At 40.5% G+C, this 70,990-nt stretch overlaps 5 protein-coding genes across 6 annotated transcripts; 3 read left to right on the forward strand and 2 right to left on the reverse strand.

Annotated features, from left to right (window-relative positions):
• Positions 1-8,731: 8,731 nt before the first annotated feature.
• On the forward strand, positions 8,732-13,351 carry ren (renin). Its single transcript, XM_076741119.1, has 9 exons — positions 8,732-9,202; positions 9,587-9,734; positions 10,140-10,263; positions 10,454-10,572; positions 10,681-10,877; positions 11,297-11,419; positions 11,509-11,650; positions 11,748-11,846; positions 12,820-13,351. The coding sequence occupies exons 1-9, from the start codon at positions 9,126-9,128 to the stop codon at positions 12,979-12,981; spliced, it is 1,191 nt and encodes a 396-aa protein (XP_076597234.1). The 5' UTR covers positions 8,732-9,125; the 3' UTR covers positions 12,982-13,351.
• Positions 13,352-17,370: 4,019 nt separating this feature from the next.
• csf1b (colony stimulating factor 1b (macrophage)) lies at positions 17,371-28,436 on the forward strand. The gene is made up of 8 exons (XM_076741843.1): positions 17,371-17,469; positions 18,766-18,885; positions 18,967-19,029; positions 19,135-19,305; positions 19,453-19,654; positions 19,734-19,870; positions 28,232-28,275; positions 28,400-28,436. The coding sequence occupies exons 1-8, from the start codon at positions 17,428-17,430 to the stop codon at positions 28,434-28,436; spliced, it is 816 nt and encodes a 271-aa protein (XP_076597958.1). The 5' UTR covers positions 17,371-17,427.
• A 2,720-nt stretch (positions 28,437-31,156) lies between these two features.
• fmodb (fibromodulin b) lies at positions 31,157-33,464 on the reverse strand. The gene is made up of 2 exons (XM_076741931.1): positions 32,543-33,464; positions 31,157-31,308 (listed from the first exon to the last, which is right to left on the reverse strand). Exons 1-2 carry the CDS (start codon positions 33,462-33,464, stop codon positions 31,157-31,159), a joined length of 1,074 nt encoding a protein of 357 aa, XP_076598046.1.
• Positions 33,465-36,602: 3,138 nt separating this feature from the next.
• On the reverse strand, positions 36,603-45,745 carry LOC143327318 (MAP kinase-activated protein kinase 2-like). Its single transcript, XM_076741598.1, has 10 exons — positions 45,521-45,745; positions 42,483-42,622; positions 41,983-42,047; positions 39,987-40,066; positions 39,300-39,426; positions 38,603-38,678; positions 38,338-38,462; positions 37,174-37,259; positions 36,987-37,067; positions 36,603-36,743 (listed from the first exon to the last, which is right to left on the reverse strand). The coding sequence occupies exons 1-10, from the start codon at positions 45,743-45,745 to the stop codon at positions 36,603-36,605; spliced, it is 1,146 nt and encodes a 381-aa protein (XP_076597713.1).
• Positions 45,606-55,936, forward strand: eif2d (eukaryotic translation initiation factor 2D). 2 transcript variants are annotated; one of them, XM_076741597.1, is made up of 15 exons: positions 45,606-45,785; positions 48,561-48,751; positions 48,832-48,915; positions 49,012-49,102; positions 49,191-49,298; positions 49,485-49,747; positions 50,042-50,159; positions 50,247-50,292; positions 50,386-50,492; positions 50,590-50,745; positions 52,806-52,895; positions 53,405-53,500; positions 54,434-54,554; positions 55,298-55,472; positions 55,569-55,936. In XM_076741597.1, exons 3-15 carry the CDS (start codon positions 48,900-48,902, stop codon positions 55,637-55,639), a joined length of 1,458 nt encoding a protein of 485 aa, XP_076597712.1. In that variant the 5' UTR covers positions 45,606-45,785; positions 48,561-48,751; positions 48,832-48,899; the 3' UTR covers positions 55,640-55,936. The 2 variants fall into 2 exon arrangements, with proteins under 2 accessions (XP_076597712.1, XP_076597711.1); XM_076741596.1 differs by lacking the exon at positions 45,606-45,785 and adding an exon at positions 47,614-47,861.
• Positions 55,937-70,990: the final 15,054 nt, after the last annotated feature.

Here is a 70,990-nt window from a genome sequence, read left to right on the forward strand (position 1 = left end):
TAGACACTTTCAACAATCAAAAGATGGAACAGTAACAAGAAGAAATGTAAATCTCTTTCGAATGGTTCATTATCTTAACTACATCCTCGTAAGCACCTTGTTCTTTTCATTTGGAAGAGATGACACAGAGCTGTTTTCTCTCTCTCTCTCTTTTAGCCTTTATTTAGCTTTTTTATTTGCATCCAAAGAGAGCGTCTGTTTTACCTTCACAGTAATGCTTTTATCATCACTCATGTTTATGATGTGCACTCAATATCTATGTCTTGGGGCCTAATTTCTTCAGTTTTAATGTAAGGTAGGTCCGTATAACCACTTCATTAGGCTTTTTCTATGTTGGGGCAAAAAGCTAATTTTGCATGCAGGAAGTGAGCCATTTCATAAAAGGTCTGGGAGGGATATTATGGCTGACCAGGTAAAGGAAATGTTCAAAACAGCCACTAAAGTCAAACTGTGAAGACTGATGCGAGAAAAAACAAATGATAATACTCAGGTGCTTAAAAGAAGAGTCACCACTGTGAGCTAAAAATAGGTGAACATCAGCCTGTTTGTGTTTCAGAACATGAAAAGCTCTCAGAAATGTGACGATCGGACTGATATGAATCCTTTTGCTTTCAGCTGAAGCGTCTTAATAATTGTGTTATGCTTTAACTGAGTGCCTGCTTCTTAGACTGTTTTATGAGCGCTTACACAACTCAAATACTCCTCCTTTTGTCTCTGATAAAAATCACCTTAAATGATAGTCCATCATTTCGGGAAATTTCGCTTTCTTGCCGGGAGTTTGATGAGAGGATCGATACCACTTTCATATCTGTCTGTTAAATATCAAGACAGGAGTCTTTTAGCTTAGCTTAGCATAAGTAGTGGAAGCAGGGGGAAACGGCTAGGCTGGCTGTGGACAGTATTCCCAAGTGAAAATGTTTATTTTATATTTAAGTTTGCTCTCATTTACTTAATAGATCTTTATGTTTAGAAACGTAACAGAAAGTATATATTCCCACTGTTTTATAATGGAAATATGTTTTATTTTATACTGTACTTTGTGTCCTTTAATTTAATGTACTTGTACTAGCTACTTCTGTGTGCTCAGACACACACACACACACACACACGTTGGTTTTTGTGACTTGTGGGGACACCTGACCTTACCTAACCTGTAACCCTATCTTCAGTCTTCACCCTAAAATTTAATGACTTACATTAAGGGGACCTGCATTTTGTCCCCATAAGGCAGGTGAGTCCCCACAATGTGACCATGTAAACAGATTTTTGTCTGATTTTTGTTTGATAAATACCTGGTGTCACACACACACACACACACACACACACACACACAAATCCACTTACCAGAACTTCTAAAGAGCACTAATTAATATATTTTGTTTGACTGATGTGTACAAAAGAAGTCAGTGTTACTGGCCAGGAAACAGTTCAGCACACAACCACCATAAAGACCACAAATGGACATTTTATAAGTCTGTTTTGTTTTTCAACAAACAAAATATAACTTTTTTTTTTTATACATATGTATATAAACAAATTTGCATGATAAAACGATAGATGTTAAAATATATGTCAACATGCTGAGTCTGACATTTTACTCCAGTCTCACATTTTTGGCCCCACAAGATCTGATTAACAAAGTTGTTCCTCCACTTCATTTATCCAACGGTTTGGTTTTCTGGTGAGTTGTGATCATTAGTCACATGATTGTCTGAAGCTCTGTGAAATCTGTGAGCATAGTTCAAAATGCATTGCTGGGAAATACAGTGCAAAGCAACAACGTGCCTGTGAGCAAAGTGAAGAAGAATAAGGTCACAGAGACACAGATGACAACAATAGAACTGAATACAATGAGACATTTCCATGATCTGCCTTCAGAGATGAGTCAGCCCATTATTGTGAACACTACAGAGAGGATGTTTGGTGGGTGTGAGGATATGGACGCTTGTTGTCCAGGAAGTCACAAAGCTAAGCAATTAGAGGAGGATGCCTTTTTTTTAATGAGGATATCCTGCTCACAATCCTGTCATGTGATCGAGGTAACCACAACAACACGAGAGAGCTGACTCTTTAATGGAGTTCAAAGAAATTACCTTTGTTCTCTGGCAATGTATGAACATTATCAGATGAATGATTAGTGCATCAAATTCATTTTATCTGGGATTTTTTTTTTTTTTTTTTTTTTTTGGATTTACAGTCAAGAGTTTTTAAACTGAAACACGTCTGTCACTGAGACTTTATGGTGTGCACCTACTTTGTTGAAAAGGCAGACTGGGCTATGTTGTAAAGACAAATGCACTGTGTAATGCTAACCTGTAAAGACCCTAACCCTGACCCAAAAAACATGAAAGAAGCATTTTAATGTCATCAAAATCCCTTCATAGACTGTTGGGCCGCTCAAATTATAACAAAGCAGACGATTTTATCAAGTAATCACAGATTTTCTATGTCAAATTTTAATCTGCAAAATATGAATCACATATGAAATGTCTCTTCTAAGACCCCACAGAGGGTCCGAGCAATGCTAAATGTGACATCATAACACAGATGTGTATGAGATCCTTTGAAAGAGGCCACATCAGGGCCACAGACTTTCTGCAAGGCCGTATTTCCACTTGATGAATTGAAAGTCAGCTGCACGTTTCAGCCCACTGGTGGAACATTAGTTTTTCTCTTGCCAGTAAACATTACGTATACTTGACAAGAAGCCTCCATTTAGACGAAGCAACAAGCTTTTAATTGCCAGATCTTTCCATAAGCCACAGAATATGTTCTGACTGCCGGCAGCCCCATTGGCCTTGTTTTTGATATTAGCCAGACTTTGAAGTACACAACAGTTGGCTTCACAAAGCTTTGTACTGTGACTTTGTTCTCTCATTTATTGAATCATTTTGGCTGCACTGCTGCCACTGCTGGGTGTCTTTTTGTATCAACTGGCCTCAGTTTGTGTCTTTATCTTGTGATGCTGCACACAGAGCCACACACATACACACACAGAGTTGGGTTTCCATCACTTTTGGGGACATTACATAGACTTACATGAACTTCCTGTAGACTTACCTTAACAATAATCCAAGTTCTCACCCTAGTATTTGAAGAGTGAGAGACATAGCCAAGTGTGTCGTGACAGAGGTATGCATTGCTCTACAATCTGTATAAATGAATAAGAAATGATGCAGCTTGTCAACAAGACGTATGAGGCAAACAAGGACCAATCACGGCTACTTAATAGTAATAAGGTGATCCACACGTATGTTACTGTGTGGCTGCGGGCCTGTTGGTATTAAATATTCATGGCTCCAGGTGAAGGATTGGCACATTTTTTGTTGTGTCGCAAACACTGAGCAGCAAAACATGTGCAGTTGCCATGGTTTCTCATGTGTTCACCAGATGTTTTCTGTCTTTGTAGACCACCTGTTTCTTAATAGACTTCCCTGGGAATCGAAGTGCATCTTCACAGGACGCTATCCAGATATTTTCACGAGATAAGCCAGAGATGGCACACACATATCCTCATGCAGTGCAGTGTAATGTAATGTAGTCAAGCCACCAGGGACAAATTCACTGGTTAACCTTATTTTAGTGTAAATATAATCTTAAATCTTTGTGTTTTTAATGCATTTTTTTATTCTAGGTATACAGACTCAATTCCATACAGCTGCAATGACAATTAGATTTAACTCATTTCATGAAGACCAGAGGCTGAATTGACTTTAACACTATTTATGTGCGACAGACATAATTGTTTTGAATACTTTATTTATTTAGATTTATGTATTTTATTCATATATTTTACTTTTTCTTTCTTACCCAAACATTTTTATTTATAATTTCATGTTTTGTTTTGTTTTTTATTTGGCACACTGTGGTTTTCTTTTTGCAACATGTTTTTTTTTTTTTATGGCAGTACTTAAATCTTTGGACTGTGACGGTTGACCTTTTTCACAGAAAACATTTTGACATGTCACAGTAGGAAAAACTCAGAAAACCTTGTTGCATATTTATATTCTTTTTGATTTTTAGATTTATATAAATCAGATGTAATCTACTATTACAGGGTTTCCTATCTCTTTAGGTTCAGTCTACATAGAAAGAGAACAAAAGTAAAGGATGTAGACATGCACACACTCACACACACACAGTCAAGTTTCCATCATTTTTGGGGACATTATGTAGACTTACTTTCATTTTCTGGAGACTTACCTTAACCTTAAACAAAGTCTTCACCCCAAAATTTAATTGACATTATGGGGACCTGCATTTTGTCCCCACAAGTAAGGTCAGGTCAGGCTGACTCCCTCAGATGAAATCTAGTTTCCTCAAAGGTCTGTCCTGTTGCGTTTTTAAGTATAATGCTGCCCTCTGCTGGTTAGGAGTGATACAGCATGTTTGCTCTTCTAAAAAGCTCCAAAGACACACAAACACGTATAATACTGATTTATTACGATACACTCTGCAACCAAAAATCAAATACTAACTGTGCTGTTCACCATACATAGATTATGTTTGACTCTATCTTTTTGTCTCAGTTTCTAAATTATTTGACCTCCTGTTGTGAGAATAGTACATATTTTCATACATATTGCCTCACACGAAATCACAGCATCATCATCATCGGCAAGAGATCATTCACCTAGAATCTCCAACAATAATTGAGCATGATATCAGTGAAACCAAGCGATTGATCTGGTTTTTGAACAACAAATTGTATCAAGCAACTTCGTGGAAATAAACCAAAAACAGGCAAACTTTTATAATTCTGTGGTTTATTGCAGCAGCTCAAGATTGAGCCCTGTGGCTTTGAGAACCAGGCTGGAGCAATATATTTGCTCAAGTGTTGTTTCCTGCAAGCAGCCACAGCTCTGCTTCATGTCTCTCTTATCATGACCGATAGCTCACAACTCTACATGATCCTCTTACATGAAGTCTGCTGCAGATGAGCATCTGTGACACAACTCTAAGGTTATATCAACATTTTCTATGTTGTTTTTTTTTTTTTGCATGTGCTTGCAGTAATCTCCTGTAATGTGCATGTCTTGTCGATCTCTCTCCGTCGTGCTGATGGCACTCATGAGTGTGTGATCTGCTGCAGGTGAGTTTGGCTGGCTGAGTTACTGATTGTCTGTGTGAGTGTGGAGGTTGCTCCAGTTGGCCGATTGGTTCCAGCCTTCACGCTCGCAGAGGCTGGCTTCTCCCACCTAATGCCTTATCCAGACTGCCAGCCGAAGAGTCTCTGTTTGAACGTATAAAAGGTTTGAAATAAACCATTAAATAGCTGAAGATTCTTCATTGCTGATGGTTGTCAGGAGTTGAGATGTCGTGCCAGGGTTTCCTCTGTCTGAGCCTGTTGCACCTTTTCAGCAGCCTCCTGTTGATTTCAGCATCAGAAGGTTAACTCTCTTGCTGAAGACTTCAGCACAGCCAAGTTTAACTTAAAGCTGAAAGCTCACATCTTTGCGCTCATTCTTCGATTAGTTCAGGCCTCACACCCAAAGCCATTATCCTTTGAGTGGGTTGGTCTCATTCTCAGTGAATCTCTTAACCCCAGCACTTACAGTCTGTGTTGATGGGAAATCAACAAACAAACTGGAATCTTCTGATAAATGCTACATTTCTCTAACTTCTGTTGTCTTTTGTACAAGCTGTGCATCTCTTCCTTACTGGTTTTCTGTTCCTCTCTTTTCACCCAGGCTCCTCCCTCCACCATCCAGGAACTCTCTCTCTGGCTCTCGATGCCTTCAAACATTGAGATCTGGATCATCATTCAGCAGGAGATTCAGCCTCCCATCTCGCTAGTTTTCATGCTATCGTGTATCTCTACCTCTGTGCATTTCCGTGTTGCCTATCTACATGCATGCTGCCTGTGTGGCGTGTCCTCCTTCCAGGTCTCCATTTTCACCAATATTGGTATAAACTGTGATTTTTCTGGCTGATCTTCTTTGTGTGGCCTGACTTCTTCCAGGTCTCCACGGTCGGGAGGAGGTCAAATGGCTCAGGTCTCACTTGAGAACATCTGAAGGCACTCAGCTGTCCTCTTTGATACACATCATGAATCTTTATTTGAACAGGGACAATGCACAAAAAACACTAGCCTCGTATAAACAAGGAGAGATAATAATGTACAAGTTTTAGCAAACTGCTATTTTCTGCCTGTATAGTAGGGAGGCACAATAATACATTAATATGAAAATCAGACATTAAGAGAGTACATTTGCAAAGATGTCAGAACAGTGTCTAAGTTGATATCTGTTGGTAAGTTACAGTCTTTTCAGAGTGAGATGCAGCAACATTTTCAATTTCATAGCAACCTCTTTTGCATTTTTCCTGTGATTATATCACTCAGTATCATCTGTACACATCATTCATTCAACGTCATTGCAAACAGATGGCAGGCCATATTCTTCAAATATATTTTGTAATCTACATATGTCACAATTCCTGTCACCACAGTCTGTTTAATTTGTTGGTCTGCTCTGTACATGCAGCATCAATTACATGTCTATCTTCTGTCCTGGGAGAGGGAGCCGTCCCCTATGGCTCTAAATGAGGATTCTTCCATTTTTTAACATCTTGACTAAATGAAAGGTCCAAGGACAAAGTGTGCCATTGGCTAAACAGACTGTGAGGGCAAATTATGATTCTGGGCTACGTCAATAGAATTTGACTTGACCTCTCAGGAAAGACGAATGAAAGTAAAAACATATGAAACTCAAAGAAATCATCTACCAGGAAGTAGTTTTAAAATTCCCATGCCCAGCATTGGCTTAAACTCAAAGAGGAGGTGGAAGGCCACACAGGACTGACGCATGGGTCCCATTAGACAGTATGGGAAAGGGACTTGTGGTTATCCATTTGGCCAAGTTGGTCAAGAGTCAGATGTCTGTGGGTTCATCAGTGTGTGTTTCTATTCAAAGGATCAAATGACCATGTGTAACATGAAAGGCACTCACACTGATGAACCCACAGTAAACTAGCATTCAGCAAAGCTTTCCTGCCCCTTGTAGCTCTGTGGTATGGTTTCTTGACCCACAGCTTGGCAGTTTGGTTCACTGGGGGGGGGCTGGCATGCAGCAAAGGGCCCCAGGCAGGAATGGAACCAGGTCTATGGCCGTAAGGTCTGAATACGCAGTTCATGCTTTATCAGATGAGCTAGCAGGTCGCTGCTCTTTGGTGCTGTGCAGGTCATGTACAGTGGGATTTTAGAGCTTTGTAACTGAAAATTGCCCCCTGATGCAGCTAAATTTGACACTTATGACAGCAGAGTAAAGAAAACACTGAATTTGAGGACAGTTAAACAACCAGCTGAAAGTCATTATAAAGCTGCGTACAGCCAAGGGGAGGTGCAGATTCAGATGGTATTTTATTACAAGTGGCCCCTTACACATTAGCATTTGTCAAAAGCTTAAAAAAAAAGTCAAAATATGTCTCAAAACTGAAAACAGGGCTATTTGTTAGAAAAAGTCGACTTTTTACATATGATCTTACAGAAGATGATGCATTGCTGTAGATTAAAGTGCTCAACAGTATGTAACGTAGTTCAAATGAGTTCGACTAACATGCAGCATACACACTGATGCAGCAGTAATATTAATCCACTAATCTAATAACAAAACACTGACAGGGACCATTTTAAGGCACAAAGAGTACTTCAATACTCATTGCCAATGTACTGGATGTTTGGACTTGTTTTTGTCAGACCCTGAGGGAACAATTTGATGTAAGATTTCTTTCCCTTTGTAATCTTAACTCATTTGTTCATAAAACAAAAGTATTAACTTCAAAAATATACTTCACATGTTTATAGCTGCATATGAATTGCCAGTTGCATTAGTCATGCTTGCATGCTGAGCGCCGTAAAACACGGTGCACGATCATCATCAGTTAATGACAAACAAACAAACATTCATTAGTTTCTAGCTGGTACGTTCAATTCCCTGTTCATCATTTTTGGGAAGCTCTGCCCACAGGGTAGTATCTTTGCAGCTGACCTCTAACCTCCACTTTGGCTGCCTGACATGGACCCCCACATATCTCCTGGTTTGACTGGGTGGTCGGTACAGCACCAACACTCGACCCCATCCTGACAGGCCAGATACTGTGGGAACCCTCCCTGGTAAAACCCAGTGAGAACTATCTGATTAGATGAGAAGTCTTTTCGAGTCTAAACACTGCAGCAAGAGGTACAGCGCGAAAACACAGGACACTGCTGTTCTCCTCCATCTGCATAGACTCCCTATGGGCTCTGGTTCCTGCCTTGAGCTTTGTCTAAGACCTCGAAGTGAACTTACAGAAAGGCGTTGTCCCTCCCTCTTAGCTTGCTTATGTGAAAATCAGTGCTAGTGATGTACAAGCTGCAGTGAACATTGCATGAGGACAGAAACCAGGAGTGGAGGGTACATAGAACAGTGTAAAACCTGTCTGCGTTACAGATAAGGAATTGATGGCTGTGGGAAAAAGAGACAAGCTAAATCAAATCAAATCAAAATCAAAATCAAATCAGCCCTTTCACAAACCCAGAACACCGTCCAGTGAAAGTAAGAAATCAACAAATGACACTGAAGGGAAAGATGTCTTAAAGCACTTGTTTGCAGAGCACAGTCTGCAGTAGCTGAGATTTAAAATGTCTTGTAACTGAGTTTCATAAGCAGCATCCGGCTAATCTGCCTTGACAGCTCAGAGCATCTTTCAATCCCTCTAAAGCTTCTCACAGACCAGCATACAAGGTGTCCAGCCTGCCAACGTCAGCAATCTCAGGAGCTCTGCACCCCTGCTTTCTGTCTTCAGTGTTTTTGAAGAGGTCAGAGTTCAGACCTCTCAGTGGGACCTGTTTATCACTCAAGGGGTTGTGTGACCGAGACAGGAGGGTAGAGGGGATGGGTTGGGGGAGGGAAGCAGTGCTTGTTTTCAAGTGGTCACCTCTGGGAAGGCTCCCAGCAAGAGCCAGTGGCCCATGGGTGAGAGCACGGTGAAGAGGACATGGTATAAAAAGAGTGGAGGGACCAGGCAGCAGAGAGAGAGTGGCAGCTTTCATAACATTTAAGAAACGTGGAATACATTCACAAAACCCGGACAACCAACTTTGTATCTACAGCGTTCATCGCTGGCCTGAATTCAGAGAAGTCACCATGTTACTGCTGATGAATTATTGGATGTGTTTAATTGCTGTATCATTGACAGCGACCCCAAGCCATGCCTTGAGAAGGTAAGAAGCGTATTCCTCCATATACCTGCCTGCTCTTCGTGAAGAAAGGAGAACTAAGTGTAACAGTCAGGATTTAGCGCTGTAATCGGATTCACGAAAAAGAAAATACACTGATGCAACAGTGCAATGACAGCAAAAACCAAACCAAATAACTACAAGAAAACAAATGTGTTTTACTGGTCACTATAAAAGCTGATGTTTCCAGCACTGGCTTAACTTTTGTTCCTCTCTCTGGCTAGGCACAGAGAGAAAAGCAGTCTGTGCTCTATTAAAGGCCAGGCGTATGTGTCACATATTGCATGGAAGATACGCCTCTTTCTTCCATAATCTTGTCAACAGGTCCTCTTTGTGTTAATTTAATTGTTGCCTTTTTCTCTTTCTCAGAATCGGCCTGCAGAGGATGCCATCTATCAGAGAGACACTGAGGGAGATGGGTGTTTCTGTAGAGCAGGTGTTGACAGAGCTGGCCCAGAAGAGCACAGACAACACAAACAACGGGACTGTTCCAACACCTCTAGTTAACTACTTGGATGTGAGACAATGTTATGCATTGCTTTTTTATTAGCATTTCAGTGGGCCATATTTTTGAAGGTTGTGAATCAGGTAGTGTGAGATCTAGATGTGCTGAGTTGAAGGTCACCGGATTGGCCGTTTTAGTCATGAATACAAAAACAGACTTTAGCTGTGAATGTTAAAGCACACGCTCATCCAAGACCAGTGTCATAACCGCATATCCGGTGGCTTTGAATTCATACTTTAAAATGTGCTTTATGTATGAGTCATACTCTCAATGTTATGTTCTCATTGATCCCAGATGTTCTACATTCAAGTCATATGTGGCTTCATGTACTAGTGGAAAAAAAAAAACAGGATTTAGCGGTAGCTGGGCGGTCAGAATTGTATCATAAATCTGTATTTTACTGTTTGTTCCTATCAGACTCAGTATTATGGAGAAATCAGCATTGGTTCTCCAGCTCAGATGTTCAACGTGGTGTTTGACACGGGCTCAGCAAACCTGTGGGTGCCCTCGCAAAGCTGCTCCCCGTTCTCCACGGCCTGTTGTAAGTGTCCACACATACAAGCTGGAAAATAACATTCACTTAAAGCAGCAATGACTGATATCTTTATCCTGAAAGTGCATCAAAGGGGAAAAGGGAGGAAATGGGTGGAAGGGGTCTCTCGTTGCGATCAACCTGCAAAGAATAATTATCCAAATCAATAATGTGACTATAATGAATTTTGAACTTTTAGATACGCACAACAGGTACGATGCCTCCAAATCCCGGACTCACATCGAGAATGGAACCGGATTTTCCATCCAGTACGCTTCAGGAAACGTCAGGGGATTTCTGAGTGAGGATGTGGTCGTGGTGAGTTCAAAATGAACACCCTGTAAAAAAAATAAGCATCATCTCCTGACACCTCCAACCTTTGACATTCAGCTTGTTTTGTTTTTTTGTTTTTCGTTTTTCCTGCAGGTTGGTGGTATTCCTGTGGTTCAGGTGTTTGCTGAGGCCACCTCTCTGTCTGCCATGCCCTTCATCTTTGCCAAGTTTGATGGCGTCCTGGGGATGGGTTACCCAAACGTGGCCATTGATGGCATCACTCCGGTGTTTGACCGTATCATGTCTCAGCATGTCCTCAAGGAAGAGGTGTTCTCTGTCTACTACAGCAGGTGGGCTGGACTGAGTCAACAGACCTCCTCTAGCGTCCAGGTCATTTTGTGTGAAATCACCTCTGCAGAAGAGGAAATGGAATTCAAAGAGATAGATGATAAAATAGATAATAAATTCAAAGATAATGAAAACGTATGTAGCTGTTTTGTCTAAACATAGGTGCTGTCAGGACTTGAATTTGACAAATGGGGGGGGGGGGGGGGGGATCTAATATTTTTTGTAGTACTGAAGAAAAACTATGAAGATGTCTCTTCTTTGAAGCATCATGAGAATGAGATATCATGAGATTTAACCAGCAGAAGTAGCATATCACCTTTCATGAGAATCACTGAAATCACAGCTTCAGAGGCGACAAAGAGAATTTGCACAGATAAATACAAAAGGTGGGCTTGATGAGTGAGTTATTTCTTGTTTTCAGGGACCCAAAACACTCTCCAGGTGGAGAGCTGGTCCTCGGTGGCACAGACCCAAACTACTACACCGGAGACTTTAATTATATGGACACCAGAGAGATGGGCAAATGGGAAGTAACCATGAAAGGGTAAGATCTTTGTTTTGGTAACTCGTGTGTGTGCATCCATTCAGAAACAAAAGGTGTTGCATTTCCCACTGCTTCTTTCGTTCTTCCAGTGTTTCTGTGGGGATGGAGATGATGTTCTGTGCTGAGGGCTGCACAGCTGTGATTGACACGGGTTCATCCTACATCACAGGCCCGGCCTCCTCTGTGTCTGTGCTGATGAGAAGCATCGGCGCACAGCTGGATGAAAGTGGAGTGAGTTTTTACAGGAGCACCATGCTTTCTCACGCTTCTTGGGTAAAAATGTCATGTGTCGTGTCATCATCCTCTCTCTCATGTTATCGTTCGTTAGTACAAAGTCAACTGTGACACTGTCAAGACGTTGCCCAGGGTCACTTTCCATCTGGGTGGCCAGGAGTACTCACTCACTCACGAAGATTACATCTTATGGGTAAGCGAGGTGACGAATGCTGAATCATTTTAATATAAGCGAATGGTTTTAACTACTGTGCTTCCGTACAATTTTAAGGTGCTTGTACTATGTTAAGTCACTACAGTAACACTTTATATTAAGGTGCACATATTCACCATTAACTAACTGCTTATTAGCATGCATATTAGTAGCACATTGGCTCTTTGTTAGTCATTAGAAAGCATTTATCAATGCCTTATTCTTGATAACCTCCTAATTACTTCTTATTGATAGTAAGTAAGGAAGTTGTACATGGATTATGATCTTGATATCCTAACCCTTAATAACCACAAACCCCAGAATAAGGCATTAATAAGTGCTTTTTAATGACTACTAAAGAGCCATTATGCTACTGGTACAAGTGTTACCTCTACTACAGTCCATTTATCTTACAGCTGCATCTACTAGTTAAGTGATCATGATCATCTTACACAGTGTGATGTATTAATTCATTCATTCATCTTCTACACCGCCTATCCCTTTCGGGGTTGCGGGGGGGCTGGAGCCTATCCCAGCTGTCAACGGGCGAGAGGCGGGGTACACCCTGAACTGTTTGCCAGTCGATTGCAGGGCAGTGTGATGTATTATTATAGATTAAAGGTCTTGCACACACGTGTTTTCAATTATGTAACTGATGAGACTGGCTCACGCCGGGATTTATGTGGGCTGACTATGTGCTAATTTTGATTTGGTTTTACAACATAATAACTTGTGCACATAACATGTCATCTTGTGAGCATCAGTGCAGAAAATAATTCTTTCAGGATCTTGGGTGGTTCCTTAATTATGCACAGACAATTCTTTTACTTCTGATACTTTCAGTACATTTTGCAAAAACAATACTACCTTTTGTACTTTTACTCAAGTGGAAATCTGAATGCAGGATTTTTAGAATTTGAGTGTGTCTTCCTCAGCTCACTATGAAAAAACTGACTTTTCTTTGTGGCTCCAGCAATCACAGATCGAAGGGGAAGTCTGCACCGTCACCTTCAGGGGCTTGGATGTGCCGCCCCCTACAGGTCCGATCTGGATTTTGGGAGCCAACTTCATTGCCCGTTACTACACAGAGTTTGACCGTCGCAATAACCGGATAGGGTTTGCTACAGCAGTGTGACAGGAATTTAAACATCTGCTGCATTTTTCTGCCTTTTTTTCCTCTATCTTCCTCTTGCTGCTATTTTATCTTTGTCCGGTCCTCCTTTCAGTTGCTTTTTAAGATAGCTCAATATCACATCTGTTTTAGAGGTAAAGAAAAGCATTGAGGAGCATCGTTCTTCATTTCTTGTAAATCCTGCTTTCCTCTATATAATATTTTGTACTAGTTGCACTGACACCTTCAAAAAAAAAATGTTTTTTATTTATAAGCATTTACCAGCAAATGCAAAGTTCTTGTGTGTTTGACTCTGCTGATTATTATCATACAGCAACAGCAGAAATCTATATCTGTATTGTACTGAAATAACAAGATTAAATTGTTTACTGTGGTTTGAATTTGATTTGACTTTATTAAGGACTGCACCATCTCTCCTCAAGTCGGTTGAATGCATTTTGTAACCACGTGAAAATCTGCTCTAGCAGATACACAGTAATTGGCTACACCTGATCAGTCGCTCTCTTTAAAGTTTCCATGCAGCTCACAGTCGCTGACTTTTCCTGGAACAATGATTTAGAGCTGAAATCCTGTTTTTAGCATCAGAGTGAAACTATTCTGAAATACGAAACTCTTCATGGGTCACCACACCTCTTCAGAGTGTTGTTAAGACTGACTCTACAGAGTTGTTTCTGCTTACTTAGCAGGCACAAGAGGCGCAAAGATAACAAAACAATGAAAGCACACATATTCATCAGGCGCTCTTGTCATATCTTTTTGTCTCATTTTATCTGAATTGGTCAGGAAAGTCCTGTCAAGCTTCAAAGATGTGACAGTGAGGGTATTGAGCTTCCTCGCTTTCACATCCATGAATTGTCTGATTTGGACTTTATCTGTTGACAGCAGGCAGCGAGGTGAGGGTGGATATGTCTGTACTGGAGCTGAATCATCTGTATGTTCAAACCACTGCAGAAATGTCTCAGTATCAGTCATCTCCGTCTCATTATGTGGTCAGCTCTGTCCTTTATTACACACTTTACGATTGACGGCACTTTCATGTTCGTCTGTTCAATGTGGAGCTGGAAAATTTAGCTAGCCTGTCTCTGTCTGAAGCTAACAAAATCAGCCGACCAACATCTCTAAAGCTCACTAAATAACATGTTATATGTAGTTTGTTGCAGAAGTGCAAAAACCTAAGGATAAAAACTAACACAGGCATAAAAACCTTTTGTTTTACAAGTGTTTGTGTGCATTTATGGGGTTTTGTTACCTTAGGACAGAGCCAGTCTAGCAGTCTCATTATGCTACATTAATGTCAGCAGTTTAATAGTGCAGATATTGGTATTTATCAATAACTCAAACCCCTGCAGTTTTACTCTTGACATTTGTTTGCCATGGAACGAAGACCATCATGTTTGAAAACACATAAAAGCAAAAGCCCAAGTGGAAATGGTAAAAATTCTAAAATAGTTCATGCAAAACAGATGGACACAGTTTTAAAAAAATAAATAAATTCTTTTACCCACGAGCTGCAATATTCTGCCATGATTTGGTTAGATTTTCCGGTGTATGAAGTGCTTGAACTTACACAAGAATCTGAAAACTCTTGTAAATTTATTATATGCTGTAAACATAAAAAGCTGAGCTAGACACCTAGACAGATTTCATCTGATGTTATTTTGTGTGAAAAGACTCAAAACAACAGTCTGTCTGTGCCACTCAATCCCAACTGCACTGGTTCTTACTCAAGACGTAACTCTTTCAAAATGGCGTACATATAGCTAATCCTTTATTTTTCAAAAGAGTAAAAGAATTTCCTAAGTCTGCTGGGCACTGGAGTTTTTAGCAAATGTTACTCGGAGAGGAGTAAATAGTGAACTTGTCGGAAACTATTTAGACTGGCAGATGTATACACACTTCATGCACTAATACGTATTAATTAGCGATGTTTGGGTTGCAGTTTTATCCATGGGGCGATTATCCGTGGATCAGACGGGCCAACTCATAAAAATTACGGTGTAATTCATGGGTTGCGGGTTGGTACACAGCTCAGCTAAACTTAATGATTTTAATCTCCAGACACGCCAACAGGATCAATCAGTATGTAATGATAAGGAACGTTCTGTGTTCTTCAACACAACCGATGGGACACACATAGAGTCCAGGTTCACAACATGTTGTCCTCAGGATAAATGAGCCCTATTACAGCTGTCTATAAAGCTTTTATTTTAGATGTTAATGGTTCAGCTCAGTTTCTTCTGCAGAGTTTTTTCTTTCTTTCTTTCTTTCTTTCTTTTTTTTCTGGTTTGGCTACTCAAATGTCCCAAGATCCACTCGCAGAAACATTTAAAATAACTGAAAGCAGCCTCTCTAATTTTTAACATAAATCATAAAGAAAACACTCATAAATCAGTACAACACACAAGAAAGAAATCAGCTGGAAAGCTTGCGCTGCTTGATGCTATGACTGAAGTCCACCATGGAACCAATTACAATGTTACTTATAGCCATGTGAACAGGCAGAGAGCTAACGGTACAACACTGTGGCATCAGAAAGTCTGGATATTGCCATTATCACGATATTTTTTTTTATCACATTAAATATGGTATCATCGTGGATGGAATGATACAGCACACCCCTGTGTGTGATGGGTGAATGATTTATGTGTACCTGCAGATTTGGATGATGCTGGTATTAACAGATGCAAGTTGCAGCAGCAGTGGTGTTGTCATTTGACATTTAATGGCGGTCACAGAGGAATAAGACAAAACTTGACAGCAGGATAAAATCAGTGGTTTTTTTGTCTTCATGTGACTCGTTAACAAGTACAAATATTACCAGACTTAGTCTTTAAAGCAGGATTTGTTTTGAAATAAGAGATAACACATTTTTCCTCTTACAAATGAGAAATTGAATTACATGTGGTGCTGTCACACTATGTTTGAACACTTACTATTATAAAGTTATAGTTTAAGTAAAAGTAATGATACCACAGTTCAAAGTACTCTGTTACACGTATTGACATTTTTACAAGCGATTTACATTGCACTGCATGTACTCAAGCAAAATTAGAATATTTACATTTAGTATTATCAACAAAATGCACTCCAAGTATCAAAAGATACTCATTAGACAGGTGACACATGCACCCTATTATACAGACGCGTCATGGCACTTTCTGTATTCTATTATTATACCTATTAGAGAATTAGATTTATTAAGTCATTAGATGATGTTAGTTAATGAAATGATATTGTTGCTGTCATCGGTGGAGCCAATTTGAACTACTTAACATCCTGTTGGGTATCTGAAACAACGTATTATAGTCTATCTGTATGTAAATGGTTAATTTGCACAGCAACTACTAACTACAGCTGTCAGATAAACGTAGTGAGATCATAAGTACACAAAAGTATCACAAAATGGAAACACTTGAACTCAAGTATCTCAAAATTGTACAAATTGTGGTGAATGTACTTAGTCACTTCCCACGAATTCTTAGCAGTAAAGGCAATCCATTTCACAGTCGACAGCACTAAATGACTCAGATACATGAGTTTACGATGTTAGGTTTACGACGGTAGAAATGTGTTCATAATTCAGAGTGTAGAAATTCACTTCCTGTGTTAATTGATCCCAGGCCAAATGTGTTTTGTTTTTTTCCCTTCCCTGCTGGGGACTGTTGATCTGTTATGAGAAAAAATCCTCATCAAAAGTAGCTCATTAAGACGTTTATGTGTGTCTCTCTAGTGAAGTCAGGTCTTTCAAATAGAAGTAAACACCCACTGTCCCAAAAAAAAAAAAAAAAAAACGACTTTCCTTTAATGCAACATGATGTCTAAAAGAAAACAAAAGCCAAAACCTAAGGGTTCAGAATTCTTTGACCCCAACAGTGATCTTCCCTGTGAGCACAGAGTGAATGTTATTTTTCTTGCTCACAGCATCTATTCCCCAGAGGAAAATATAGTTTCGCAGCCCTGATGAAAAAAAAAAATCATATGTGGACCAGTGTTTTGAACACAAGCTGCTTTCAAGGGATAGAGTTTCAATAAAAAGAACAGATGTTATCATGAACCACTTCAGGCTCCAACAAGTGTTTAGTTTTTTGTTTCTTAATGCTTTGCCAGACTTGCTGGAGAAAACTTAATTATGAAATCCTCAAACACTAACTAACTTGACAGGACACATCTGCAGAGACACAGGACCCTGCATCTTGTCAAACAGAGGAGAGTTGGGAGGTCTTTAAAAGGGCAGTCTGTCAGCTGAAACACTTAGTCTCAGTTTGAACTCACTGCAGGAGGAGCGCGTCGAGCGGTGCACTGACGGACAGCGCCTCATGACGAAGTGTCAGATTTACTTAACAGCGAATTCCTTTCTGTGGAGTGAAAGTGAATATATGAAAAGGATCTCTTTGCTTCAATGTGTGTGACTGTGGAGTCTGGTGTTTTCCATTGTCAAACACGTACCAGATGACCATCCTTGTGTCAACCCTGATTCAGAGCAAAGCTAAGGTAGGTGAGAACTTTTCTGTTATCACTGCAGCAGAAATCCACTGATGCATCCAGTGCAATGCAGGATAAGAATAGAGCATGCATGTGTGAGCTTGTTAATTGTTGAGTTTGCTCGGCCTGAACGCAAATATCATAGACAGAGGAAACCAATCATGTGACAGTTGACATTTGCATCATGTGCTCCACATACCAGTGACATTAATCCTTCTATTAGATTACATTAATTGGATTATGTACCATCATAATTCATCAAGTGGGTTCCCAGTAATAGCCGGACGCTGGAGCTATAGTCTTTGAGCTCACACGTAGCATCTTGTTTCACTTTAAGAATCACTTTTTCAACGTCCTCTGTTCGAATGTGTTACATATGGAATAGACAGCAAAGTACAAGAAGAATACTTCTCATGCCTGGTGCATTTCAAAGAATTGTCTCTTTGGTCTTAACACATCTCAAGAGTCAAATCAGTCAGCAACAAATAAATCATAAATGTTTTATTGTTTAAATTCAATATTTCGCTGGCATCTGTGTTGTAAAAGCTGCATCAAAGTCACAGGTTAAAGGAGTCCACGGGATGGTTATAAATGAATGCCTTCCAGTGCAGACATTTTGCAGTGTGAAGCAACATATGCTTGTTTTAATCCTTAGTGGGAGGATTAAATCCATCTGGAGGCCATTTCACTGTTACACTTGCCAAGAGGCACTTGGTAGCAGGCGTCTGTGCATGTTGCTCTCCAAAACCAAGCTTCCATGGTAGAGGGCACTATTTGACCATAACTGGAACTAATCTGATACCAGAGTAGGTTTCTCTAAGGTCATACACAGTTAAACATCAGTCACTGGTAGTGTTGCAGGAAAGAGGCCCCGTGTGAACTGGCCAAAAACGACCTGAAACCTGATCCTGCATCAGGACTGTGACACAGTTTGCAATGGTAGAGAGGAAATGTGTAGTTTATTCAGCGCAATGTTATCTACAATTTGGATGGAAAGGAAAAAATTGCCCTGAAGCATCCCGTTAAACTGTTATGGAACATGATGGAGGAAGTTCCATTTAAGTTTGCTTTGAACGTGGTTTTCCTTGTAAAATGCTTTATAAGGAACTCCGTTTATGAAGAAAAGATATTCAGAGAGGCTGTTTTGTGGAGTGCATTCAAATTGAATGGCTCAGGTCAGGATGACACATTTGCACAATGTTCCCATGGTGGAGAGTTGGTGTTCGGGAGTCTTCGAGGAGAATGAGTGTTAGCCCCCTCCTCGAAGACTTGAAGGATGGGAAGGTAATATATTGGTTGTGTCAGTTGCAGGTAAAGTGTCTGTGTGTGCTTATAATCCTGAGCTTCCCTCTGACTATGGCTGAGGTCCCTGGTCCATGCAGACACTCCATCACTCGGGAGCACCTGCTGACAGTCAGACATCTGGTAGGTCTTGAAGCAACATTAGAAATCACGCGTGGGTCGCACTAAACAGCCTTAGCTGAAATCTTCCTGCTGTTTGTGCAGATGGACAACCAATTGAGAAGTGGATGCTCAATAACCTACACATTCATTGAACGCAGAAGTTTGGTAAGATAACATTTGTTTTATGGGACTTGGAAGCCTTTGATTCAAACTTTCCATTGGGTGCACCGTGCTTTCATGTTTATTAGCTTGTGCTGTGATTTCCCACAGAGTAAGTGTTGCTTTGTAAAAGCTGCTTTACCCTGGATCCTGGAGCTCCTCACCACCCACTTCAAGTATGGTCGGGGTTCAATCAATGATGGATACGTCCAGTCCCTGAGAGCGCTCATCCTCAACATCTACTCTCAGAAATGTGTGCCTGAAATTAATGAAGAGGTTGAGGTGAGTGTGTGATTCTCAGGACTGATGTATTACATTTCCTGTCATAAATAACAAAGAAAAGAAATGTGTGATGTGAGGAACTGATGTCAGATAAATCTACAATACTTCTGAAAATACTTAAAGTATGATTCTGGGAATCTGCTGCAGGATAAGCCAGAGAGTTTTGAGATGCTCTACAGTGGGTCTCCTTCAGAGGCACTGCAGAGAGCTTCAGAGGTGCTGTCTGTTTACTGGGAGCTGGTGACAATGAGCGACGCACCTGTCGACTGGAGGTGCCAGCACGAATACACAGACATCTTTGGCTCTACCACGGAGCTATACACAGAGTTACCCATGCAACATTTTACAGGTGGGAATCTGTATCTGCTTTAAAGTTACGCACCTGTCTGGAGCTACTGGGATCACAGATAATGTGTCCTTTTCTGCAGACAGTTATGATAGGAACTCAGTCAAGGCCTCGCACAGAAGACCAGTAAGAGATCTGTACAAGCTTGGCTTCATCATCACTTCTGTCTGCGGAGGACTGCTGTTCATACTTACTGTCTACTGTCTCATCACACAAAAGGTAGGCTTCTGTTTTTTAATTCCCAAATCTCACATGCCCTAATAAAGCCTAGCAATGCATTCCAGTCATACTGCAATAAAGCAGACCTTGGCAGCTTCTGTCTGTGCTCTCTGGGGCACTCCCTCCTGCAGGAGTACTAGCCCTCCCTTGTTGGTAAGTACTGAGCATAACAAAATAAGGTGGAGGCTCAACTCACTGGCGAGAGCACATGTGCTATTTTACAGAAACACAAAAGTCTGCAAATGCATACAAGTGCAGTTCTCTTTGCTATTTGAGGGTCTTCGGTGCCATCAGCTGTTATTTCAGAAAATGTATTGTTTGGCTCAGAGTGGCAGTTTTCAACTGGCTGAGCCTCACAATCCACATTTGTCCTTATTCATTATGTATCATATTACTTATTCATGAGTCATGACCTCGACAAAATGTAAGATTTAAAAACTCCAAATTATTTCACAAAATGAATCCTGCAGCAACTTCAATGCTTTTATGTGCCCAAAAAACATGAAACAAGAAGGTGTGTGAGGAGCTTAAAGCTAGAGTAGATCATGTATTTTACAAGCTTTTCATGTGGTATTTGTTGAAATTCTCTTGACATCCAGACAGCAATCAATAAATCAAATGCTCTGACAAGAAAGAGAAAAATCCTGCATCTGTGGCTGTTGCAGGTCTGTAATAAGCCCATCCAATCATTTTATTCGGTCTGAATGTCATGATTGGATGGCCTACCTGCCTGTCTAGCTACATACCCGCCTACCTGAACACACTCTGCCTGTGTTCATACAGACTCATTGCACATGACCCAAGTCTTCCACAAGGCTAAGCAGATATATTGCTGAAGCTATGGCGAGCTAGTCACACATGAATGGCATAGAAAGTGCAGCCAAAGTTTCCCAGTGCTAGTTCGACAGCTGTGAGTACTGACAGTAGCTATGTTGGTTGTTTACGTTTATTTTGATCATGTTAGGTGTTTTCTTTCATGTGAGGGAGACATGAGGTAGTTGGATACGGTCAGTGATGGCAGTGATGCGCTGCACTCCAGTTCACACCCCCTGAGTTAACAGACCCTCGTTCAGTAGCTTACCCAGTAGCACAAAGCACCAAGATCAATGAGCTAAAGGTGTGGAATTGGCTGGTTTGCATTTCCATTTTTCCGTTGCTGAGTCATCCTCCGGCAGCATGTTCATGTGTTTTTTTGTGGGAGTGCTGTTGGAGGGAGGCCTGGGGGGACTTTTCGGTTGTACACTTTCAAAATCTCATTTACTCTTGTTGGTTTCTAAACATTACCCACTCCAGCTTTAAGAACCCAATAAAGTTAAGGCCCTGTGAAACAGCAGCAGCTGCAGATCATTCCTGGAAAAAAACGTTTTTTTTTTTCTAAAGGAATGATATGCTAATAGGTCTGGTGATGGGTAATTTGATGAAAAGGAGCATAAGCAGAAACGTCGCTGTCTTGAACTCGAAGCTGGTCTTAGTTATTAGCTCTCTGGCAGTATGTGGAATGCGTCTTCAATTTTTTTATCTGTGTGGAATTCAGACTGTACAGGCTAATGAGCTGTAAAAAAAAAAATTGCTTGCAATGCATTTTGCATCTTAGAAGAGTATAAACATTTCGGTGATGGTAGACAAAGCTGCTCTGTGGTTGTGATTACTGTCTGCTGTGCCAAGTTGAATAAGCTACATTTCATTAATCCTTGTGGAGAAAGTGTATTCTGCATCTGACCCAGATAAACATGTATGTAGGAGCACTGGACAGCCACAGCAAAGTGCTTGGGGACTAATTGTGAATCTGAGGCTACAGCTTTGGTCTGTTGGTCGCAGCAGTGTTGCTAATACATTATATGCATGTGATGCATTTGGTTGGTGTGGGCCATATCTGTAGTGTCTGCACGAACATGCAGACTGCACACAGAGAGGCAGCAGTCAACAGGTGACAGTGCTGGATCTTGTGTGTTTAGTGATTTCACACACATGTGTTGCGTTGATTGGCATGTCGATTTTGATCACATGAAAGTTTTGATCACATGAAAGGCAGGGGATGGATTTTAGCTGTCAAGCTGCACCAGAACTGAAGGATAACGACAGTCATTCAGTCACATCAGACCTCCTCACAATGTGTGCATGCACAAATAGGACTTTGCTAGTCGGTCAGAAGTCATTTGATTCCCAGGAGGCCCCGCAAACCAGTATTCATCACCATTATGTTATAAATAGTCTGACATGAAAGAAAAATGTACAAAATCTGAACTTTTTTTTTACTTCAAATATTCACAAAATATACAGAACATTACAAACCTTGACTACTAGGTCCAATAGTGTGCAAGATTAGCTGCTGACAGTGCTGTTAATAAAAACCAGAACAACAACAACTAATTTAATAACCAAATGACTTCAACCTTTCAAAGAACCCACATCATAAGACCAGTGTTCACCAACACATAAAGTAATCATTTTGGAAATGCTGCTCATGGGTCTTGACTTGGAAAAATGCTGCCCAAAAAACAGAGAAAGAAAAAAAAAAAAACCTGGAAAAACAACTGATCTTAGAAAATGGGAAGGCGTCATGGCATCATTACATGACAGAGTAGAATACTGCGACAGAGAGAGAGTCCTCCTGAGACAACTAGTACACTTAATCGGCATTATCCACCCCACTTACAGCTGTCTTGCTTTCTATTTTCCTCATGCAGTTTTTTCCATTCCTCTTCATTTTCCATCATTGACTTTGATTTAAAACTTTAAGACTGCTACGCAAATCAAAGCAATTCGGAACGACAGGGAGGCCCCATCAGGGAGGGTTCCTACTGAGGTGTCATTGCAAATCGTCCATTGGTTCTTTAAGGGGTTGCAGTTGTCGCTTTTTGAGACAGTGGGTGCCAAATAGTTTCCTGTTCACCAGCTACACATCAGTCCACAACCTCTGTCAGCCAATCTTATCTTTTCTCTTCCCTCTGATGCTGTCTTCTGTCATTTCAGTGTGTGTGTGTGTGTGTTACACAGTACTTTGCCACATGGATAATTGCAGATGTAAAACCGGGCAAATTTCATTTTGCTGCCAAACGTTATCAGTGAGTCAGACCTTGAGATGGGACAAAAAGAGGTTGCAAGTGATGCATAATCCTGAATCCCTGGTGGAATCAATGGCCATAATCCAACCTTTGTGAACTCATACCACAGTGATTTGCAGTTGGGGAAACAAAATAATCTTGATCCTGTTACTAGCAGGATGGTTTCCCCTTTTTCCTCAGATCCTACAGAACAGAGCTCTGTTGAACACCGCAGGACTTAAACAGGCATGGGCGGAGGAGCTGGATGTAGAATTTAAAGATGAAGTTTGGGATGAATGTCTGGAAAGCATTAATGATTGTTCATTCAGTGTCAGACATAGCTCTATACAGTTTAAAATGTTACACTGACTCTATTGTTTCAGGGCAAAGTTACACAGCTTTTTTTTCCCCCTGAGGCCTCACATGTTTGTCATCAGTGTAGGTCTGATCTGTAATTTAACACGTTCTTTCTGGTCATGCAGTAAACTTTACACAGACTGGAAAAGCATCTTTCCTTGTTTTTCAGAGGCTTTTGGGAAATGTTGAGAACCTGATATGCTCATAGCTTTTTTTTTTTTTTTTTTTTAGAGCACCTTGTTTTGCCAACATGTATGAAAAAAAAATTGCCTTTATATGTGGAATGGTGATTGCAAAAAAGTTTCTTACGAGTGTGGAACATGGAAACTGCGTCCATTTGTGGTTTGTGGTTGAGAGGAATGCAAACATATCATCTCTGGAGAGACTGAGAGTTTGTAATGAAGACAGAGGTGTGTCCCATAGGATCTGGGACCCTGTGCTGAAATGTTTTCAGGGTAAAGGGTAATGTATTCAAAGCTGTGGGAAGCGGCTTTTTGTTGGGTTTGCTACACTTCTGTACATGCTGGGGGCGATGCTGTACCACATACACATGAATTGATTTATATTATTAAAATTTCACTCCTTGTGGCACAATGGAATATAACATAGGCTATTTTAATACATTATTCCACACAGCACACAAGAACATATGTAAACACACACAATATTTAAACAGCACAAATACATTACATCATTTAAACCCCTGGTTCATTTATAACTATTCATGGGGGGTGACGAGCCGGAGGAAATTAATTATTATCTAAAGTTTCTTATCATGTTCTAGTTCTGTGATTATTTTGAATTCACTTTTAATTGGCGCAGTAACCCTGTAGCCAACTTCTACAAACTTGTTGAAGTTCAATTCCTCATGCTGCTAACAATACTGCTATTCGAGTGTTGTAATACAATGTTTTGATCTCCTCAAATCCCCATCGTGTGAGTCTGCTTTCTGTCTGCCTCCATTGTGTCATTTTACCAGACCATTTACCATTTATTCTCTCAGCATTCGTGGTGCAATCTGATTGAGTTTTTGTAAGACTTGACAGGAAAGATTGATTGTTTATCTTTATTTTCCTGACTTTTACTGGCAGTGATGGACAAATATTGATGAGGTGCACAACTCCGTTCTGTCACTCTGCAGTGATCTTCTGAGCTTGCTTTCACCTGTAGCTTTTGTCTATGAACCTGCTCACTCTGTCTCCTGTCTCATCTGCTTTTTGCCACAGTGTGTGGGTAAATGCAGCCCTGCCAACAGCCCCTTGAGGGCCCCTTGAGGGCTAAGCGCTAAGCACTGAACTCTCTCTGACTTAAATTAACATCATCTGTGTCTGAGAATGTTTGTCTACAGGGGGATTCAAGGTCTTAAAATGCTTTATGAGGATGTCAACAACATTTTGTGAATATTTTGCAGCTAAATGTGCTGCTGTATTCATTTTTTCACCATGAAGTCTGGATTAGCAAACATAATTAATTGCCACTTCTGCTTTTGACCGTGATCTCGACACAGCGGACCACCTGTTTCTATCTCAATGGCAAACCAGGCCCCACCCAACCTGGCATGGATTTTATAATCCACATAAATGTTTTACCCTGGATGCCCTTACCACCTCAAACCTTCCCATTTATCAGGGCTTGGGAGTGGCAGCTAGGAGGGCTGATTGTCCTCTGTGGCTGGGGAGCAACCCGGGGTTCAGTGTCCCAAAGACTTGTGACATGTGGACAGGAGACAGACCCCCTCTATGTCCTGAGCTTCCCACGTGCTAGATGGTTTGATAAACAGAAGTCCTCCGTGGAGACTTTGGGAAGGGCAGCAATTTTCCAAAAAATACTCGGCCAGGTGATTGGAGGAACCATCTATCTGTCACCATCTATCACAGGCTAACTTCAACCAATCAGATCAATGAACCAAATGACATAGTTGGACTCTTTCCAAAGTTAGAGAAGACAAGACAAGCCTTCAATGCCATTCTTTGCTTTTTTTCATTGAAGAAAAACTCTCCCGTTCTGATGTAATTGATGCTCAGCAACATCTACATTAATCTCTTCGGGACGATTGTTGTTTTGGAGCAAACAGTTGCTTCTCTTGGTATCACACATAACCACACACGTATCTGCTAGTCGTTCCTCGTAGGGCCCTGATTGGCGTGAACCACTGTGGTTTGGCCACATAACTTGAAGCCTGACTAGATGAGCTCTTAGCTCCTGTGCACTCATGAAGTTACCTTGCGAGGCAAGAGTTAATTGCATGTATAAACACCACTAGACACCCTGAAATAATAGCCTATTCAATGCCATTTATACACTCAATTATGGCAATAGCTGTGGTGAATTAGTTGTGTAATCACAGATGCAACTCCAGCAATCATTTCTGATTATATGTGGCAAACAAAATCCTGCAAAGCTAAACTCAGTGCACTGTGCACTGACAGATGGTCAAGCATACAGGCTTTGATGTAATGTATAGGTTGACTCGCCTGATGCAGACTGTGGGTTTAAGCCTATTTCAGACAGAAATTCTTGTCCATTGTTCCTTACTATCTGTGTGTTACCATTTTCGAAATCCCCATGCTACGGGAAACAACAACCTTCAAACTGGTGACCTACACACTGAAAATGGCAAGTTACCCCAATCCTCACCTGGTCACCAATGGTACGACCATAGACAAGCAAGAAGCTGTTACTTTTTCTTTTGTGAGGATTTAGTCATTCCCATTGTGCAAATGCCCCCCCACACAGGTCTGGACTTTGTGCCTCCCAAGGCCATTGTGTTTAGTTTAAAGTAATGGCTGTACAAAAAGATGGACGACATGACATCTCCTCTGACATTTCAATCGGCCTTTGGTGGCTGGCGGCAGAATAGGTCATAAACCTGGCCCTTTATGCTAGAAGATAGGACATGGGACAAAGATGGCTTCTATTAATTAGTTATTTGTTGTTATAAAATGGGGTTGTAACATCATGATTGACAGCTAATCCTAACGTGTGATTGAGGCAAATGAGTGTATGGCCTCAGTACTGCAGCTCCATCCACCAGTCACTGCTGGGCACACTCTGGCTCCATGTGACAGCACCATTTTTGCTTCATTTTTGTTCAACAGGAGGGAGTAGAGACCTGTCATCCATCTTTATTTACAGTCTTTTCCCCCCTCTATAGCAGAATGATAATGAGTCAGGTTAAATCATTCTCCAGCTCTGACACAGTGCTATGGAGATTAGTCCGACCATGCGAGACAAATAGATCATAACAAATTGAGCCCTGTGAGAGTTTATAGCTACTGAATGCAGGGCTGCCAACTTTTCAGTTTGTTTTGGAGTGAGATTTGGATTCAGTGAAGTTGGGGCATGTTATGAGGAGGCGTTCTGTGATGTTTCCCACTGCAGGGATCATTGGGTCATTGGGAGAATCACATTACATGAAAAGTAAATAAAAGGGAAAAACTTGTTGCACTTAAATATTTCCTCACAAAGCAGTTGTTAGCTGAACTGTTTTGTTTGGATTACTCATGTTGTTCTTTTCAGTTTTGTCAGCAGTACTTGACAGTACTGGCACATATTTATTAATAAGATTGCAAAAGCAATTCATCTTAATTGAGAAATGATACATGAAGGTGTTGACACATAAATATTAGCTGGTGAGCACAGAAGACTTTGAGAAGACTTTCTGTGTGCTGTGTGGACAAAAAAGTCTTTTTGTACATAGTCCTCATGAGGGAGCAGCTTTGAGGACTCCTCTTATTTGGTTATCACTTGTATTTGATTTGTTCGGGCAACATGAGGGCGTGTCGGCAACCGTTTAATGTTAAACCCAGAATGTAATTTACATGAATGATTTTTCATTATACTAAACTCAAAACCTGTTATTTGTGAGTCACGAGAAAGTTTAACAGAGACACAGTGTCCCTGTAACTAGTCCCTGTGAGAGCAGGACGAGAGATACTGCAGCCAGAAGAAACAGTGCTTGGAATTACAGCATGCATGGGAATATATTACAATAGTGTGTATTACTCCCTTTGATGGTGCAAATAGCTCACTGCTGTTTCGTCCTGCTGTGCTGTACTGCTCTGTCTCATCTGTCCCACAGACTGTATTAACCAAGGTCAATGTCCTCTTTTCATCTTTGGTTGTTGGCAGCCCTGATCCTGGATGCAAGCTGTCTGGGACATATGTGAACTCTGTCCACCTGAAATCTGAGTAATATGGCAGTGCTAATAAAACTTCATTGGATTAAATCCTGTAACTGTATGAAGTTCCAGAAACAAACCAAACATACAGCTCTGTATAGAACACAGAGCCAAACAAACCATCTCTTTCAAAAGACTTGGAATTCACATCACTGCCGTCCAACACAACATCACAAAATTCAACACTGAAAATACAAAAGACTTCAACAAGATATGATTAATTTTTGCTGGGATCCTCTTGAAACTGACTTGTGACCCACCATGAGTCACCACCCTCCAGCTGAGAACTGGGCTCTAGCTTTGTCTGCAGCTGAGAGACAATATAATGTAAACATATCATTGCCAAGGACGGCAAATCACTCACCAGCTGTACATTTGCAAGTTGGTTGTAAAAGGTTTTTTAGTTTAGTTTAAGGGGTGTTAGAGGCTGTGGTGCTGCTTGGAATCGCAGGATTGCTATAATGACTTGTCATAGTGGACGCAATATTGAATCATGTATAAAGACGTCTCTGCTCCTTCCAGCATTACCCTCTGCTGCCCTGTCAATTTGTTCACTAATGACATCAATAAATTCTGTCAAATATATTTTTTTGTCTCAGTTTTCACATGGAAGTTTGTCAGTCACCTGCCTCCCACTCTCTCATCAGTAAGGACTCTGTCTTGTATGATTTAGTTACTTCAAAATTTAATAAATGGGGTGTGTGTGTTGTATATATGCATATTTAATCACCCTGTAGTTGTGTGCTTTTACTTCATGAAGTCTTTTCTTTCCAAAACAGAAAACTCACAACCCTCACAGATCAAGATCATATACAAACTCAAGGTAAGAACTATGAATCTAATAATGTTAAATGATGATTTTTATTGTTCTGAATGATCAAGAGTACAGTAGACCTGCTCTATGAATAATATTGACTTAATCCATATCTTTGTTAATTGAACTTCAGCAGAGACCTGCAGGACATAGAGATGGACTCACAATAATGTGAGTATCCCTCTGACATCTTTAGTTTTCTGGACGGTTTAACAGCTGAAGCTGGAACAGAATAAATGTCTTACACAACTATGTCTGTTTTGATTCAGAACACGAATGCGTGTTTTCTCTCTCCTCAGACAGTAAAGAAGACATCGCTGCAGCAGCAGACGGAGCTGTACATTTTATCCATCATGAACATGTTTGCATATCAGTATTGTGTGTGTAATGTATCATAGTCACCTATTTAATCAGAAGCTTGGCTTTGACTGAGAGCAAAGGTGGACCATATTTGGAAAAATGTGCTATGTATATTATGTTCACGCGTTATCTACTGCAGGTATCTTTTCAAGTTCACAAAAAGTTTTTATTTTTACAATAGTTATATGTTGTATGTGGAATAATGTGTCCCCATTTGCTACCACTTAACCAACTGTTTGTAATGTTGTTTGTGAAACACAAGTTATTTATTTGTTTGACTGTATTCAATCTCTGTATTGATAATTAAAGTTCCATCACTACCAAATCTAAAATACAATGTTCTCCAGCTGTCCTGCTAACATTGCATTTACACTGTATATGAATCCAATGAAGTTACATTTAAAGGGCGGGCAATTACCACGTTAAGTGATTTAAGGCACTTTATAGCCTGCATTCTGTTTGAGTAAACACTATGAGGAGTCAGAAATCCCAGCCAAACAGTGACTTCTACCCATTTGGAAATGATTAGCTTACTGTGCAGATCAATACACAGTCTTCATGCAGCCAACTTGTAAATATCATGTCCAAATATTTGAAGATTTGATTTATTCAGCTTTATTGCACAATGGTGTGAACAGTCTCAATATGTTCTTCTGAAGAATATTCTGGTTACACACACACTGAGACGATATTAATGGCAGAGAGAGAAATTATTCAAATGGATTCACAAGACATGTTTTGACTGATTTGGTGGACTCATATGCATGCATGATATTCCTCATTCCTCATTACTGGTGGCAAATATGTGATAATAGTGAGAGAGGAGTGAGAGAGGCTAGTGTGTTCTTCAATGTTGTCCTGACTTTCACCCGTGTTTACTGAGTCATAGTCTTGCCTAATAATTTATAATAGTAAACTGCATAATGTCTGACATGTTATGTCTGACTGATTTTTGTGTGTGTGTGTGTGTGTCTCAGAGAGGACCAAATCAGTAAATCCTGTCAAAGGATTGCCACATGTGTTTATGTGCATGTGTGCTGGCCTCTTATTTGTTTTTGTGTCAGAATATGAAGCGGAGGAGTAAAAAAACAAAAAAACAAAAAAAAACAAAAAAACAAAAAAAAAACAAAAAAACAAAACCCAGGTCTACCCCACAACCTCTGCTGAGCCAAATGCAGCCAGCAATATAACATAATTCATAACACTTAATTTCACAGGCTACTGCTTATCAGTGTGCAAACCACTGTTACGCTAGCATGAAATCCATTCTTTGTGCCAAGATATTGTTCCATTACAAAACAAGGAAAGTATTCCTATAATTCAATGTTGTGCCTTTCTGTAGAGGATTGGAGGCAGCTGTGGAAGATGAAAAGGCAAGCTGTCTTCAACAATAAATATGTGGGAACTGCCTAAGACAAGTCAGAATTGTCAAGAAAGCAGCCGCCCTGTTTCCTCTCACCCCAAATCTCTGCCTCTTTTACCCTCAAATCATGAGTGATGCATAGCTTTCCAGCTATGTGGAAGCAAGTTCTAAATCCTGACATTGACTTATGGACTTCCTCTGTCTCTCAAGCGCACATTCATATGTGATATGCAGTAAAAGAAATTTTTTAAAGAAAGACAGACACAGCAGAGAAAAACATGGACTTCTTCGGATTAAAGGAAAACACACATTTTGGTGTTCATTTAGTTCATATTTCTGCTCTGAAAGTGTGTGCAAATCAGTGCACATTCAACAAAATAATGCCTCATTTGCATATTTAAACATCAAATTTCAGAAAACATGTCAGACAACAAATAGCTGTTTAAATGCAAGCAATTATCTGGTGATATTTGTTAGTTTTTTCCCCTATTCACCTGTAGTGTCTTGCCTTAAACACTGTTGCTAAAATTAGATTAGACAATTATATCAGTCTTGAATTCAATATATGATCATCTTTGCAGAGCTCAGAGGCTCATTTGAGGAGGAATACATATTTTTCAACGTTATGACCCCAAACACCTTTAAATGTTGAAATGCTATTTGAAAAGTCACTGATATCACTGCAGCTCAACTGTTTTATCACCTTATGCCACATGGTGGAGGCAAAGATCCAAACTGACACTTTCCTACAGGTTACACTTTGTCAGACATGACACAAGCACAACTTGATATCATCGGCTCCAACTTATGTATATTTAAGAGTGTTAATTACTCCTATTTTACTACTGGAGCTGGTAATGAACTCAATTTGTTGAAAGCATGTCAGTCACCTGGCCTTTTCTCTTCATCCTGATCCATATGTTTGTCATCTGGATATGTGATTATACAACAGTGGAATTTCCCGTTGACTAATACTGGAACTGTTACATTTGCAATAATAATAGCATCTCTCATAACGGTTCAACAAAACATTTGCTCAAAGCATGTTTCGATAGAGTCGGCTATGAACCATAGATGTTAAATCAAGTGGCAGGAGGTTGGAGGTATCGTAGATGGAGCGAAACTCTGGATGAGTGGAGACAAATCGGCTAGAGAGATCAGGAAGCACTACACATCAATAAAGGCCACATGCCGCAAACAGTAGGCAGCTTCAGCAGGAATGTCTTTGGCTCCGATCTCATTGGCATCCAAACGCAGCATTCTCAGCTTGGAGAAGTTTGTCATGTCAACTGTGCTGCAGAAACTGCTCAAGGAGAACTCTGAAAGACACAAGAGGAAGGACACATGAAGGGAGGTGACTGCTGCTGTATGTTCCTCCTCCTGGGACTTTACGTGTGGCCATGCTAGAGTTGCTTCTTACACTTCTATGTTGCAGCTACTTTAGAAGTCAGAGTGACAATATCACATCTTTTAAAAATGCTGTCCCCTAATTTCATTACACCCAGTCCGGAGCTTTGAATTATTTCAAATTTAGTTTTTATTGGCTTTTTATTGCTTGTATAAAGTTTGTTTTGTGTGTGAGGTTCCACAGGAGAAAGTGTTGACTTCGGGGGAAGGGCATCATTTCAAAGACTGATTCACACACAGTCTGAAAATGTTGCTTTGGAGGTCATGTAGTGGTGGAAAACTTTGCTGCATGCTCAGTCAACACTGCAAAAGGGAAGTGTCCTTGATGGATGTGGCCAAAAGTGCAATAAATCCAAGTTTAAGAAACAGAGCAGCCAAAAAAAAAAAAATGAGGACATTAAACTGCCAAATATGGTTAGGAGCTGGAAGATGTTGAACATCCAGATCAGCTTAAAGAGTGCAATGAACTTTACTTGAGTTGAAAAAGCACAGTGCATTATGTGGCTGAGGGCAGGGTGGGTTGAGCTCACTAAAGTGCTTCCGTAGAGGAAAATTAAATCAGCTCCTTCGCGTCAATATCAAAGATCATTGTAATATCAACACACAATCCACTTTTCTAACCGTCAAACTTCCTTCAAGTTTATCCTTCCACCGAATACCGATTTGTTTACCAAATCCATTCGGTCACATTGGGAGAGTCAACAGTTGAAACTTTCCACCCACATTTGTGCCATTAAAGCTTTGTGGGATTTTGGTGTCATTAATTGCACAGTTCATAACCGTGTGAGCAGCAGAGCGTGCGTCCCGCTGCATCGACCAACCCAATTAGAAATCGAAGTTATGTGGCATCTCATTTTTACGATTTAAAATGGAGAAAAGCTCAGCATTGTAAATTGTGGCTGTAGGGTTCACGTACAGAATGGCAGCTCAAGTACGCAACTAAGTGGCAATAATCCAAACATTTTACACAGTTTAAGATGGGCTTCAGAAGAGGAAAAATAACCATGTAAAAGAACTGAGTGCTTGTAACCACATTACGGTTCTTAATGAGTTTTATATTTCCAACGGGACTTTAAAGTCTCTAGTTCACTTCTATATTACGTGTTAAACGGCCAAAAATCTGAAGTAACAGAGAAGTGTGCATACCTTTGATCTTATTGGCTTGTAAATAAAGGTTCTCCAGGTCCCTACTGACAACAGGGATTCTCTCCAGTTTATTGAAAGAAAGGTCAAGCTCAACCAGCGTGCTGATATTGAAGACATTGGAGGGAAGTCCTTTATCTGTCAGCTTGTTATGAGCCAACCGGACAAACTGCAGTTTGGGATACATGGATAGAAAGCCCGTTGGCACACTCTCTATGTTATTAAACTCCAAGTAGAGCTGCTGCAGCCTCTCAGGAAGGCTGTGAGGGATTTTGGTCAACCCGTTTTTCCTCATATCCAGCAGGGTCAGAGACTTCAGTCCCTTGAACACACCTCCAACATCCTCTATGACATTTGCTTGGAGCTGAAGGTTGATGAGGTTGGACATCCCCTCGAAAGAGCTGGAGGGGACTTTCGAGATCTTATTGTGACCGAGTCGCAGGTGTGTGATGGACTTTGGCAAGTTGGGAGGCACGCGTGTAAGCTCATTGTGATCCAGGAAGAGCTGGTCCAGGTTCTTCAGCTTGCTGAATACATTCTTGCCGATCTTGTCTGAGCTGAGCTTGTTGTGAAACAGCACAAGCCAGACCAAGTTAGTAGCGTTGTCAAACACCCCATCCTGAATGCCTGTGATCTGGTTCCGCTGCAGGTAGGCGTACTTAATATGCGAGGGGACGTAGGGAACATGCTGAAGGTTGCGGCTGTGACAGTACATAGCTGTGGGGTAGGCTGAAGGGCAGTCGCACTCTAGGGGGCAGTCCACGGCCTCAGCCTGCCAGCCAACATGCCGCCGCCGCCCTCGCAAATGGGACAGCCACTGGAACTGGCTATACTGCTGGCTGGTGCTCAAATCCACTAGTCCCATTATGAGGAGGAGCGCCACTGTCTGCATGATTACTGATGGAGAAGCCAGGAAGAAAAACATGTCACTGAGAGTTGATATGAAGTCAAACGTAGGATGTTAGCTAATAACTCAAATCTTTAATACACTGAGAAGATGTTTGCCAACTCACGCTGAACTATGCTGGTTCAGTAATTTAAGACAGAGATTATTCTCTCTGTTCCACTTCCTAAAGATAGAGTAGGTGCAGTATACCTACCTGTTGGTTGATCAGAGCCGATGCCTCCTGTCTTGCTCACGTCGCCTGTCTTTCTCAGTCTGAGAGGACTGCGTTGTTGGTAGAGTAAATACCGACACCACCCCCCTCAACAAAGCTGCCGCCCCCACCCTGAGTCTCATTAAAGCACATACATTTTTCCACTTGCATGTAGAAGGTGTACTATAACATATTACCTCCAGCCATGTCAATATCAATCCCATCTGTGAACTGGCACAGACATCTGTTTTTTAACAACCCTGTTTTCCTTGACTGTAACATGCCTTATCATTAGCACCGCCACGCAAAGTCTGGCTTGTGGTTTACTGTTGTGGAGTGGAGGTGATGGAGAGGGTGGTGGGAGTTATGGCATAGAAAATTTCAAACCAGACTAGACACTCTAATTGGGGATGTGCTTGTCTCAGATAAAACAATGCAGCTTCAACAAAGTTTAAAATCTGACTCTTGAAGTTGCAGCATGCTTCTGCCCGTCACACTCTTCATGCTTCAGCATGTACAAAGTATGACTAACCCTGTTATTTGTCCATTGCTTATGCTTGTTTTCTCTGTTCGTGCCAGCATCAGGTACTACTTTTGTCAATTACAGTGTTCAAACAGTGGAGAAAGTCAGCATATGCGTTTGTGTTGGCGCCTGCAGACAGAAAACCACCATTACTATCCTACAGATTGTTGTCCTTAGAATGGGCCTCGACATTCATGTCCACCATTAGAGGAGGAAAATTGGTAACAGAGTTTGGGGATTACATCTTTTTTTTTTTTTCTCAATCTGCTTCCGCGGCACATTTGAGGAGGACAAACACAATATGTTGATTTGAAGATGGAAGTTGTCCAGCAAATAATAGATCATAATTACCAAACAACTACATCCCGTTTGAGAGAAAAGGGAACCTGAGGATACACAGATGGATCTCTTCAGGACAAAGGACATGGCAGATTTTTAGTGACAACACATCCTTGGTTCAAAAACAACCTTTAGTCTTTAACTAAAACATAATGAGTGACAGTAAATACTATTTTTTCCCAAGTGATGATACATTATCCTATGTTTAAGAAGCAATTCCTTTCCCTCTGTTATAAGCGTGCCGTCAATATTTTACAAACGCAATCCTTCCTCCAAATTTATCCAAAATAGCAGTTATCAGTGAGAGAAATTAAAAAGTTTCCAGCAAAACAATGTCGCTTGAAAACTTCTATGTTGAATTTATCAGTTATACTCAGTTATGATCAAACAACGTAAAAATTTTCCTGTAATGTGTCAATATTTTGTATCTGGCAAGACATCTTCATTTTCTGTGTGTGTGTGTTTCTGAATGCGCCACAAAGAAAGTCTGAATTAAAACACGATGCAAAAGCAGAGAATATTATCTAGTAATTAAAACGTCATGTTTAATCCAAAACACTCTGTATGGGCCTCGTTTATTCAAGGATCCAACAACAGCCTGAAAGCCTGAAAGGATAAATGGTCCCAATTATATGATGGCAAAGATAAATGTTCAGTCTGGAGCCAATCTGAGCTGCACCATAAGGTAAGCCAAAACTATTTTTTGGTGTGAACTGATCTCACTCGAAACTGCAGATGAGTTGAACTGTACTGAAAAACATGCTAATTTAAGACACATTGATGGCTTTTCTCCTTGGGAATTCTTTAAAATGAGAACATGAGAGCTGATATTAAAGCATGAGCATGCATTCAATCTAAAGCACTATTCCGGTGCTTAACATCATTTGGGCCGTTTACTAAGGCTACAGGTCATTCCCCGTGCCAGGTTTTTGGATGGAGGTCAGCACTTTTAGCTTGTTCGCTGGGTCAGAATGGTGACTTTTTGCTCAGGTTCATGAGAGAACACCTCTCAATAATTCAGCTATTACCTCTCGAATTCAGTGCTAGCATAAGATTCTATGATGCTAACCTTTTATCGATATTTAGATGCCTGATGCTCAGCCTTTAGCTAATGTTCCCCGTAGGCTTTTTAGTAAAGTGAAACCTCCAAAAGAACCGCAGTGGTTTTAATCCATTTTCCAGTCATCCAGTCATCCATTCATCCTCTTTCACCTTACACGCCACCCAAATTCAAAGCCCATTAATGGTGATCGACCCACAGATCAAACAACATGCAAAGCCACAGAGAATATCAAGAGATTTAATCGAGAGTGAAAGACAGACAGGATAACAGCATACATCTCGTCACTACTGCATCGATCTTAAAGTTTGCTGCTATCAGCTTTTCTTTCCATGACTTTCACACAACAGACTTCATGCACTACTTTTCCAGCTTTGGAGACAGTGAATGCTACAGAAGGATCAAGAGTCCATTTAGCAGCATAGCTTCCTCAGTCAAATGCAATAATTACCTGTCTCATAGGAATAACAAGCATGCCTATTGCTACACATGGTAAGTAAATTTAAATACTGCTTAACCACAATGTGGTAAAAAAAAAAAAGTTACAATTTCTGGAAAGGAGAAATACTTCTGACAACCCAACTGCATACACAACAAAGTTGTGGTTTCTGATAATGATCATTCAATACAAAACCAAACACAACACTGGCAAACTAGTTAAACAACATCATCAAAACAACAAAAAAGTCTGTCTGAATGTTTTTTATAAGTGAGAACAGAAACCTTAGAGTCTGTAAGCTCAAAGCTCACTAAAATGACTCACACTATCTACAGCAGCATCATAAAAACACAAAACATATACAGCAGATTTACGAAGAAGCTAAACACACATTCAGAATACATTTCAATGCATAGAAAGAGTTCAAAAGTCCTTTAAGCACATTTACCCAAATGCTTTAAAATAAAAGTATCTGAGGTTAACAGAAAGCACTGCTTAAAACACACTTAGGATGCATAACTTCCCGAAAGCTCTCCTTGAAAGCTTTTTTCTACTTTATGCATACGAGTGTGTGTTTGTGTGACGCTGAGTATGTCTTCACATTACTAGCCTGGAGGTTGTGTGGCTGAGTTTTTAATTTTCTTTCTTCTCTTCAACAGTAGAGGATTTGTTGAGTCTTCAATAGTTTTGATTTTAATTTGGTCATAGTCCACTCTCATTGTCTGCAGCGCATTTGTCATCTCCTCCTAATAATTGGAAATATATCTTTCATCAAGCACAGCCAAGATGAAGACTGTGCACATCCAGTTTTAAGTTGATATTATATGGATTTCAGTGACAGTCAGGCATGCATAATAGCATTATAATATATATAAATATATTTTTAAAAAAAAGCATATTGTCAAAAACAACCCAAGCTCAACGCACTCCTGACTTGCCAATGGAGAAAAACAAATTAAGTGACACATATGAACAGCAGCAACACTTACTTTAACCTTCTCCCAGACATCTTGTTCCTCATGCAGCACGCGGCTGGTGTGAAGAGGTGTTTGTGGGACCTGGACCGACTGCTGCAGTGGTTAGAGAATATTGATGTGTGGAGATGTTCACCAAATGGCATATCTTTCAAAACCAGCAGTTGCTCAAGCAGATTCAAGCCAATGGGGAGCTGCTTACATTAATCCAGGGATGGTTTATGAACTCGTTGATGCTCATTCTCTGGGTGGGCTCAGTTTTCAGTAAGTGGCAGATCAGCTGTTTGGCTGAAAAAGGAAATCGTCAACACCATCATTCAATCTACAGCCCCGATTCTAGAAAAGGCAGAACACTGTGGGAAACATAAATAAAAACAGAATGCAGTCATTTGCAAATGAACTCTGTTTACCGACAAAGTGTTCCTGAGCCCATGTGGTAATGTCCTTTCTACAATCATGTGTTCACAAAGTGGTGAACCTCGCTCCATCCTCGCTTGTGAACGACTGAACCTTTCCAGGATGCACCTTTCATACCCAATCATGATACTATCACCTGTTACCAATGAACCCGTTTACCTGTGGAATGTTCCAGACCAGTGTTTTTGGAGCATTCCACATCTTTCCCAGTCTTTAGTTGCTTCTGTCCCAACTTGCTTGAAACACATTGCTACATCAAATGTGTACTGTTTTCAATTGAGCGTATGTCAAAAAGGATTAACAAATTACGACATTCTGTTTTATGTTTCACACAGTGTCCCAACTTTTTTTAACTGTTTTTAACAGTCGCAGCAATTATGTGGGACAGTTCTTGCATCTGAATGTGATTAATCTCAATCAAGATGAGCAACATTTCAGGCACCACTATGGCTCACTGGTAGGGTGTGCACCACATGTACTGAGGCTGTCGGTCCTCTGCAGTGACCGCAGGTTCGACTCCCACCTGCAGCTCATTTGCTGCGTGTCATCCCCTCTCTCTCTGCCCCCTTTCCTATCGCACCTTCAGCTGTCTTTATCATAAAGGCTAAAAAGCCCAAAAAAATCATTTAACAACAAAGATGAGCAACATTTCCATGAAAGTTAAATCACAAAAAGGTATTGAGAAGAGTGTGACTGGGCACTGCTTATGCTTTGCTGCTGTTATTTTGCATTGAAGTCACAGGATATGACTACTGAGCTGGACAGGAAGGCATGGTTTGAGTTTAGAATACGTATTTGTTGGTAAAAATGTGTGGTGTGTCATCCCAGAGGAAACACATTAAGACTTAGTTCCAGTGGATGATCGGGCATGGAAAGTAAAACACAAAGGAGTGTTTCAATGACAAATCTGCAATCTGATAAAACGCCCATTTCAATTTACAAATCTCACCTTCCTCAGACACATCGGACCACTCTGGGTTCGGGAACTCATACTGTCCATTACGGATCCGTCTTTTCATTCCTGGAGATATTGCCAGACCATGATGTGAGAAAAAGGGAGGATATCCACAAAGTCTGTGTGTAAGACAGAAAAGAATGCTTGATGAAAAGAGATGTCATACCATTAGGAGCAGCAACTATCTGTAGAAGCCACTCATACATCGTTCCAACATGGAAACACTAAAATGACTAAAAAAATACACTGAGTGACTTACAGGATATACATAATGACACCCAGAGACCACATGTCACAGGATCTGTCATATTTCTCTGGACCAAGAACTTCTGGAGCTGCCACGGTGTCAAGAGAAATCATATAAAATGGAGAGTTGAGGCAATTACTTCTGTTTCTCATTTCATGCTTTTGAGAATTGTAAATAAAAGACAGATGAGTGCAATTTTATTTTTATTTTATTTTTTTTTTTTAAGACAAAAAAACCCGAAACAAAACAGGCCATTAAACTATCTTTAACAGAGTTTTCCATCCATTTCACAGCATGTAACCATATAATCCTATAATCAACATAGGCGCTTTCTGCAGGAGCCAGACCCCACGCAGATTTTACGTTACACCCCGTCAGGGAAAGCACTCATCAAAAAGTCTGAGTCAAACTGAGTTCACAGACGCACGTGACAAAAAAGTGATGATTCAAACTCTGGTGATACATTAACAGTCCACAGTTATTTCTCTTGTAGGCACAAAAATACATATAACTGGGATTATCCTGCTAATACATGCTGTACATATACACTGACATCAGCAGGTCCAATCTCACAGGCACCCACACAATTCTCTGTGGCATTCATCAACGTAAATACGCATCAGCACCAATCAGTTTCCCCGTATGGACAAATCCTCGAGTGCACCTCCAGCCTGGCACAACTACTAGATCACATGTTGTGTGGTCTTACCAACATAGTAGGGGGTAAAGCAGGGTGTTGCTAAGGAGTTTAATGTGGTGATTTCTTTGGCAAACCCAAAATCTGTCAGCTTGAGGAGGGCGTCTGGCCTTTTGGAGGAGTAAAGCAGGTTCTCGGGCTGAAAGAGACAGCGACAGTGATCAAGACATCTGGAGGACAGAATCCAGATGATGATCGGTCACCAACCACAAGACAAGCTTTAACAGTCAACTCAAACACAAGCTCTATTTCAAAATGATGTCGACCATGTGTTTTGACAGTAAGAAACATTAACAGTCACAAATTGAGTCATTACTGTTTATTTTTGTCTTTCATCTCCAATAACACTTTCAGTGTCTTTGCCATTCAAAACTGACCAACCCGCCTCTCTCAGCAGCCGCTCATTGTTTAGCTGCACTATAGATGTTAACGAATTTGATTTTCATATATACAAAAGCCTGGAGGACTTTCGTTTCGTGTTTCTCCTTTTCTCCTGGTTGTGCTACTTAGCATTAAATATGCGGTATCTGACGTGCATGCTATATGACATTGTAAGTAAAACCTACACATAAGATCACATTTTACTCACTGCTTTTTGTTAAGACTGAACTCCTGTTACTTTCCATAAAAACAGTCCACTGTTGCAAGTTCTGTCTCCCAATCCCAAATTTGTCTCAGATATATTCAGTGAGGTATTACCTTGATGTCTCTGTGAGCAATGTTGATGGTGTGCAAGAAATGTATTGCTTCTCCGATACTTTTCATGATGTCAGAGGCCTCTGAGGAATGAAATGGACACAAGGGAGGTCAAACAGAAAGAAGCAGATGAAACTCTGCATTCAGCAACACATTTTGAGATTGTTAAAGATAAAATCCCTTAGATTTTCCTTTGTGGTGGACATTTTTTCAGGAACAGCCATTCAGTGTGTTTACATTATGTTAAAACCGCTTTCTATAGTAGATAATATTGTTAGAGGCAGAGTCCACCATTCTCATGCAAGAGTCAAATTGCTTCCACATGCACAAAGGGTTCACTGTAGACAAGGCATCCCTACATCCACTATCTGTAGTTTTTATGGTTGCAGCTAACAACTACTTCTATTATCAATTCATCTTGATCGAGTTTCTCAATTAATCAATTAATTGTTGTGTCAAGAAAATCTCAGAAAATAGTGAAAGTGCTCATATAATTTTCCAGAGCACAAAGTTATGTATTCAGATTGTCTGTATTGTCCAAACGACAGACAAAACCATAAAAATATTCAGGTACCATAAATGAATAGCAGATATTCACATTTGAGCAGCTAGAAGCACAGAATTCTGGGTATTTTTGCTTGCAATGACTGAAACGATTAATAGATTAGTAAAAGGGAAGCCTGTGTCCGATCTATTGGTCTAATTTAAGGAATAAAGTGAGACAAATAAACACAAAACGCATTTTTATGTCACCAAATACATGCCAAAACACATAAGTCAGAAAGTTAGCTGCTCAGGTGTTACTTGTGTATTCGGTTGTTGTTTATTGTTACAAGGCGTGTGGCTTTTAGCTGGTTAGCTTGCTAATTTTAAAATGAAGCTCTTCCTGCTGCTTTAAATGAATTACAATCTAGCTGAAACATTAGTGTATCGCGTACAGTTTGCCCCTCTACAGTTTCATGTCGGTACCATAGAACATGTATAAAACATGGACGTAGTCTCCATGAGGTCACCCAGAGGTTTCTGAAGAGCCATTGTGAAGCTCAGTGACAGCGGCTGCGGCCATCGCCATCTTGGCAGCGCCTGACTCCACCATTCTCATAGCTAATCCACAAATGGGCAAAGAGGTGGAGCGTGGGTGGCTCTGGAACAGGCTGGATGAGGCCCGGTTGCTGAAACCTAGCAGCTAGCTCACTCAAAGTGGGCGTGCCCATAAATTATGCTTAACTTGAAGCATTAATATAATGGAAATTAATGAGTTCTACAAAAACTCACCCCCCCTGTACAGAACAGGATCAAACATGATTTTTGTACCAGGCTGTAAACATGATTATTTCTGTCAATTTGGGCATTTTCATATGGGGGTCTACGGGGATTGACTCAAGTAGCCATTTGAGGACCTGGCTTCATTTTCAGAGGTCACACACACTCACCGAGTCCTGACTGTGCTGTGCTGGTGTAGTCCTGAGATGTTGTGCTGCATTGAAAAAAAAACTGTCTTTAATATTCTGTCTCCTTTTTATTGTCAGCAAAAATAAAAAGAGATTTTGGTAAAGTTTTTATTTTTTTAAAATACATGTCAGTTTAATCTTTTTCTGCAACAATTTTGCATTTTGATGCAGTCGCAGTTGGTGATTAATGACATTGGTGCCGTTTCATCTTCGTCTTGTCTTAGTTTTCTTTAGCGAAATTAACAGTAATCAGAACTGTATCAAGTTGCTGCTAATGCGAACCAAACATTTCCTGCTGCTGCTGCTTTGCCTTCAGCATTTAACTGATGAAACACAGATGACAATTACTGTGAGACAATCCCAGGAAACACTGTATATTTGTTAGTATGGTTAGCACTGACAACAATCATTCAAAGCGATCAAAAATTAAAATAATGCATTTGTTTGGCTGCACTGTAAACAGAATCCTGAGACTTAAACCACTGGGACAAAGTCAAAATCTTACGGATTGTGACTTTAATCTTCTTGAGAACTAATAATCCCTTTACCTCTTTCTGTAAATGCATGATTCCCTCGGTCTTGGATATGACTGAATAATTCACCTCCATCCATGCTGAAAACAAAAACAGCACAATGGACAGAAGTACGGCATGAGGAGTCTGCAAAGGCATCAAGGTCAGTTCAGTCTTTGACTCTTCTCCTAGTTCACCCAGGAAGGCAACACATGTGGCAGCATTGCATCATATCCAGCATTGAGAGCATATGAAGTGGCTGAAGACGTCAAGCAGACGTCTGTCTTATATAGACAAAGCAGCCTCTTCCTGCTTTCTGCCCTGCGTGTACTTAAAGAAAGATGGCTGCACTTAATGTGAGTCACAAGTCAAAGGAGACATTCAAATATGAGCACTGTCCGAGGAAATAAATCTATCATCTCCATGTGCTCTCCCTTTTCAAGCTCATACATAAATGTTAAATGTTAGCTCTTATTGCATGTGTGTTTGTGTGTGTGTGTGCGCGCGCACGTCTCAGCGCCTGCAGAAGAACACACCATTCCATCACGATGAGGAGACACTTCTTGCCCTGGTAGAGATTCTCATAAACATCTATGATGGGTACAACGTGGGAGCACGGTGACACTCTCCAGTGGAGCTCCACCTCCCGTCTGGCTTCTGGACAATCCTGCAGCATCTGAGACACAAACAGCCGAGGAACAAAGTCAGGAAGCACGACGGGGTTTCAGTTTGAAATGCAGTCATGCACTGTCAAGCAGTTTGGGGTTTAATAGGTTCATATTTTTGCAAATTTAGCTGAATAAAACCGGTCGATGAAAGAGAACAAGATAGTGACTGGGAATCACAGGAACACAGATAATGTCACTGCTCTGATGTTTGTTTAAAAAGTGTTCGTGGGGCTGCGGCATCTCACCACTAGAAGTACATTTTACAGCAGGAACATGTTGCCTTTGCTGCAAATAGAGCAGCATCATTGACTACTTGAGTAGTTCACTGACAGAAAATGAATCTGAAACTATTTTGATAAGAGAGATTGTGATTTTATAAGCAAGAACAGCAAACACTTATGGCTACAGGATAATAAGATGAATATCTTTGGGTTTTGGCCGGTTTGTCAGACAAAAGAAGATTATCTGAATACATCAGCTTGGTCTTGAGGAAATTATAACAGACATTTTCCACTATTTTCTGACATCTTACACACCAAACAATTGAGAAAATAATCTTGATAATAAAAATAATTGTTATCTGTGCCAATCATTCACACCGTAAATAGGCAGTGCAGTCTATTAGTCTGCCTGCTTTCCTTTTAATTTAGCTGCTGTGGGTTAGACAGTGCATAGATTCTGGACAATAAATTATGAAAAGAGTATTTTGCTATGTGAGGGATGAACAATAACAATAACTACATGCACGACTTTCGATTGGACTCCTCTGTGATATTTTCACAGCATCATTTTGTGGCAAACTCAATTGTGGAAATTTCACAGTCTTCTGAATTTGACTCTTTTAGAAGACTTACTGGGGTGCGTTCAAAGGAAAACATTTCATTGGCTTTATTAGTCTGTCTCGCACTGGTCTCACAAGAGCTCATAGCTGTCTGTGGTGGTGAGATTTATGTGGTTCATTTAAGATCTGACAGGGTGCACGAGGAAGAAGAGGAGGTTTACTGATGTTCAAAGAGTTAGACAGGAAGGCATCTGTAACTGGATGTCAAAATACATATTTATGCTGTGGCTGCAAGCGCCACATTAAGACAAACTGGAAAATTTGGTAAAACTTTTCTACGAAGAACTGCACTGGATCTAACAATGAATGTGTGTGTGTGTCATTCTCATTGAACAAATTTATCACCTGAACTCGACACACAACCTGAAGAAGAAGAGACAACCGAGCAATGAGCTAAGTTCAGGAAAAAGATTGTGCACTTCTCAGAACACCTTCGCTGTCTAATAAAAGCTGAGAGTGTATCTGCGTGACACCTTGTCCTGCTGTACCACACCAGACGTCATAATCTCTCAGTCATCCCAGGCCTTTCGCCTGTGGCTACTTTTAGACACAGGCATGTCCCCCTCTCTCTTTCTGACTGGCAGCATTTGGATAGGAAAAGTCAACACTCCTCTTTCAAAACAGACGCCTCAACATGGCAGGTCAGAGGCCAGAGCCACTGGACCATATATACGTCATAAACTCCGGAGCAGAAAGTAGACCCGGACAAAGCCATCTGGTTTCTTTGATTACCTAACTGCTGAGAAAATACAGGTTTCTTTGAAAAAACATCTATAACTCACATCTAACACTAAAATGTACCCACCTCTTGAACTCGAAGTCTAAATCCTGCCTGTCACTTCACAGGCACCAATCACAGCAGGTACTCTACAGCTGGATATGTATTACACATGTCTTACGAGTGACCAAGTGATCCCAGAGGAGCAGTAATACAATCATTTCTCTCTCTCTACTGGCTGAGACTGAGATTTAAAGGGGGCACACATACTGTCCAGAAGAGAGGAGAGAGGAAGCAGCGTGTGAGACGCAGACTCTCTCAAAAATCAGAAATAAGAGAAGAATCTGTTAACTTTCAACTCAGAGCTTATCTGAACATGTTGTTCGACCCTGACTGCGTTTTCTTTGACCGATACAACGACCAGTGCTGGAGGGCTCTTCCTCTAATTTCCACCATGAAAATCAATAATAATCTTTGATTTACAGCAGAAAAAAGTGGAGCAAGACATGTCCCAGGAAGTAATGGAAATATTGGGCATTTGTGTATGAAATAAACCAGACACACAATGCTGTCTTGTTAATACAAACACTTTAAATGCAGGTTATAGTCAGGCTTAAGTCTTTTTAATCTCTTAGACACTGCAAAGACCAGGATGACAGACTATACTTTAATCCACTATAGGTGCTACCTTGAGGCAATGTGTACAATCAGATGGCAAGAAATCAACATAAGTGCCTTTCAAACCACATTCCCCAGAGCACTAACAATTAGTGGTCAAAGTGTTTTTGGTCGAACTGGTCAAAAACAGACCAGGTTTAATCAGACGGACTTATTCTAACTTGTAAAGACATGCATGGGGTTATTTCTAGTGTTGATGTCTGCATAATGTGCAAAGGCGACTGCACCTGCCAGAGGAGGTCTGACACACCTTAAGAGCATCATGCGAAAAGATCCATCTGAATGAACTCAAACACATGTTTCACTCCATGTCTAAATAAATAAAATAAATGAAATAAATACTCAGTATCTCTCACTGTGTACGTTAAACCCCCCGTGCTACAGTTCTGCTCGCTTTACTAACAAGTACGAACTTTTAGTGCTGCATATTTCAAATCCTCGACTCTAAGACTATTTCAACGCACTTTAGTATTTAATAGAAACAATTTTAAAAAAGCAAATAATGTGTTTATTTCTGGCTGTTAACGATTGTGAAAACAGGAGCGCAGAAAGCGCCAATTCTCTCAAAAAAGTTAACAAATTTACACAAGTATATCTACTTTAACATTATATATAATTCAAGAAACAGTCACAAGAAAATCAGTAAGAGTAATATAATGATATGTTTACCTTTAGTGCATACTTTTCTCCACTCTGTTTGTGGAGTATTTCCAGCACTCTGCCATTTATCCCCATCCCGAGCACCTGACTCGTCACACAGTAATCGTCTGTTATCACATTCCTTTTGATTTGAAGCGGATTGTTAAAAGGTTTCACTAAACACTGTGGGAGAGGAGCAGAGTTCAGGTTTGGCTGCTGTTGGTTCGGGAAAGTCGGCTGGTGCTGATTCGACATGTTAACTATCGGCAACACATGAGTGATGGCTGTCCAACAGGTGAGCTTCCCGTCGTCTCGCTGCGGAGCGTTAGCTATCTTAGCTAACACCTAGCTCATTTTGTCCTTGTGTGATATTAGCCCGCAGCTAGCCAGGACAGCTAAACAGCTCTCACTCAAAAGTCCGCCACAGGCAGCTGTGCCGGTGCCGGGACCAGGAGATCCTCTTTCAACTGTGATTCTTGACGGGCTGTCGGACAGTTTAACAATTTAGAATCGTTCACACCTTGTGATATTACCGTTAATACATATAATTACGTGGAAAAGCTCTAAAAGTCAAAAGATAAACAAATAACCAAACGTCCGGACTGAAATGGTGGACGTGAAAGCAGCATCTCTCAACAGTCCAACAGGGGTGTGATTGAGGAAAGGAGGGTGGGGGGCACTCAAGTGTAAACCCCCCATTACTCCACACATTGGTTTGAGGAAGAGGTGGGTGATATGGACAAAATCTTCTATCACAACATATGTCATTTTAGATCATGGTAACAGATCATATAAGTTGATAGTAATTATCATGTAAATTCAATTAAGACAGTACCAAGCGTCATCACATTTGATTGTTTTTGTCTTTTATTTGGAACTTTCAAACAAATAAACACATGAGTTTAGAAACAAAAGACTCAAAAAAGTAAAACTAACTTTCTGCTGCAGAGATGCAGTCCACATGTTTTATCACCACCAAATGTCGCTCACAGGTCACGTGAGAACGTGGGAAGCAGTCCTGCTGCCCAAATCACATGACCTTACGAGGCAGCTGGATTGCCGCCATGAAGACACCAAAGCTGTTTTCTCATGTGAACTCTGGGCATTGTCCACAGATACTGCTCAGAGTTGCCCTTTGGAGCACATTGGTTCCTGTCAGATGTGTTCTCACTTACTGGAATTAATACTTTGTTTGGTTCAGGCTAGGGGTGGCGCCTAGGTAGAGCATGCAGGTGGACGGGGACTCATCCATACTGATGCCTGTTATTGCATTGATATCAATACTACATGTATTTGGACATATCTGCAGTGCCAATAAGAGAGTCTGCACAGGCAAAGAGAAAAGAGTACAAAGCAGCTAAACTCAATGTCAACGAAAGAGTGAAAAGCAATACACACTCATCTAATTTCATCAACATGCTCACTCACTCTGTGAAGCGGGGCAACAGTGTATACACTGTGAATGACAGTGTGTACATAGGGCCTAAGGACCGCTCCCACAGTGGAAACAGTATTGCCAAATGTCTACCGGTGGACACATCTCTACTGTCGCACGGTATATCATCATACCGCCCAACCCTAATTTGCAGACATTCGTGACAGCAGTCAGCCCCAGTCTGTTTATATGTTACTGATAAACCACCGAAGAGTTAGGCCGACGTCAAATATTCATTTTCTGGCTGTGTGTGTCTTTGTTAGCCACCCTCTTCACTGTTGATTAAAGTGTCTTTGTGACTCCTTTAAATAAAACCCTGCAGGAAGCGTGGACTTTTTTGCTGCAAGTATGGTGGTTAATTATATCTTTTAGACACTATTTTTTCATGGGATAATAAAGTGGACAATAAATGGTAATAAGGATGTCTTTTAACTAGGAATGAAATGTCCTCTAAGTGCTTAACTACCGAAACTATCTCGTTCTGCTTACATGTAACTGTGCTTGAAGCACTTTTACAATGTAGTGGACAACTTTGATGAGTATTTTGGGAACCTACAGTTTGTCCAGTATATACACCCTATAAAATAAATTAATTATTTTTTCCCCTCGTTATATACCCGTGTGATTCATTCGTCCTGCGGAACTAACAATACATGGCGTTGTCGCGGTGCAGTTTCACGTCGGAGGTAAATATGTGTCGGACCAACATACCCGAAGAAGAGCTGCTGAGTGCTGTAAAGGAAATACAAGGAATAAATGAGGCTGTTTCACCGGTGCAGAGGCGTTTAAGTGTTTATGTGCTGATAAAATGAAAACAGTTACAATATATAAGAAGCGGACACACTGAAGTCATCGCTGTCGTCGTTTCTGTCCTGAGAAAATGTTTTCCAGACCGTTTCGTATCAAGTCCAACACCGCAATCAAAGGATCCGACAGGTGAGACGGTGCTGCTGCCGCCAGCTCCAGTCACACTTTCGCTAGTCGCCATTTATTCTCAACGAGTTTAAGTAATTTTGCTTTATTCCGAAAGTCGTGTCAGTTTTAAACGTATCGGAGGGCTGTCCGAACATTACTGTCATTCTGGAATAAGTCAAGACTGGAGTTAAGGTTCATGTTTGTCCATGAAACCATGTCGCATCAGATCTCAGCAGTATTAGTTGTGACTAGTTGTTCTGAATTTCGATTTAATCTATTGGCCTGGGCTGGGTTTATTAAATCAGCTGATTAGGATTTAGTGCCATGTGAACATTTAGTTCGGACATCATTGTGAATTATTAGCTTGCGATTTGGTTCAAGCTATAATTTAATACAAGATGTTCAATCTAAATTTGATCACGTCTGTCTGGCCTCCTCTTATCCCGTCCAGTGTTATGAAGAGACATTTCTGGTTATTATGGTGCTCAGCCCTGTTGATTTCAGTACGGGCACCCTGACTGGGTCTTAGAAAACCATATCACAGTATGTGCAATCAATAATGGCAATCATTTAAGTCAGTTGTGAAGTCTGAGTAAAGTCTGTGTTATCATATAAAGTGAAAGGAAATTGTTCAAAATATTGCATCTGTAAGATATGTAGCAGCAGTAAATACACGTATGACTCAAAGACTGAGACTCATGTTTTTGTTCTCACCTTTAGGCGAAAGCTCAAAGCTGACATATCCACAGCTTTTCCTTCGCTGTCTGCTGATGAGCTGTCTGAGCTGGTCCCCAACAAAGAGGAATTAAATGTCGTGAAGATTTATGCGCACAAGGGAGACGCTGTGACGCTTTATGTTCTTCACAAAAATCCACTGTTCTTTGAACTAGAGAGAAGACTTTATCCTACAGGTAAAATGCTGATAGTGCAGCTACATTGGGATTATTGAATGCAGTAACTTATTTTAGCTGTTCATCGTCATATTCTTCAGTGTATGTGCTTTGGCGCTACCCTGCTCTCCTGCCAACATTCAGGACATGGCCTCCTGTGCTTCAGAAGATGATTGGAGGGGCAGGTAGGCTTCTGTTTGCAAGACTTCTAGTCTCGAGCAGATGTTTAATACTGTACATTTAAATTGATATTAAGTAAAATACACTTTGTTTCCCCAAAGATCTCATGCTGCCAGGTGTGGTGGTGCCGTCAGCTGGTCTTCCAGCTGTGAAACAGGGGGACTGCTGTGCTGTTACAGTAGTGAATAATAGGTAAGTTAGAATAAAAGATATGGGGAAGACCTCTGACATGTTCGACACAGATTTAGAGTAAGCGTGATGATGTTCCTCTGGATTGCAGGGCTCCTGTTGCAGTTGGCACTGCTGCAGTGTCCAGTGCAGAGATGCACAGTTTGGGTATGAAAGGGAGAGGAGTGTGTGTTCTCCACACATACATGGATAATCTCTGGTGAGTGGCTCCCATCTTTTTGATGATTTCAATCTGGCATTTTTGTGAATGAATGACTTTGTTTGAAGACGAGAAGATCGAGACAGCTCTCATGATTGTCCTTTTATTGTGACTAGAAACAGCAGGAAACAGTGAGTCTGATTTAAAAAACCACCCACCAGCACCCGTTTTTATGCTCTGGTTTAGGGCTTTTGGAGATAAGACAGTTCCCCCATCTTTACCAGATGCAGAGACTGAAGAACAAGATATAAATGGTGAGGAATGCGAGATTGATGAGGAGGAAGAGGAAGGAGTTGAGAAGTGTGTAGAGAAGGAGCAGAGTCCCAGTGAAACGGTGGTAGATCAGGCGTGCTCTGGGGTCGAGGAGCTGACTCTGACTGAGCAGGAGAAGGGTCAAAGGGACAATGAGGAAGAGGAAGGCAACCAGGATGACCAGAAAATGCCACAAGGTACCACATTTAGTCACATTCCCCCATTATATTTCATAAAATGTAACTTAAAAAGGAACCGTTTCAAGCCGCAGAAGTTGCATTGAACTACTTACTGCCGCAGTTGCACTGAATCAGCTTTTAACAAGACTCATAAATACTGTGATCCTGGGCTCAAGTTACATTGAGGTATTCACCACTAAATGGTTGCAGGCTTTGTTGATACAAGTGGAGAGTAAGATTTTCTGAACTGGCAAAATGGGATGATGTTCAGAGATGACGGGATGTGATCCAGCGCAAACCCTGATTTCACAGAGATAATGGACGCCCTGCTGTTGCAGTGTTTTCTCCATGCTCTCAAGTGCAAGGTGAAGAAGTCAGAGCTCCCTCTGCTGACCAGTACATTTCTCCGCAACCACATGTTCTCCTGCTGGTAAAGTGCAGTTAATCTTAAGAAGTGCTGATGAGTAATTCATTTTTATTGTGATGCATTTATATGTATGCACGTGTCTGTTTTCAGCCCAAGTGGAAAGCAGCTTGATATCAAGAAATCCAGCTATAAAAAGGTATATTAGATGTCCAGAATGTGACATTTCACACATACAGACACATTTTTGACTCCTCATAAGTAAACATTTACTCACTGTTTGATCCAACAGTTGTCCAAGTTTCTACAGGCCATGCAGCAGCAATATAACCTTGTGCGAGTGAAAGAACTGACCAAGGGTGTGGAGAGCATTGTGGAGGTGGACTGGAAAAATCAAGAGTGAGCCAAACTCTCTCTGGACTTAAAGAAATTCTTGGTTGAGATTCAAACGCTCAGTCCCCCGTTGAGACTGACCAGCCTTTTCTCGTTATTAAAGGCTGCATTCCTTCACCATTCCTGAGGGGTCAGATGTTGGAGCGGCGCTGGTGCAGGAAGGAGAGGAAGGAGAAACTCCATACCACCCTCCTGAGATCACAACTTTGTACTCTGTGTCAGCACGACTGGAGCCTGTCTTTCTGGATGCAAACAAGAGGTGTGTGTGTGTTTGCATGTTTTCCTTACTTGTGCTCTTAATGCAAGGTTCAGATGTAGGAGGAGTTTTGAAGTTTCCTGTTTCCTTGAATGTGGCATTGAGTCCCAGAAGAGCTGCTCTGGAGCTGACCCCGACCTCTGTAAGGAGACAAGCGCGTTTAAATACGAAGTCAAATGCAGTATGCCAAAAGTACCAGGATGCCCTCCTGCATCCGTTCGCATTTTGCAGTGTGCAAGCCAGCATACTTTCCTGGCTCTTCTTACCCACAAGTCAGAGAGGCTTTCAGTCGCTTCACGCTCATGGTGTGAGTGGCACTATGGCGAAATGGAAGCGGGCGATGAGACAATGCCCCAAGTTTTTTATAAATCCACTCTGTGCCCCTCCCAGAATCCTTCCCGTGCTCTGTTTGTAAGTAATGCAGCACCTGCTCCAGATGGCATATTTTTTTGGAAATTCAGTTAAAATTTGGGATCCATTTAGATGGAAATCCAGCCTGTGACAAGTCAGAATGCAGACTGCCGTTATGGGCCGTCATTTTTCATCCTTTTCAACAAAGACGAGATATTTTGTGATCCAACTGATTAACTTTGTTTTTTTGTAAACATACATGTATTCTGAATTTGATGACTGCAGCATGTTCCAAAAAAGTTTGGACAGGGACGTGTTTAAGACTGTGTTACATCACCTTTTCTTTTACAAAACTCTGTAAACATTTTGGAACTGAGAAATAATTGATGAAGGTTCGAACGTGAAATTTTCTTCCCCAGTCTTGCTTGATATATGACTTCAGCTCCTCAACAGTCACTTTAAATGCACAGCATTGTTTTTTTTGGAAGTGAAATAACTTTTCACCGTTCCAGGTCACAGAGAACCATAAACATGAGCACTTCTGTTGTGCTGCTAAAACGCTTAAATCCATCACTGCATTCTAACTGTTCAATATACGACTTCAGATTTATGGTCATGCACAAGCAGCTGCTCTGAGAGTCAGTTTTAAGTGCAAGAGAGTGTGAATACAATTCCATGTGCCTCAGTGTTCCCATCCTAGATCTGCTCCGGCCACACACTGTACAGTCCTGGTGTGGGACATCAATCTCTTCCACGGCATTAGGACTGCCCCTTGACACGTCCCTTGAAACGTTATATGTGTTGCACCTTTCATACAAGAAATAAAGAACTACCCGAGAATAAGAAATAGCTGAAGGGAAGGATGTGTGTAAATGCAAATGAAGTGCATGTCCCATGTAGATGATACTATCACCTATTACCTGTGGAACGTTCCAAACAGGTGTTTTTGGAGCGTTCCACATCTTTCTCAGTCTTTAGTTGCTCATGATCCTTCTTGTTTGAAACATGTTGCTGCGTCAATTTCACAATAAGCAGATATTTACAAAAATCACTGAAGCTGTTAAGATGAAGCATTAAATGAACTGTCTTTGTATTGTTTTCAATTGAGCATGTGGCAGAAAGGATTATCAGATCATCGCATTGTGGTATATTTATGTTGTGCAGAGTCCCAGTTTGTTTGGAATCAGGGTTGTATTTACAAAGCTGCCTAACTGAACACAGCTGGGCAGACCATTTCTTTTTATATGCCTCTTATGTCATCCATTTGTATTTTCAGAAAGTCCCCCTGCACCCATAAATTGAGTTTCCAGCCAATTAGGAGGCATCATCTGTCCAGGTGTTAAACATTTGAAATGAAACGTATCTTCCTCATTCATAGGCTCTGGATTTTGTGGAAAAAATACATCAGATACCAATAATTGTTTGTTTTTTGTGGGGTTTTTTTATATAAAACATGTCTGGAAGGGGCCCTTAAATAATTCTGTTCATGTTTTGAGGTTTTGTTGTACTTTTTAGCTGCGTGTGTTTTACTTAGGCTGTGAAAGCCTCAGTCCTGCATTAGTCCTATATACTTGTCCCTATAAAGATAAATAACCGTAAAAACATGAATTCAGTAAAGTCTTTAAAAACTCCCTAAACTGAAGATACCTTTAACCATTTCTCTCTTAGGGACATTAACTCTTGTGTGTCTGTGTGTTTTGTTGCCTCTACAGAAAAGGAACAATACTGCAACCCGCTGAAGTGAGAAAAATCGTCACAGACTATGTGAAGAAGAATGAACTGGTGGATGAAAATAATAAGAAGTAAGGAGATTTTTAAAAGTCTAGAAGAGGAAACTGCTGTGGAGTGCTTGACGCCACACACGTCAGAGCCTATTATTGTTACCGCCACAACAGTATAAATACAATTTCGTATGACAATGAGGAGGAAGAGCCTCTGTAGAGGAGCATCACTGATGCCACAGAGCTCAGTTTGTATATGAACCATTTGTTTTTACATAACTGGGTGCTTTTGTAAAAACTGGCAGCCAAACAACTACAGAGCTGACCTTTTGCCATGTGATGTTGTTCTGATTGTCGTAAATGCTTTAAATGTGAGATGTCTCATGTTTCTTTTTAGGCAATGAAAATTGTGCGTCTTCTGATCTGAAACAAACTGCAATGAGTAACAGGAGGCAGTATATAAAGTCTGGCATGAAACTAGTATCGCTTAACGAGGCAGCATGTTTCCTGTTGAATGCATCCATCCGCTGTATGATTTGTGTACTTGTAGCAAAACAAATAGCTTCAGTGTTTTTCTTCCCTCTTCACAGTTACGTGACCATAAACCCCACTCTGTGTGACTGCTTGCTGGAGAAATCAGAGTACCAGGAGGTAGAATCTCTCAAGTGGGATGACCTCTTTAGCAGGTAAAACATAAATGTGCTGTACCCTCACTCATGCTTACAGTCTGCAGTCGCACCAGATTTGGAGAATTGCCACTCCTTAATCAGCCTCCAGTGAGGGGACATACTGTGTATACTGTACATGCATACTGTGGAATTTTATAGGTTAATATTGGATTTGAAAAAATAATTGAAAGTAATCATTAGTTGCAATATCAAACGTTACACCAACACGAGTCACCGTGTGAATAAACTATAATGTGGCAGGTGGAGGCCGTCAGCATCATCATTGCAGGATGAACACAAGATGAAACAATCATTCTAACGCGAACACGTAGTCCAAATCTGATCTGTGATCAGCAACAGTGCTGCTGCTCAGAAGTCTGGCGGCTTGATTCTACCACACCACAGCGGGCTTCAGAAGCGGCTCTCCGTTCAGCCCGGCTTAAAATACACGCCAGGTCCATCTTTGACAGAAGCCGTGTCAAGCTGCGCAGAGCAGATCGAGCCGACCAAGAAGTCAGAGACAGGAACGGCATAGAGAATCTGCTCAGTTTTCAAAATACAACATCAGTTTGCGAACACGCATAACAGGGCAGCCGTAGCATGACAAGGCAATACATCTTATGGGGCTTAGTGAAGACAACATGGAGCAAGATGAATAAAGGCTCTGTGATGTTTTTCTTTTCAGTCATATGAGACAAATTTTTTTGATCAAGCAAACCCACTTTCATCCCAAACCTTGTCATCCGTGTAGTCTGTGAGAAAGTCAGTGAACAAAGTACAAATACAGCTTTAGTTAACATGGAGTTTTTGGTGTTCATATGCTGTACATTACCGCGTTTGATAGGCTGATGGATCGGTTAGCAGTTCAACAGTATCACCATCAGCCGCCATCTCATCATCCTATCATCTGACATTTGGTGTAGCTGAAACAAGGCCATTTTGCTTTCACAGGACACTGGGACGGATGCAGGAGTGCTATCAAATTGTATTCCCTGGACAAGCACCTATAAGAAGGAAGGGCCACATTGAGCCCATAGACATCTCTGTGGCTTCTCGAGGCTCCAATAAGAAGGTGACAACCCATAAGCTGCTGTCGAGGATCCCTTCAGAATTCTTCCGACTGATGCTCACGTTTGACAGTTTAGACTTCAGAGTGAGGCTGCTTTAGGCACAGAGGTGCTTCGAGCTGAATGCTAACTTTAACACGCTCACAATGACAATGCTAACATGCTTCTATTTAGCAGTTATAATGTTCACCATTTTAGTTTAGCGTGTTTCCATGCTACCATTACAGCGGGGGCTATCAGTTTTTCAGATATTTGATGTGGGTCCTCAGAGTTCATCTACAGTTCATCCTGAGGCCGACGCTGATGATTGTCAGATTCCATGGTGAGACGTTTCACTCGTGACCACAAATGTCATCTTCATGAGGATGCTATATAAAAGCAAAGGGGGTTTAGGGATTATGAAATAAACTTTCTGATGACTGTGAATGTCTGTGCAGCATCGTGGCAATCCGTTCTCTGGTTGTTAAGTGCATTTCCAGCATTTCAACTGTGGACCCAAGCAGTGGGCCATCCAACCCACACATTTCTGAAAATGATCAATTGGATGAGTATGTGCAGAGTGGGACAAATTACATTTGACAATTCAATTTGTCAACACTGGGGCCCTGTACTGCAGCATTTTATTGGCCAACATGTACAGTACTGTATACAATATGATACAGATGTATCAGTGGTTAAATAATAGTTCGTCTATCATCCTCACTTGATTATCGTTCTAGCTCTATTTGTTTCCATATGTTCCCTGCAGGTGACTCTAATAAAGAACCTGGAAACGTATGGTTTGGATCCCGCAGTCGTGGCCACTGCTTTGCAGCACAGAGTCCAGGCGAGCTCCGTCTTGCAGCCCATCCCTGGGTCCAAGGACAAAGTCCTGGTCCAGATCCAAGGCAACCAGATTCATCAAGTTGGCAATCTGCTGCTAGGTTTGGAACTCAATAATACTTAAAGTATCCCACAGTTTCTCTCAGTAGTTTTATTTGTATAAATAAATTTTACCTAAGTTTTTGTTTCAATTTCAGATCACTATCAAATTCCTCGCAAGTTCATCCAAGGATTAGACAAAGCTCCAAAAGGTGGCAAGAAGAAGTAGCATTTCAACGTGCTACACCAATGATTCAGCTGATTTACTGTATGTGAACATAATAACAGCAATTCATGTAATAAAGCTAATTCACTGTCATCCTCTCCAGGTTGATGAATGAAACCGTTCTGATTTGCCTCTCTGAGATCATCCAGGTGAAAGTCACTGACGGGATCAGTAACTTTACCAGTATTCTTTCAACACACGGTCATTTGTTTCTGATGGTGAAGAGAACTTTTGGAGAAAACTCTTCTTACAAGTTTAAATATTCGACTCGATCAAATTACAAAAATCAGTGAAACTAAATGCTGTGTCCAACAAAAGTGAAATATTTTTCAGAAGTCAAATGATCTGACCTAATTTCTCACTTTAATGTTAACAAGGAAATCGATTTTTTAAGAACCTAAATCTATTCCAAAATCACATGGTGCTGTCTTCTTCTCTCTTCTTTGTATCAGCTGTGAACAACCAAGCTTTTAACATTTAATTGAACGTTATAGTTTGTGGATGAATGGTTTCTGTATCTACACGTTACACAGTTTTGAAGAAAGCATAGTCTTTCATGCAGTCATTTGAATCATTTGGTCATTTTTTGGACATGTTATGCCAAGACGAGAAATGAGGGCAGAGAGAGAAAGGAGCGAGTCCCCAGCTGGATGCAAACCAGGGGCGTTTTGGTTCGTCCTCTGAGCCTTAACTGATAGGTAATTGGGAACGTCCACGAAGCAGTTCTTAACCGGGATGTCTGCATCTGCACCACGAAGCCCCACTGAGGATTAGGGGTTTTGCGTCGGCGATATGGTACACTAAAGAAAAGATCTCATTTTAATTTGTGGAGTAAACAGAAAGAAACGTGGATACAATAAGGAGTAACAGCAGGTTTAAAGAAGCCAGTATGGTGTGCGGTGATTCTTAAAGTCAGAATCTGTGGTACTTCACGCTGGCTCAGTCACCACACCAAAGGGAATGTGACATTTCTCCTGCGGTAAATTCTTTCAAACTCCTCACGTAATTTGTTGTAAATCATCATTTGATTTTGGATGTTTTTGTCAGGTTTTTTGATTTAATTAATTTTTTTTTTTTAGAGACAGACTCAACTTCAGCATTTCAGCTGAGGCTGTGTGCAATTATAGAGCCTCAGTTATGCTGAGGTCGGGTGCTTGTGGTGACCAATCTACTGTTCCGTTTGCAAATGGGCTGTCAGATCCTGTATCATGTTTGTAGTGTTTTTGAAGATGTTTTACTAGCAAAAGATGGAATTTACACCAATCTGTTGTTTCCCTGAAGGCAATCAAGATTCATTTATAATTTTTCCTATTTCCTGTACACTCAAGGTCTCTGGGCATGAAGAGGACATTTTAAAATCCTATTTTTTGTCCAAAGGCTTTAATTATAAAACAGAAGTTCAGAGAGAGAGAAAAGAAACAGAACACCTGTATGAGACAGTATTGGTCACGTATGAGAAGTAAGAAATTATGTAGTTACTGTACATGACTCGTAAAAGTACACTTGCACATGTAGTATGTGGAGAATGCAACAATAAGACACAAAGTGAATCATTTCAGCACCAAACTGAAAATGATTTGTCAGTCCAGGGTTGTAGTTTAGTTTTGTATCAGCATTATATAAAAATCTTTTCAAAACTAGGGGATAATCCTCTCAGCATACACCTATTTTTTTGTGGGGATTTCAGCTTGTCGAGTTACAAATCTATAAAGTTCTTCATTTTATTTGATATTGCAGGTGTGAGTGTGACTCTAAATGACTGCAGATGGTTTATATTGATTCTATAAAACAATAATAAGAATGCAAAGAGCCACAACAATATGTTAATATAGTACAGTAATGTACTGTAATACCATGTGTGTCCAAACTGATGGATGAATAATAACAATAATAAGAATGATTATTGGGAGTAATAACACAAACAATGACAATATATTTGATTAGCTGATTTTTTGCGTAATGGCAGAAATGTGTGGGAATGATGGAGTGCATGTTTATGGAGGACCAAAGGAAGAGAGTAGAGACTGAACTGATGCAGAAATCAAGAATTTATGGGTGTTTATCGAGGCTGATAGCAGAGGTCATGTATGTGGCTTTGGTTTTCGGCTATGTTCAGATATTGTTCAAGGTTTTTAGGCTGTGTTCTGTGGGATGATTAGTGACTGATATGACAAGACAGATTGCCAGCTTTGATAGATTGTTGGTTAGATGAGCAGTGGGTTTCAGTATTTAGTTGGGAGGCCAACCTGTGTAATATTTTCCAGCAAGCAAAGGGAAGGGGACATGGATTCTGCAGCCCACAGGCAGTGAACTGGTTTGCAGGCCCAAGCAGAATGAAAATAATTGTTTCACTCAGAGAGCATTGTGAACAGATGTCGGTGTCAGCCAATCCCATTTTCAACGTTGCTCGCAGCAGTTGGAAGTGTTGTGGAGGTATCTGAGGTGGATGTAAGTTTTTTTTCAAGTTTTTAAATGTTTTTGTTTTTTTTGGTTTGTTTTTTTTGTTTTTTTGAGTTTTTGATTTTCATGGTCTTGACAATTACCTCAGAGGGCTGTAGCGTGCTGTTCGTTCTCCCACTCCCGTACATCTGGTTTAGCGTACTGAATGATATGAAGGGGTTGTTTTAGAATAGGTGATGGAGGTGAGATGTTTCCCCTCTTGCCATGATGGAAAGTAGACAGGTGTGTTGTCAACTGGAAATCTTGGTTGAGCAAATTGGGGTGTAACTGCATGGAGCTGCAATCCAGCTTCTTGATTGATTGTGGCAGGAAGGGAAGGTCTGTAATTGGTGCGGTTTTACATGGATTTTGTTCCAGTTTTAACCATGGGTTACTGTAGTTGCACTTTTTGGTCCAGTTGAACAAATATTCTATTTGGTTTGAAGTAGTGTACAAAGTTTGGCGTTTCTTTGTCACCTTGCGATTTTCCATTTTGTGATGTTACAAGTGAGACTTTGGGTTTTTTCGTTTTTCCAGGAACACTGAGTCATTAATGAGTTCAGTGTTTGGAACCATTTGTCAGTCTGGGAAGCATTGAAAACAGATAATGCGAAGTAGGGTTTTAATTTAAACTGTGGCAGTTCACCCAGTGAGAGTGGGTGGTAGCTCGATCTAGCGTTTGAAGTCATATTCTATTTTTTTGTCTTTTTAGCAAAGGACTATAATTGAAGTTGAAGAGCTCTGACAGCCGAGGACAAATATTTTTCCTGATTGTTTCATTGAAAATGTGAGGTGGAAGATTAAATCGTGGCTCACAGAAAGAGACTGTGTGAGACAGAGTGTGAGATTGTGGAGAAATTGTTAATGACATTCAAAGTTTTGCATAGGGACACAGGAGGACGCTATAAGTACAATAATAGATCATTTGCATGAAGACTTATTTTACGTTCTGAATTGCCATCTTGAATTCCTTCAGCGTATTTGTTTTCCAGTGCTGCTGCTGCAGGTCGTTCAAAAAGGAAAATCACAGATGTAAAAAATAAATAATAACTTTGCTGTTTCAGTTTCATGGTCCTGGTAATGTTCATGTTGCTTCACTGTCACACTGTCATGATTTACAGGGACACTTGAATAGAATAGTGAGCAATGTTAAAACATTGAAGTGGCTGGGGTCCATTGTGGAGAGCCTGTTCTTGTAACATCTCGCGACATATCCAATTTTGGGAATCACAGTACATTCTTGTTCCTTTTTATTGTTTTATGTTTATTCACTTCCTAGATAAAAGGCTTTCAGTACAGGTTTCTTTGTTGGATTTGGACTAGTTCAGAGCTATAGTTGGTTAGTGTGTTCTTTGCAAAACTGGCATATGCTGTTTTTGATTTTGGACAATTCTGTTTTAATGACTGGGTTAGTCTCAGTATTTAATTCGGGAAACCAAAGACAAATTGAAGAAAATAATGATTTTATTGCAGACCTACAGTAAATCAGCCAAAAAGAATATGAAAAACATATGTAGTATATCTCGAATGTATGGTCTGAAATCAAATAGCGACTAATTTTTAAAGTGGAAACAGGCAGTTGTTCAACCCCCCCAAAGCATTTCCAAGTAGTGCTACTGTTGACAAATGGACTGCATTCCATTTTCCTCAAAATTACAACAACCAAAAACACAGGACACGCTGCATTTGTTTCCAAATGTGTGTGAAGGCGGAAGTAAGAGAGAAGAGGGAAACATCCTCACTGAAGAAGTAAAGTGAAAGTGTCATAATTTGACATAAATAAAATAAAAAACATGAGTCCATTAATTCATGGAATTTATAATGGAGACATGACAGCAGATAGAAATGGTGCCAGCCAGTTTAAATATTACAACATCATTGTTTTACTTACATTACAAATGAAAACTCCCAAAAAATCAGGCTAAAACTATTGAATCATATTATTCATTCGTCATGCCACTACAGCAAACTTTGCACATTCGTATGACCAAAAGTGACAATGGTGATCAAAGTCAGGCCCTCTCGTTTATTTGCTCTGGCTCTGGACACCACTTGCAGGAAATTAATCCTGAAATTCAAAGTGCGCTATCAATTAGTATGGATGTGTGTCATGATTGTTAACAAGGTGGGACAACCATCTCCCTTCTGTAACAGACCGACAGAATGAGTGCATGTCATTATGCGGTTGTGATTCACATGAGATCATTTGCTCTGTTCCCAGAAAAATCCATCTGTACAAAATCCCCTCAGTGTGTCAGTAATTGCATTTATTAAAGACACAAAGGGTATTTTATCCATCTAGAGTTTTGCTTTGCAGTAGGATGACACCTGTCTGGCACAGGCAAAGAACTCTTGGCGAAACTTGGACTGGGTGCATCCATACAAGTACATGTTAGCAGCTGCACTGCTCAGACTCAACATGGTACCAGTGTCTGCTGCTATACTTTCCTACTTGAGTAGTGCGGAAGATGATCTGAGCTATATTACAAGTGACAGACAGCAGCACAAGACTCACGGGCACAGTCACCACAAGCACAGATTTTGTCTTCTCCAAAGGGTCATGACTTTGTGGAAGTTAGAAGTCAAATCAGCAGTGATATGACCCCAGTTGCTGAGAGAGATGAGGCACAGTGTCAGCCCGTTACGTGTGGGGATGATGAGGAGGGGGGATATGTAAGCTTTCAGACTGTGAAACCAAACCACAGCAAGCCTGCGCTTTGTAAATACATCTCATCTGGTTGTTCTTGTAAGCTGAAGCATTTGCCCAGATGTAAGCACTGGCAGAAAGATGACTGAAGAGAAAAGTGGCTTTTACAGTCCATGCTGCACATCTCGGGGTGCAGATGTGTGGAGGCGATAAAACACACGCTGTAAACACAACCACCACCCACGCTCAGGCGTTGTATGCCCCGTAGTTAAAAGTTTCCCTTAGGTTGCAACATGGCTCATAATTCCAAAGCAGCTCCTGTTGATGGTACATAAGAGAAACTAAAAAAAAAAAAAAAATGAAGATCAGAACAAGGTTGTCGGCCACAAAAAATGGGCATCAGTTCCTCAAGATGATCAGAAAGGTGATGGTATTGGCTGAGGAACAGATTTGTGTCAATAAAGGCATCCTGCTAATAAGTAACATAATTACGTCCTACTTATTCAATTAACATAATTTCTAAATATCATATAATATTTTGGTCTGAGATTATCCAACAGCTGTAACTGACTGACACTGGATACCCAGAGCTTGTAGGGCAGCATAGAAAGCATCTTGCAGTGTCACCATCCAGTGTTTCTTTTGAAGGTTCATATCCTCTCACACCACAGACAGTACCATCGTAGAGACAACTTCACAGAAGCCTCTAAGCTCGACTTGCACATACTGCTTAGGCACAAGATGGTCACTCCCAGCTCATCTCAACATACAAACCATCTGTGTCAACAGCCTGGTGTTCTGTAGAGGGTTGATGGTTACAGGGGATTCATGACGCTGTGATAACTGGAAAAGAACAAGATGAGCCCTCCTTTGAGTAAATGTGATTTCATCTCTTTATAGAGTCATCAAAATTAAACTTGATGACAGCAGAAACCGATTTTTTTTTTTTTTTTTGTCCTCATGGGGGCAGCAGAAAACACTTCAACTCTCTTTTACCTCAGTTTTTGGTCTCCACCAACCCCCAAGGGAAATATCTTGCTCATTAGCTGGTAAGCTTTCCTCCGATCCCGTCATAAGGTTGACATTTTTTGTTTTTTGGTCAAATGTCACCACAACTGTTTAATTGCTTGCATTTGTGCTACAACTCTGGTCACCAGATGACATTTTATCTTCTGCCAGTGTATTAATCGTTTGGTTTATGACCAAACACCTGTGAAACTGATGATTTTCCCATTCGTCTCAGCTGCACTTTGTTCTAATCAGTAATGTTAGCATACTAACGTGCTAAATTGAAATGACGAATATGGTAAACATTAAGCCTCTTAAATGTTAGCATGTTAAAAATGTGACTGTGTGTACGTGACCACGTTGGTGGTAGTATTTATCAAACAATTGTTCCTCGGGGATCAATAAAGTATTTCTGATTCTGATTTAACTCAAAGCACTGGTGTTATGCATAGCCTCACAGAGGAGGAGTCTCTTAGTCTTGTTCGAAGATTAGGGTTGACTAACATACTGTATGTCCACTTCTTCTAGGCGCCATGCTGTCATTCACCATGAAAGATTCTGGTCTTGTGATTTAATATTAGAGATGAGCGAGTACACCACTATCTGTATCTGTATCTGTTCAACTATCTAAATTATCTGTATCTGTATATGTACTCGGAGTGGGCGGGGCCTAAACCGGAAGTGGTTGTAAATCGGAAATGGGTGGGGCTTAAATCGGTACATTTTTTAAAGTCTGAAATTGATATACAATAAAAATACTAATATAGGCTACTTTGTGTGTTCAGCTGTATGTGTGTAAGTGTGTAAGTGGTCTGTAAGACTGTTTATTTTTTAATGATCTGTGTGAACTTGGTGATTCATGCAAACATCCAGTGATGGCAAACAGGGACTAATATGTCAGCCTTGTTCACTGTATTCTTGTGAAAAGCACCGCATTTAGTACGAGCAAAGTTTTCCAACTGACTTTATATCACCAGCCAAACTAAGAGCAAGCAGAAGGTAAAAAAAAAAAAAAAAATACAACTGGAGTGGAGGCACATCTGTGCACATTGATCAAAAAAAAAAAAAAAATGTTTTTCTGGCAGCAAACCTTGTTGGCTAGTCCGTTCCTTCATGTTATTGGCTGAACAGAGTAAGAAATAGGCCTCTGTAACTTAATCTAGGATAACCTGATTAAAAGAAAGGCAGTTCATTCTTGTCTGTGCCTGAAATTCAAATCAAAGAAGCCGAGCTTAAAAGCTGTAGGAATATAATGGAGAACACATAATGAAGGTGGCAGTCATGCATGTCCACTCCAGTGCTTAGATTGAGTTTTTTAATCAGGGTCCCTTATGTAAACAATACCCAAAAATACAAAAAAAATGCAGCGTCTATCATTGGGGTAGGACAGCAGAAAGGGCTGGGTCCAGGCTTGGTGCATTCGTATTAAGAATAGCTCATCCATGGTAGAAAAGTCTGGTTCACCTTCTGATTCAGTTGTCAGATGAGTTTTCTTTGCCGTGATTAGTCCCCTGGAGCTTTCCAGTTGCATTGCAACTAAGGTCTCAACGGTCTGACGTCTCCAACACCTCTCTGCATGACAATAATCTCTTCTTAAAACGCACCTCTTTTCCTTGGCTTTTAACACCACCTAGATTGTTTATTTTATGTGCACAGGTTTTTTACCCTTTATTTATTATGTTCTCTGTTTTAATGTCTATTTTATTGTTTATTTTATTGTTTATTTTTTTAATGTACAGCACTTTGGAAACATTGAGTTTATTTAAACTGTGCTTTATAAATAAAGATGGATTGGATTGGATTGGATTGGATGACAACCCCTCCAGGCTGTTGACAAGACCATGGATCTAATTCTCTCCAGACATTGCGTGATTTGGGCCAGTTGAGTGGGTCCAAACGAGACATGAGGTGCCTCCTCATTCACATAATGTGCAAAATGCTAGTGCCTCACATAATCACACTGTTGTAAAAGTGGCTATTGTAATTTCAAAATAGGTACAGCAAGCAACAAGGAGCCCTGGGTACTCTGCAGTTATATGGTAGGCACCTGGATGTTCTCCTAAAAATGTGACTCTCATTACACTTCCCTCTGTGTTAGCATGCAAACAATATTGCTTGTGGGCTGTGGGTTTGTTCCAGACCAAAATGGCTCAATCGTGTCTTCTAATTTGGCTAAAACTGTGTATAAGCCAACAGTCCGTCAAAGAACCGCACATTTGAATAATATCCACATGATTAGGTGATTTACTTAAGTACTCTCCGTAAGTATAAATCTGATGTACTTTACCAGAGTATTTCCATTTTATTCAGCTTTATATGTCTACTAATACTGTTGCCTTTAGAGGTAGCCTGAAAAGTAAAGCAATACTTGGTATTGCTTTGGTATAGCAAAGTATAGCAATATCTTCCCAGATGTCCCATCTGATCCTGAGCAGACCCTCTGGCTGTTTCCTGTGACATAAAAATTAAATACATGTCAGTACCTTGTGGCTAGTAAACTGAATAAGCAGTAAATACTCAGTTTCTGATACAAACAACATATGCACTGTGTTGTTTATGTTTAAGTGATGATATCTGACACAATACTATACAACAAGCAGCTTGAAGTGTCTGGGGGGGGATTCACCTTGCAAAAGTAGCTGGATTCATCCTGAATGCATCCTGCCAGGCCTGAAGTTATTCGCCTGTGGCTGAACCGCAGTGGGTTGGTCCAATCATTGTCTTATGAGGAACTACTGGCAGCTACAAGCGTGGTTTAGGTGTGATGACAGAGCAAGAAGCAACCGCTGATTAAAGAGGAAACACAGATGCTGCTAAAGCATCAGAACTGATGAGGATTTCTTCACTAGTACGGAGGACGGCGCTGAGGGCTTTTCTCCATGGAAAAGATGTTTTCGCTCTTCTCCCAACAGGCTTTTGCAAGAGTTCTACTAGGTCATATGGTTCATTGATCTGATTGGTTGAAGTTTGCCAATCATCCAATCACCTGCCAAGTGTGTTTTGAAAGTTCCTGCCCCTTTCCAAATAGTTTTCAGGGATGACTTCTCAGGTTTTTTTGTGTAACAAACCATCTAGGTTTCATGAGAGCGGCATCAGTCTCATCTGAGTCTTGGCAAGAGAGTGAATTCATGTGTTTTAAAGGAACGACACTCTACTCCTTTAATGTCACAAACTGCGCCACAAACTAACCGATCACAAAAAGATTCAGTCTTTCCACTGCAGGATTTCACAGCAGAGGTATGCATGTGGCCGGAAAAAAAAAAAAACAAATAAGGGGCTGAAGGAACAGAGAGAATGAAAACACTGTAAGACATTGGTGCCACTTGATATAGTAGAAGTTCTCTACAGACTTCATCATCTGGAGATGATTTCATGTCTCTGTCTGCAAGGGGGCTCATCTAATAATTCACACGTACTCACTTCTTCCCATGCTGCCCAAAGCAATCTGGCTCCACTTAGGCCAGGGTGCAGCAGGAGTCCCTGCCCCTCCCTGCAGCCACCCACTGAGGAGGGGAGGGAAGTTTACTGATACTGTGCCAACAAAACTGTGCAAAAATATGAATGTGATTACTGTGTGGTGCGTGGTTACATAAGGCAGTAAGTCAGTCATTAGGAAAGATGTTTTTAAATATTTTGAAATCTGTATTTGGCACCCGCTGGCCGGTTAGTGAATAATGTTGGTGGTTGTGGTGTCATTTTGTTGTGGCAGATTATCTCCATGTCACCTCTCTTGTTATAGTAAAGCCTCCTGTCATGTTCCAATTCATGTAGGCTTGCAGGCCAATAAATTCAGAGAACATTACAGACATTAGACTGTTTCTTTATTAATCCTAATTTGGGAAATTATTTTGTTGCAGTAGCAATCAAACATACAGACAAACACAGAATGTATACAAGAATTGTATATACAAAACCTGGTGATCACAGTGATTTAGTGACAGTTAATCCTTTGTTGTGTTTTTGTCTCGGTTTTGCCAAATGCTTCCCATATTTTAAAAATGATGCCCGCCTGGTATGCATTAAAGCTATCAAGAGGTCTAAATATATGAAATATCTCATTGTCTCATCTCATTCTTCACATTTTCCTGGTTGCATGTCTAATGTTGGATTATGTTTTTTAATTAATGATTCCACTTGCATTGGTTTCAGTGTAGATGACTGATTGCATAACAGGCGTGTAGCAATGCTTCTTTTGTGCTTATACGTCAGTGTCACTGAGGTCGTCATGCATCACTACCGCTCCAATTTACAGCTGAGAGGATAAGATCAACATGATTTGGATGTAGTGATAGAAAATATTAATCTGGTTCATCCGTTTTTGGTCTTTCATCACCAGCAACATCTTTTTAATAGTATCTGATAATCCACTAACAGTGTTTTGAGCTTCTAAAGTGGTTCATAAAAATAACAAAAAGGTATACAACCAGTAAACCAGTGTTCTTTTCACTATAACTGTCTATATTATTCCCCTTTGAGGATGAAAAAAAGCACCATTCCTCTGTGTTTACCGGTTTTCATTTGCAGCCGTGAGACCGCAAAGAGATGGAAAGATCTCTCAGGAATTTTTCTCAGTGTTAACTGGGGTATGATAGCCATGAATCCCAATAATGCTCCCACATGACTGTCTGCATTCGAATTCCAGTGTGCGGAACAAAAAAAGACCTGGAGGCAGAAACTCCCAGGAGCCAAATGTCAAACAAGACAGAGATTAAATTCTTGAAATTAGTTTGACAAGGAACTCAGTAAGTATACTTAAAGTAGGATTAAGAACAGTACTGACTGAATGGTAATGCACACTAATGGAAATGTGCAAACAAGTAACAGTGGTTATCCAGGGAATCAGCAGACACACAGTCTGTGTCGCCACCTTTTGGTCACCATCCAGCAAAGCAGGAACACTACAGGTCAAACCTCAAGAACAGAGAATCTGTTGAACAGACGGGGTTACATTTTCCAAGGCCTGAACTGAGCTGGATCTGTGTCAGAGAGGCCACTTGTCAAACATGTGAGGCCACAGCTTGTAGGGTAGCCTCACTTGAACACTGTGAGCCATACAGTGATGGTATTTACTGCAGGGTTATTGTACTGATTTGCAGAATAGTGTATATATGTCTGTGTATTAGTTTATCCTTCTTTAAGGCTTTTAGTAGACTATAAATTATCACAATCTCATAGAGTGGAGTTTGATTTGTGTTGGTGACAGGTGAAACTGAATCTCTAGAACACATGCAGCGCTTTGAGAGCAAATACTTGTCCAAGTTAACATAACATAAATAGCATTCAGATTTATGTAAATATAGCCTGGGAAAGGGATAGTTCAGCATGCTTCTTTTGCTTTACTTGCTAAGAGTTAGATGGAAGATTAATACTATTCACACTGTGTAAAATATGTCTCTACAGCCAGCAGCTCTTAGCTAAGCAAACATAGTGGAAACGGGGGAAAACAGTTTGTCTGCCATAAGAGACCTCAAAAGCTGACTAAATAGCATGTTTGTTTAATCCGCGTAAGTATAAAAATGACATGTGGAAGGCAGATGTTGTAACCTTTGGAGAGCGCGAGACCAGCTTTTTTTTTTTTTTTTTACCATTTTCAGTCTGTGTGCTAAGCAAACTGGCTGTTGACTGTCAGTTCATATTTACTGTACAAACGTGAAAGTAGTGTCAGTTTTCTTCTCTAATTCCAAACAAGAAAGCATATGTGCTGTACAGCATGTTTCCTTCATTCAAAGCACAAGGCGTCCACCAATCAACTTGAGTATTTTTCCATTAAACAGCAACATAAAAAGCAGAGCTTGCCACCACTCAAAACACCTGCATGTTATTCAACTAACCTACAGCACAGGCAGTGCCGGGTTTTGGGATAAATGGAGTGAACTCAGGAGATGCTGCTGCCTGTCACTGATCCATCAGACAGGCTACAGTACGTCATCATGCTGAGAGGATTGCACTGCTAAAAAGGATTACACCATTTGACGTTTTTCCTGACCAAAACTGCTTAACCACTTTGATTAGAGACCCGAAAAAAAAAAAAAAAAAAAAAAAAAGCATTCATGACGAAACGACAGATCAATTCAGAATATTTTTGGCAGGCTGATTATGTCCTCGTGGGATTTGAATGGCTGAATCGTGCATAGCTGGACGATTATTTGAGGACAGAGATGCATCACTGCATCACAATCTTTTGGAAGATTTAAAATGACTAAATCAAAACAAGTCAAACAAAGAAAGTAACATTCAATTCACAATGGTATTTGTTATTAAAAACAAAAACCAAATAACTGTATCCATCTGTGGCTTTACATGTGGAAATATTGATTTGTTCCAAATGTCTTCTCTCAGCATCTCCTTGCTTGTTGAGCTTATAGTATGATGAATCTCATCCACAATGTATCATAATATCTGTCTTAGGGAGGTAGGAATGCAGTCAGGGTTTTTCTTCAACGCAGCAGCAGTCACAGCAGGAAAGGTATCACAGTGTTGTTTATCGATAACAAATTGCGAGGCCCTATCACACACTTTCCCCTAATTATAGTATTGTAATATAGTGTACATAAATGTATTTGCCTGAGGTACGGACTCTCACATGACTCGGTGCATTGGATGTCCCAAAAACGTCGATGTCGCAGCATCTTTTTTTTACAGCCTACTTTATACTTTTATGTGCAATCCATGCTGTTCAATACAGTGACCCTCGGCTTTATTGAACCCCCTTGGGCAACTCCTGTCGTATCCCAGGGGCAAAGATCAAACAGAGGTCATTCAGGGGACAGAACCGTTAAAACAAGGCACACAGAAAATTTAAGAAATTTGAAAGCAGGGGCGTGCTGGCCCACGTGATACTGCATCTGTTCAGTTGAATAGATGTGATGGATGCTCATGTTATACTGCAGCCGGAAGACTCAGAGGCAGGACCTGTCACTCCAGGCTCTGGGTGCATATGTGTTCAGGCAAATGCAGTTTTGTACCGCTGCGAGAAATTTGCACAAAGTTTATCTTCCTCACACGCAAATGCAATGACACTCGAAGTGAGATGGGGACATAAATTGTCAGTCCAAATATCTCTCAGTCTATTGAATAATTCATCAACAAGGACCCCTTTCCTCTTCCCCACTCGTCTATCAACTGGTTTCATTTCATAGCCCTGTCATTCCTAATTAGTTTACAGTCATTTTGTCAGACACATTTTCAAAAGCCGTCTTCATTTATTAATATTCATTAAGGACTCTCAAGGACAGGGGACGTGTGATGGCTGGCATGTCCAGAGAGGGGGAGCAGGCTCAGGGATTGTGCTCAATTAGGTAGAAGTACAATTAGTACATCATGAATTTGTCACTCTTGTATCTTTTATTAATTATTATTATTATTATTCTATTAATGTGACGAGATAAACAAGGATAGCAGGCGCGTCAGTGAGGAGAAATGAAATTCCCTGAGTGCGCTAAGTTTGGATTGTATTGCCTTAATGAGCAGCGATGTGAAACGACGATAACAGTGCGCTGCATTCAATGCAGTGCGTTCAATAAAATAAGTTATATGTATGTTGGAAAGGAACTACATTTTTGGAGTATACATGCTTTATTTCTCACAGACATCCCTCTAGTTGCAATACACTGTAAAACCAATGTAAAACCATTCACTGCAAATTTAGATGATCAGAGCAAGGTGATGTAGCATGAAGAGCGAAAAAGTCTGCGTATGGAGGAGGTCGGGGTGGATGGATGTGTAAAACACAGGACTTTCACCCAGGAGACCAGAGTCAACGATGACTGATTCTAGTTTACGTACGTCAGTGAACTTCAGCCTACGCAAAGTACTTAACTTGCGCGGAATACGTGGCGCATATGTCACGTATTTAAGGTGCATCACTTACATAAACATACTTGTTCTAACCCAAATCATGATGTTTTCCTACACCATGCCAAATTGTGATTGTTACACATTAAGCATGTGTTGGAGGGGCTTTCTGGCCTCATACAGACATTAAAGGTGAGCTCGTGCATCTGTACGAGACACCGTGTGGCGTGACGAAAGTGTTGGTACTTGGCGAATGAGAATGGGTTTCATGTTCAGCGGTCATGCAATCAATGGAGAAACAGACTATGACTAAAGACCAGCCCACAGCTTTACTGTTTTCTCGCCGCACTCATGGCACTGTTTTTAGCAGCAGCTGTTTTTGCAAAATACCTCTAGAAACATTAATCAAAGTGTTCTGCCATCTCTAGCACCACGCTGCCTTTGTGGCTAAAATGTACATTTAAATGATCTATTAAGATTTAGGGTATTCTTTCTGTGATGCTCACAGATCTTATAAAACCTTGTTTTATGACTGTTTAATTTCCTTCTCATTACTCTCATAGTGTCATTCTCGACCACAGCAGGCAGCTGTCTTCAAACCTCTATAAAATCCACCAAACACTCCTTTCTCTGCACTGATAGACACAGTTTGTAGACGGTGAACACAGTGGAGCAACTAAAAAATCTGAGGCGTACAACAAAAACAGGCAACTGTTTGCTAGAAAGTTTGCTATCAGTTTTAGTTTTTTAGTTATAGCCATTTGTGTCAGTGTTGCGTTTATAGCTTGTTTCTGCTGGAAAAAGTAGCCAAAAAAATAAATCAGCAGCTACAACAGCTCTTTTAAGGAAAGTCTCAGATCAAATGAATCATATCTGCATGTGAGTGAATCTGAGCCATTTTTCCATTGGATTTTATTCCTGTTTTGTCCTCTTCATGGTTCTTACCTCTGTGATCCAGATGTCTGTCTCGAACCTCAAACTCTCGTTTAACTCTGCAGTGTTTTCATCATGTCAAGCTGAAGTCCTTAACACCATACAAAATTACTGATTAGCTGAACAAAATGTGTGTCACCCATCCTCTTATTTCACACCTAATCACAGCTGCTTATCTATATTAACCTCTCCATTAATCCCTCCTTCAATTTTTTCTGTTTAATTAACAAAAATTATTGATATGACAGTGTATTGATTTTACATGTACATTCTGTCTTTTTACACAAAAGCAGACAGATGAATTAAATATGAAAATGAAGATGAACCGCGATTTTCCCTAATAAAGATAATTATGGAGCTAATGGGGCAAAACACAGAGAAGAAATAAGAGTGTCTGATCAAAAAAAGAACAATGTTGAGGAAATTATGGAACACGGGGGAGCAAACAGCCACAGTGACAAATATGTAATTTTACAAAACACATATTTGAATGACTTTTGACATGTCTACAAATCTACCCACATCTGTTTTTG

The sequence above is a fragment of the Chaetodon auriga genome, chromosome 10 (assembly GCF_051107435.1).
Source record: "Chaetodon auriga isolate fChaAug3 chromosome 10, fChaAug3.hap1, whole genome shotgun sequence".
Taxonomy (NCBI): domain Eukaryota; kingdom Metazoa; phylum Chordata; class Actinopteri; order Chaetodontiformes; family Chaetodontidae; genus Chaetodon; species Chaetodon auriga.

What these genes read in the sequence shown, in the direction of transcription:
- csf1b (XM_076741843.1), top strand. Translation starts at nt 17,428, where the DNA reads ATGACCATCCTTGTGTCAACCCTGATTCAGAGCAAAGCTAAG. An exon ending in TGATTCAGAGCAAAGCTAAG is followed by an intron (nt 17,470 to 18,765) that starts GTAGGTGAGAAC and finishes TGGTTGTGTCAG; the next exon opens with TTGCAGGTAAAGTGTCTGTG. An exon ending in ACTGTCTCATCACACAAAAG is followed by an intron (nt 19,871 to 28,231) that starts GTAGGCTTCTGT and finishes TTTCCAAAACAG; the next exon opens with AAAACTCACAACCCTCACAG.
- ren (XM_076741119.1), top strand. Translation starts at nt 9,126, where the DNA reads ATGTTACTGCTGATGAATTATTGGATGTGTTTAATTGCTGTATCATTG. An exon ending in CTCTAGTTAACTACTTGGAT is followed by an intron (nt 9,735 to 10,139) that starts GTGAGACAATGT and finishes TGTTCCTATCAG; the next exon opens with ACTCAGTATTATGGAGAAAT. An exon ending in ACGAAGATTACATCTTATGG is followed by an intron (nt 11,847 to 12,819) that starts GTAAGCGAGGTG and finishes TTGTGGCTCCAG; the next exon opens with CAATCACAGATCGAAGGGGA.
- LOC143327318 (XM_076741598.1), bottom strand. Translation starts at nt 45,745, where the DNA reads ATGTCGAATCAGCACCAGCCGACTTTCCCGAACCAACAGCAGCCAAAC. An exon ending in GAGAAAAGTATGCACTAAAG is followed by an intron (nt 42,623 to 45,520) that starts GTAAACATATCA and finishes TTTGTGTCTCAG; the next exon opens with ATGCTGCAGGATTGTCCAGA. An exon ending in ATGTCTGGGAGAAGGTTAAA is followed by an intron (nt 36,744 to 36,986) that starts GTAAGTGTTGCT and finishes TCCAATTATTAG; the next exon opens with GAGGAGATGACAAATGCGCT.
- fmodb (XM_076741931.1), bottom strand. Translation starts at nt 33,464, where the DNA reads ATGTTTTTCTTCCTGGCTTCTCCATCAGTAATCATGCAGACAGTGGCG. An exon ending in ACAAGCCAATAAGATCAAAG is followed by an intron (nt 31,309 to 32,542) that starts GTATGCACACTT and finishes TGTGTCTTTCAG; the next exon opens with AGTTCTCCTTGAGCAGTTTC.
- eif2d (XM_076741596.1), top strand. Translation starts at nt 47,806, where the DNA reads ATGTTTTCCAGACCGTTTCGTATCAAGTCCAACACCGCAATCAAAGGA. An exon ending in AGAAATCCAGCTATAAAAAG is followed by an intron (nt 50,293 to 50,385) that starts GTATATTAGATG and finishes TTGATCCAACAG; the next exon opens with TTGTCCAAGTTTCTACAGGC. An exon ending in CTCGAGGCTCCAATAAGAAG is followed by an intron (nt 54,555 to 55,297) that starts GTGACAACCCAT and finishes TGTTCCCTGCAG; the next exon opens with GTGACTCTAATAAAGAACCT.